This window comes from Channa argus, chromosome 1 (assembly GCF_033026475.1).
Source record: "Channa argus isolate prfri chromosome 1, Channa argus male v1.0, whole genome shotgun sequence".
NCBI lineage: Eukaryota > Metazoa > Chordata > Actinopteri > Anabantiformes > Channidae > Channa > Channa argus.
The window spans coordinates 1,638,168-1,710,256 of record NC_090197.1 but is presented as its reverse complement, the minus strand read 5'-3'; the positions used below and the strand labels follow the sequence as shown (position 1 = coordinate 1,710,256).

The 72,089-nt window shown below is 40.3% G+C and overlaps 1 long non-coding RNA gene and 2 pseudogenes across 1 annotated transcript; all 3 read right to left on the bottom strand.

Annotated features, from left to right (window-relative positions):
- Positions 1-3,377: 3,377 nt before the first annotated feature.
- LOC137099647 (NLR family CARD domain-containing protein 3-like) lies at positions 3,378-13,646 on the bottom strand (annotated as a pseudogene).
- Positions 13,647-41,424: 27,778 nt separating this feature from the next.
- On the bottom strand, positions 41,425-49,683 carry LOC137099671 (NLR family CARD domain-containing protein 3-like; annotated as a pseudogene).
- A 10,176-nt stretch (positions 49,684-59,859) lies between these two features.
- On the bottom strand, positions 59,860-64,018 carry LOC137099692 (uncharacterized). The gene is made up of 3 exons (XR_010910791.1): positions 61,350-64,018; positions 60,845-60,951; positions 59,860-60,112 (listed from the first exon to the last, which is right to left on the bottom strand). It is a non-coding gene; the product is annotated as an uncharacterized lncRNA (long non-coding RNA).
- Positions 64,019-72,089: the final 8,071 nt, after the last annotated feature.

Here is a 72,089-nt window from a genome sequence, read left to right as displayed (position 1 = left end):
TTTCATTTGACTGTTGGATAAAAATAACTTGTTCTGCAACTGCAGTTTGTCATTTTACTTCTATCACACTGTTGTTCAGTGTTTGGCTTTATGAGACCATCTAAAACTAGAAACACCTGGCTGAGAAACTGAAACCAGTTGTTCTTTAATTTTTATTTCCAATGTATCACTGTCACATTTTAAAGGTTTTCTGTTGGGCACCTTTGCCTCACAGCGAGAAGATTGTGGCCTTGACCTTTTGTTGTTGTCATGGTTACAACAAAAAACAGACCTACAACCATCTTAGCTTCTGTACAAAGTCTATGTGGTTACATGTTGGCACAAAGCACCAAAAACATCAGTGCTGGGCTTTAGGGAAAGATCCTGATGTGGGTTAAAATACCAAAGTAAAAACATTTTCTGTTCCAACGTATTTCGATGTTTCCTTTTATCAGATGACTGGAAGGTAGATCGTCACCTAAAAAACCACAGTGATGAGCCCACAAAAACTGATAAGGCCCAATTGAACAATGTGAGAACAGTCTGATCAGCTGCTGTAGAGGTGGCAAACATGCACAAACTTAATAATTAAGGAAAACTGCAAGTGCTTCCATCCATCTGTTATCTAAACTAAAGGTTGCTGAGTAAAAGTATGACGTCCAATTCTTTTATAGAAATTACAAGTATATTCTAATAACTTGCAAGGATGTAAATTTAACCTTAACCCAACATGATCATAATTTCACCTGTTACACAAGTGTATTTAGAAAGTTGTATTAAAATGAAAATGAAAACATTCTCTCAGCTCTGTTTATTTTGTCTTTCTCCTGCCATTGTCCATCTGTCCACCAGATGTCCTCAGACCTCCCTGCAGTCACTTGACGCCCCTCTCAGATCCACCTGTTTCCCATTCACCACTGACTCCACCCACTTACACACCTGTTCCCACTTCCCTCATCAGCCCCTTCATATATACATCACATGTCACTGTGGTTCAGTTTGTCCTTGTGCTGTGGACTCTTCTTCTTACAACCTGCTTCTTGTTTCTTTTAGGAAATTCTGAACCTGCTGTTTTAATTTTTACCTTCCTGCAAGATGAAAACATTTAGCTAAATATATATAATCTTAAAGCGTACATTTATTTTTTCATTCCATCCAACTGTGCTCTAAAGAATAACTAATATATCATAATCTTAATAAAAATGTGACACATTACACATTTTAATAAATCACTTTCTGAAAAAGGTGTTGTTTCCATGGACGGGCAATTTATCGCAGGTGGTAAATTTTTCATCTTGCTTCCTTATTGTTCATCAACTGACAGAATATTATTATATATGGCATCAAATGTCAGTTTAAATCTGTGATGCAATGATCTCTGCAATCCTAGTTGAGCCAGTTACCAGTTCAGATTCAGGAAGCAGACACTACTTTTAATTTGTGTGTGTGTGTGTGTGTGTGTGTGTGTGTGTGTGTGTGTGTACATATGTATTGAGATTGAGGCCTTCAGTTTGTTCACATCATCTAACAAGTAATTTAAAACCAACGTACAGCTTTTTGTGATCCACCAGTAATAAACAGTTGATTATTCATCACTGTATGATCTACTTGTTACAGTAAGTCAGACCTTGACCCAAAAGCAGAATCAGCAGACACACACAATTGGATGACTGGGAGACAGGCCAGTACAAGGAGAAAACAAAGTAAAACCCTTGGAGAGGGGTAGAAAGTACAACAAAACACTCCTCAGAGTACGAGGGGTAAAGTTAAACACAGGGTACTATATGAAAAGTAAAATAAACAGACAGAGCTTAAACAGTTCAGGTCTGAGTACTTGCAGAGGAAAGAGGATAAACTAGACCCTGCACAGAGGGAGGAAGGGTTAGAACAATCGGCAAAGCACAAAACACACAGGCCTTGACTTTATATCAAAGGCTTTAGAATAAGTAATAAGTACAGCAACAGAATATAGTCCATCATCTTTACAGTGAACAATATCATTAAAAATTTAAAGCTGTAGTTGTAGGAATATGTCTTTAGCTAGAATTAGAAAAGACTTAATTATCATTTATAAAACATTTTCCTTTTTTATTCTGCTAAGGCTGAGATTTGATAAAAAGGTCTATAATTGCTTAGCTAAGATTGATCACCTGATTATAATCAATTCAAACAAAAACAGTCCTCAAAGTAAGAATTTAATTTTGTAGTATAGAAAAAACAGTAAATAATGATCAATAAATAAAAATTTACTGTTTTCAAAACCAAAAAGTCCAGTTCTTTCAAATTGAATTAAAAACATTCTTAAATTTTTCAATTTAGTTAAACTTACAGCTGCATTGTTTCTTAGTGTAATTTAGTGTAGTCAGAACCAGATCTACTGCGACTGAAAAGATCACAGACTCCAGACTAACAGTTTGTAGGTGTATAAATCAGGAGTTTAAGAGCTTCACCAGGTTTCTGAAGGTACCAGTGGAGGTAACTAGTATTAACACTGGATTTATATCTGATAGAGACAGACTGTCCTGGAACAACAGACTGAGATCCATGAGACTGAGTTACTGTGATTTGAAAGATAGCATTCAATTACAAAAAGAGGGGGCAGCATAGCGGTGGAGTGATTAGCACAACCACAACACAGGTACAAAGGTCCCTGGTTCAAATCGATCTGCCAGTTGTAGCTATTCCGTCCATGTTCTTCCAGGTCTTCTGCTTTCCTCCCACAGTCCAAAGACATGTCTGTTAGGTTAATTGGTGACTCTAAATTGCTTGCAGTTGTGAATGTGAGGGTGAATGGTTGTCTATGTAGGTCTCTCCATGTTAACCCTGGGATTGACTGGAGACCTGTACAGGGTGGAACCTGCCTCTCACCCAATGACAGCTGGGATAGACTCCAGTGCTCCGCGACCATGAACAGCATAAGTAGTTAAAGATAAGAAGTGAATGGATAAGAAATATAGGAAAATTTTAATATATAGTACGATGTCATTGACATACGTTCTGATATTTTAGAAAGTTGTGGATTGACATGTAGAACAGATTGTCCGCTCCCCCGATTTTACTTCATAATGGCCTTTGATGCAGAGCCCAAGTTACTCTGAAGCCTCGTATTAAAAATGTACATAGTGGAGAAACATGTTACATTTTTTACCAATTGCTTACATACGTTTTCAAAACTAAGGGTCCATTTTTTGTATGCAATTGAAAACTGAGTCAAAGGCTGAGAAATAGCTTATGGTTTTGGAGATTTGCCATGTAGTTTTGCACTTTGAGTGAGAGGTTTCAAAAATCGTGTGACATGAAAACATTTTGTCTGTAAGCAGTTGGTAAAAACTGTAAGAGACACAGTGACTGATGTGTAGAGACTTGAACCATCAACTGGTGTTTGTGTACATTCAGTGAACTGTATCAGTCTCTGCAGTAGCTTCCAGCTGCAGCATCAGTTCAATTTCTGTTCAGTCTGACTGAGGGAGGTTTTTGTACGATGCTTTTTCACTGTCTGAACAGATACTGACTGTTGAACCAGTGAAGACTCTGACAGTAATAAACTGCTGCATCTTCAGTCTGGACTCCACTGATGCTCAGACTGAAGTCAGAGTTTGATCCACCATCTGTAAAACAATTTGGAGTCTCTGGCACTCGGCTGTTAACATAATAAAAGAGCAGTTTTGGATGTTCTCCATCTTTCTGTTGGTACAAGGCTCCAGGCTGAGTCACTGTGACCTGACTGTGATCGCAGGAAGGTAGAGCGGTTGTCCACCAATCTCGCAGTTGATGGTTCAATCCCCAGCTCCTCCGGTCACATGTCGAAGTGTCCTTGAGCAAGACACTGAACCCCAACTTAGTTGCTCCCGCTGAGTGTTGGCCAGCTGCATAGCAGCTCCTCCATCGGTGTATGAGTGTGTGTGTGTGATTGTGAGTGTGAATGGGTGAATAAGAAGCAGTGTAAAGCGCTTTGAGTGCCAATAGGTAGAAAAGTGCTTTATAAGTGCAGAACATTTACCATTTACCTCTGGACTCTGAGGACACAGAGACAAAAACAGAAAGCAGCATCATGGTTTTGTGGGCTTCATTTCAGAGGGACGGATGTTGATAGAGGAGAAGAGTTGCATTCTCTGGACTTTACCTGTGAAGCAGAAGCAGAGGAGAGTCCAGATGAGGACGGAGATCAGAGTCATGTTTTTGATGAGGAGGATTTCTGTGTCTTCTGTTGTCATGAAGGACAGCTGTCAATCATCCAGTGTTCAACTCTCAGGACTATAAACTCTCCCAGAGCACTGGAGCATGGTGCTGCTGATGCAAAGTGGCTCTATGGAAATGATGGGACTGACTCCAACAGGGACTTGGATCAATCTGATCAGGCTGATCATCAATGGATCAATTACTTGATTATTAATATTATTTACATCTATTTTAAAATAATATATGTGTTGTCAAAAAATGTCCCTTTTGCCCTTGTACCATTGTGGTGGCATTTCGGTGGAGGATGTTTAGTTTGAAATTGCTGAGATTCAGACTCCAAAAAAGTAATTAAAAGCATTTTTTACATTTGAATAGAAAGTTGTCAGTTCCTTGTCCATATAGTTTATTTCAACAATACCTTCCTATCTTAGTTTTATGTTACATCGTATTTAGTCACCAAACTAAAATGCAGGAGACAGAAGAGATGATTCACATCCAGACAGAAGAGGATAATTTCTTTAACATAGAGAAAAGATAAAAGAAAGCAGTCAGCTTGTAACAGCTGGGAGCAGAGATGCAGGACACACATGCAAACACACAGTTACTGTGGAGGCCACTTTCACACTATAATTATGAGGACAAGGCTGTGCATCCTGCCCATTCTTTTTCTCTTTCTTTGCTGTTAGTGCTGAAGTTCTGTGGAAATGTGATAGATCCAAATATTCTAAGGCCTTAAAACAATGACATTTGTCATGTTCTAATTAGGAAAATACAAACACTCAGGGTGGACAGTATGGATGACTTGGTGCAAGAGTGAACACATTTTCTTCATCATCAACACAAACCTGACACCAACCTAAATGATTGGCAGTAATGAAAGAACCATCCAAATGTTTCTCTTAAGTCCAAGTATCAATGGTGCAGAGTGTGTGTGATGGTGAACAGAGGGAACTTTGATTTCAGCAGCTGATCTTCAGTCAGCAGAGTTTCTGTCCACAGGAGACACTCTCACACCTAAACGCTGCACAGAGACAATGAGGAACCAGGACAGATCCTGAACCCAGGATACAGAGGTTCAGTGAATGTGGTGTTGAAGGTGTGGAGGTGGATCAGTTTGTCAGAGGAGACACTGTAGAAAGACAGAGAGCCAGCAGGACAGTCCACATACACTGCTACTCTGTGAGAGACAGAGGACGAGGAGATGGATGTTTGTTTGTTATTGTGGCTGACAAAAAAACCATGATCAAAGCAGATCAGACTCCAGGACTGATTGTTCCATCCAAACAAACAGTCATAACTGTTTCCTTTCCTTCTGATTCCTCTGTAACTCACTGATATATAAACTCTTTCTCTCCACTCGACCTCCCAGTAACAGCGACCAGTCAGAACATTTCTACACAGCAGCTGAGACCAGTTCTCAAATCTGTCTGGATGATCAGTATATGACTGATCCTCCCACACATATGTCACTTTCCTGTTGTTGTCAGACAGTTGTAGGTTTCTGTTTACTGTGTTTGGGTCCAGTTCCAGTTCACAGGCATCTGATGGAGAGAACAAGACACAAACAGCTGCAGTTTATCATCTGTTGATTTATCAGCAACTTTACTGACAATGACTGAAAGTAAATCATTCCAACTTCCATTTCATCTTCAACTGTGAAGAATGTTTGACTCCATTTCAAGTGAAATTCAACAATTCAGTTAGAACAACAATCCACTTGAGCATTTTATGAAATGGATCAATGAAATCCACATCATACACACATTAGACACAAGTCAACTCTGGAACACCTGTGTTTTTTTCCACTTGAAGTCTATTTTTCTCCTCCTGGTGTTTAGTGAAGCTTCATCTTTAAACACAGGTGTTTCAATGTGTTTTAAAGCTGTTGCAAACTTTTTCCTGGTGTCTGTATTAGTGTTGTCAATACTATTGATTTATCAATACATGTCTATACTGAATATTTGAAAATGTTTCAATATCCACACACTGATGTATGTTGTATATATGTTTTGACCACCCTATATAAAATGAATGAGGGGGACAAAACATTAGAACCACCTCTTCTTATAATATACTGCAGTACGACTCCACCACCCAGTTTGACCTCAATAAGAAACACAGAGTAGAATTATCACCTTTCTGACAGTTTCCACTTAAAAACGGAAAAAATTCTAACATTGTCAAAGTCGAATTTGTGTCCGAGCTGCCGTGTTGGATTGTACAGTTGTACCTCATAAAGTGACATCACACCTATGTGACTAAATGTAAATGTCCCAGAAATGAATGTGTCCTAAGCAGTAAAGCTGTATTTCCAACTTCAATCATTTCCAGCAACCACAACAACTGTTACTATAAGGAGGAAGCTCCCGTTAACCACTGGCTCCATTACTATCTGTAGCTTCAGGCCTATGCAGGTGCTGGTGAAGAGGCAGCAGGGGAAACATTGGGATGAAGGTAGTGAATAGCTGGATGAATTCCTTCACCTCAGCCTAAACACAAACCTGTTCTGATGAACTTTAGGCACTTTTGAATAGACCACTTTCATTTGAGGGCTCACCTGTATTCTTGTACTGTTCCAGGGCAACAATAAGCACTGAGTCACAGACACTTACTGCTCAAAAGTCATATTACACGTTAGTTCCAACTGTTCATTAACTTACAATATTACCTCCTAAGACAATATCATTACTTTGAAGTTACTTTTGTGTTACTTTCACAAAACATCGGCTCTAAGATTCAGTCAAAGTACAAAACCTCATTTAGTAAAACACTGATATATCACCTACAAATCACATATTTCTAATGCTCTTCATGACAGGTCAGCGCCAGTGCTCTCACACAGACGACCCAAACATTCATGTGTCCTCCTCACAGAGCCTGAAGTTAAACCTCCTTCCTTTATAGACCAAATGAACTGCAGCTAAAAACTCACCTCTTCAGTCTTTGACTGAATCAACTTGGTCTGAATGTGGCTAATGAGGATTCTGTCCGCATGCTCTCCACCACATACTCTGCTACAAGCCACCTTAGCTCTGATTTATTAAAAACTCTGAGAAGAAAGTGAGGGGTCCTTGAACACAACTTCTATTGGTCAAACCTGTGAAGTACTAGTTACCGAGCAGCACCTGAAGGTAACAAAACTCTTGTATAAAGACACAGTGACAGTCAAAAGACCCAGAAGAAACAAAGTTCACTTTCTGTTGGCTCCACTGTTAATAAAATGTATTTCTTAGTTTTGTTGGATCACTGTGTTCACTTTGTTGTGTTTGTGGATTTGAAATTGATTGATTGAATTCTAACATCTTTCCAGCCACACTGACAAAAAACAGAAGCTAAATCCTGAATGAAACTCTGGAGAAATTCATCTTTGTTCTTCATTCAAGAAAAGCTTCAAATCTAGTGGAACATGTGCAGCTGTGTTCTCAGGAATCAAACTTAAAACACACTCACACTTCCTCAGACCAGGTTTCAGTCTCTGTGGTCCACCATGGTCCAACCTGGAGGAAGAGACAAAGTCAGAATCAGCTTCATCCACCTTCACTCATCTTCACCATTAAACATGAACCAGAGTTCCTCAGTTAGTCAGGGACACAGAGAAACAGTGTGAGAGCTGCTGTTGTCTGTCCATCTGTCCATACCTGTGAGTGTCCAGTCTCCAGTGTGGATCCTCCAGTCCAGCAGACAGCAGCTTCACTCCTGAGTCTCCTGGATGGTTGTAGCTCAGGTCCAGCTCTCTCAGATGGGAGGGGTTGGAGCTCAGAGCTGAGGCCAGAGAAGCACAGCCTTCCTCTGTGATCAGACAACCTGACAGACTAAACACACACACACACACACACACACACACACACACATTGACTTTATTCATTTGCTGGAGACATAACCATAAACTAAATCTAGGCTATAAAATGTCATCATTCAAATTCATGCTCCACCTTTTTTACCAACTAAACAGCCAACTGTAGAAACTAGAATTAAGGTGGGTCATGGAACCAAGTCAGGTTGTGGACCTGCTCTTTGCCTTTGCAAGGATACTGGAGAGGTCAGAGGAGTTTGCTACACAAGTGAAAACATATTTTCCTGCTTATGATCCGCAGAATCTCATGTGTGTTATAGTAACTAATGTCCATCATTTGTTCCTTTCATTTCTGGGAATAATACAATGACATTGGAGCCTTGTAGTTAGTCTGAAGTAAACGCTCTCCATTAGTTCATCTGTGTCCACTTCAATTATTGACATTTTATTGGTTGTGTGGATTATTCTCTTCAGACCAAACATGTTGGAGTCCAACTGAATATAGTTGAGCAACTTTATTCAATCAGTTTTTTAGAAGTTTCTGTGGTTAGAACAAAAACATTACCCAGCTGACAATCTGCTGAGCCAGCAAACCTCTTCATCACGATAGCTTGTCAAATGACTGTTTACAAAAATCTGAATCCTGACCTGAGAGTTTCCAGTCTGCAGTGATGTTGCTTCAGTCCAGCAGACAACAGCTTCACTCCTGAATCCTGCAGGTCATTGTTACTCAGGTCCAGTTCTCTCAGACTAGAGGACTGGGAGCTGAGAACTGAGGAAAGAGCTTCACAGCTTCTCTCTGAGAGTTTACAGCCACTCAGTCTAAAATTAATCCAGTAAAACCAAAGAAACCAGTTACAAACATTAGTTTTCTGTCATGCCAACAACAATCCACTTAATCTGAAATAGTCTATGTGCACATACAGAGCTTTGTTGGAGGCTTTGACCACTGGCAGCAGCCTCAGAAGAGCCTCCTCTGAAGCAGAGTATTTCTTCAGGTCAAACACGTCCAGATCTTTTTCTGATGACAGTAAGATGAAGACCAGAGCTGACCACTGAGCAGGAGACAGTTTATCTGTGGAGAGACGTCCTAATCTCAGGGACTGTTGGATCTCCGCCACTAGAGAACCATCATTCAGTTCATTCAGACAGTGGAAAAGGTTGATGCTTTTCTCTGCAGACAGATTCTCACTGATCTTCTTCTTGATGTACTGGACTGTTTCCTGATTGGTCTTTGATCCACTTCCTGTCTGGGTCAACAGGCCTCCTAGGAGATTCTTATTGGTCTTCAGTGAAAGACCAAGGAGGAAGCGGAGGAACAAGTCCAGGTGTCCATTTGGACTCCGTAAGGCCTCGTCCACAGCACTCTGATACAGAAGTTTTAGATCAGGTCTAAACAGTTTAGATAAAAGAGATGTTGATTGTTGTTCTGACAGCAGATTGACTCCAGAGTTGATGAATGTCAGATGGACATGAAGAGCAGCCAGAAACTCCTGAACACTCAGATGGACAAAGCAGAACACCTTGTCCTGGTACAGTCCTCTCTCCTCTTTAAAGATCTGTGTGAACACTCCTGAGTACACTGAGGCTGCTCTGATATCGATGCCACACTCTGTCAGGTATGATTCATAGAAGATCAGGTTTCCTTTCTGCAACTGCTCAAAAGCCAGTTTTCCCAGAGACTCAATCATCTTCCTGCTCTCTGGACTCCAGTGTGGATCTGTCTCAGCTCCTCCATCGTACTTGATGTTCTTCAGTTTGGACTGAACCACCAGGAAGTGGATGTACATCTCAGTCAGGGTCTTGGGCAGCTCTCCTCCCTCTGTGGTTTCCAACACATCCTCCAGAACTGTAGCAGTGATCCAGCAGAAGACTGGGATGTGGCACATGATGTGGAGGCTTCGTGATGTCTTGATGTGGGAGATGATTCTGCTGGCCTGCTCCTCATCTCTGAATCTCTTCCTGAAGTACTCCTCCTTCTGTGGGTCAGTGAACCCTCTGACCTCTGTCACCATGTCAACACACTCAGGAGGGATCTGATTGGCTGCTGCAGGTCGTGTGGTTATCCAGAGGCGAGCAGAGGGAAGCAGGTTCCCCCTGATGAGGTTTGTCATCAGCACATCCACTGAGGTGGACTCTGTAACATCAGTCAGGATCTCATTGTTGTGGAAGTCCAGAGGAAGTCGACACTCATCCAGACCGTCAAAGATGAACACAACCTGGAACTCTTCAAACCTGCTGATTCCTGCTTCTTTGGTTTCAGGAAAGAAGTGATGAACAAGTTCCACCAAGCTGAACTTTTTCTCTTTCAGCACATTCAGCTCTCTGAAAGTCAATGGAAATGTGAACTGTATGTCCTGGTTGGCTTTGTCTTCAGCCCAGTCCAGAGTGAACTTCTGTGTTAAGACTGTTTTCCCAATGCCAGCCACTCCCTTTGTCATCACTCTTCTGATTGGTTCATCTCTTCCAGGTGAGGCTTTAAAGATGTCTTCTTGTCTGATGGTTGTTTCTGGTCTGTCTGGTTTCCTGGATGCTGTTTCAATCTGTCTGACCTCATGTTCATCATTGACCTCTCCAGTCCCTCCCTCTGTGATGTAGAGCTCTGTGTAGATCTGATTCAGAAGGGTTGGGTTTCCTGCTTTAGCGATCCCCTCAAACACACACTGGAACTTCTTCTTCAGGTTAGACTTGAGTTTATGTCGACACACTGCAGCATGAAATCCTGAATGAACAAAGAAGAAATGAAATCAGTGAGTGGATCCTTCAGAAAATCAGAGAATCTAAACATTTAAGTGTCTGTAGAGTTTTTCTTCCTCCATCAGTTTTATCATCAGTGGAGGACAAACAGCCTCTGATCTGATACAGATGTGTGCAGCATATTTACAGCAGAGTTTGGAAATGGAAACCTCTCTCCTGCTGTTTCCATTTCCTCTTTCCATCATGTTAAATCTGTTCAAATCCTCTTACTGCTCTGCAGACAGTCAGCCAGCTCCTCCTGCTTCATTCTCCTCAGGAAGTTCACTGTGATCTTCACAAATGACTCTCTGCTGCTCCTCCTCTGCTCTTCATCCTCCCCCTCCTCCCTCTGACTCTCTGAACATTCTGGGTAATCTGGTCTCAGGACCCTCTGGAGGTCCTTCAGCTGGTTCTTCACAAAAGTGACAATGTTGTCCTCCAGCAGCTGGAACAGAATGAGAAGTGAACATTTCATTGAAACTGGTAGAAGACAACATGTGATTCATCTGTCAGTCTGAAGACCTGCTGGTCTGAACACAGCAGCATGGACTCTGTTAGGACCTGAATGGTTGTTGAACATTCAGTCTGGGTTTTATGTAGTTCATAGTCAAAGTGTGATTGGACATGTACAGACCATAAATATGGAGTCCAGGTCTGGTTGATGCTGCTGGGCAAACTGATCACTGTGAACCTCTGAGCTCTGCTGCTCAACTCTGGGGAGAAAATAGAAACTTTAAGGAAATGTAATGACTCATAAACAAAGTGAGTAAAAAGTAAGTGTTCATGTGGACACCTGGTGGACACCTTCACTTTAGGACAAATGGGAAACACTGAGTAAAAGTTGCAGTACAGTGGCTGAATGTGGACAGGGTGTATACCTGTATATCCTGCACATATTAAAAGATGTCTCTTGTCTTTTAAGCCTGAAGGTGGTAGTTGAAGGACAAAAAGGTCTTGTTTGCTTTACAGGTCAGTTGCATGGACTTCTGAATGTCAGGATTCAGTTTGAAATTCTTACCTTCCATCAGCAGGTTGTTCAACTTTAAAGTTAACAGGTACAATCATAGACCAGGTAACAGGAAGACAAAATGTCCAGGAGCATGAGGAGCATAAAAAGACCAACTGGCAGGGAACTGTGGGGAAAGTCGGGTTTAAATAGACGGAAAAGAAGTTAAAATCATAGAGCTGATGATGAACGGTGTCGTGACCGAAAAGGGTAAAGACAGGAAGCATTGCTGATGGGCTACAAAATAAAAGCTAGAAACAGGAAGTGAAGCTGGGGAAACAGGGACAAATGAAGACAGGGAGCATGATCTTTTCCATTTTACGTTTTACATTTTCACTTCATTATACTGACATAATTATATTAATTGTGTCAAAAATAGCATTATTATCTATATCTATGACTGTTGGCCTGTATATGTTTGTGCTCTATAAAACTCTTTTTTCAGCTGGACACATTCTTGCATTCCTGCAAAAATCACGAGGCCTGTAGAGCAGAGAAACAAGAGGTGCAAAGCAGCGATTCACTCATTGAAAAGAAACACAACTGCTAAAACCCGTTGTGTCTGATTAGGGTCTTAGACAAACCACTGACATGGACACTGCTGCTCAGTCAGTTATTCAGCAACTCATTACCAGCTCAGTGGTGTAGCTTTACTTGGTGCTCTCCATTTGGCTGTGCCAGTACGCTGGTTATGCAGTAGTGAGGAAAGGTCTTTGAAACGAGTGCAGGTGGCAGGTGACCACTGATGAGAACTTAGAAAAAGTGATGGAAGCTTCCTTGTTGAACATATCTTTCCTTTTGAGTTACATTAATATTATTTGTAGGAAATAGTCCCAAAGATCACAAAGATGTGATTCTATTGGCAATTGATTCCATCCTGATTTTAGTTAATGAAAGTGAATTAGATGCTCTGCACTTATATAGAGCTTCTCTATCTACTGGGACCCAAAGCACTTTACACTGCTGCTTATTCACCCATTCACACTCATAATCACACACACTGATGGGGGAGCTGCTATGCAGCTGACCTGAACTCACCAGGAGCAACTAAGTGTCAAGGACACTTCAACATGTGACAGGAGGAGCTGGGAATCAAACCAACAACCCAGGGATTGTTGGACAACTGCTCTACCTCCTGTGCCACAGTCGCCCTTAGCTCAGCAGAAGATTTCTATTTCATTATCTTATATGTCACAGGTTATGTTTATGATATTTTGCTTGCATGTCTCTCAGATTTCCTGTGTTCTTGTATTGACTTTGACTTGGACTCAGGTTGGCAAAAGCAGCATGTGCTGTTTCATGTGCTGCTTTATTTAACAAAATGTAACAAAAACTATGAAGCTCGGGACCAAGAGAAGTCTTCTAATCTTAGAGTCTTTAGTCTGACAATAACTAAAACATTTCTTACCTTCCATCAGCAGGTTGTTCAACTTTAAAGTCAATAATTTGACCTTTAGACCAGTCACTCTTCACAGAGACCCAGCTTGGTTCAGCAGAGTCTGGTCTCTGCTTCTTCATTCTGATCCAAACAAACAAGAGACAAATGAAAAGTCGTTTGAAGCTGAAAGCAGATGAATTCTTTGTAGTTTTTTGTAGTTTTCCTGTTTTTGGTATGTTGCTGACTCTTCACTTAATTAAATGGGAGCCTGATGGATCAGTGGTAGAGCATTGGGTTGGGATGCAAAAGGCCGTGGGTTTGAATCCCACCCCACTAGGTGTGGATCCGCTCACCCACCTCGGGCCACCTTGGTGCCGATCCCAAGTTCTGGACCAATTAAATATTATTTTTCTCTAGAGTAAAAAAATTACAAATTTTTATAAACTATAAAAATAACGTTTGAGATTCTTACCTTTCATCAGGAGCTTGTTCATCTTTAAAATCAATAATTTGACTCATAGACCAGTCACTCTTCATAGAGATACAGCTGGGTTCAGCAGAGTCTGGTCTCTGCTTCTTCATCCTGATCCAAACAAACACAAGACAAATGAAAAGTAGTTTGAAGCTGAAAGCAGATGAATTGTGAGCAGACTGTCAGCAGCTGAAATGTTAGAAGCAGATAGAAAGTCAGTAAGAAGACAGTGGATGAGGAACGTTCTCCTGTTCATCAACATGGAATCTGATGAAAGATGCTGTCTCATCTTAGTTGCTTAGTTGACTAATCAGTGGTTGGCTCTTTGTTAACTAAGACAGTTAGTAGTTGATGATTAGTTCTTCTAAGCTGTTATTGAGGAGCTGAGTGGCAGATGTGACAGTGAGTGGGAATAATGATGGTGGACTGATTTGACATGGACAAGAGTCATGGACAGTTAGAGATCCTCATCTCACCTCTGGTCTTTGGTCTGGCTCTCATGTCCCCCACACAGAGTGGTTTTAGAGGGAGGGACTCCCTCCTCTCTGTCCTCACACTGATTCATAGCAGAGTCCACACCTGCTGGGAGCTGAGCTCAGTCTTTACAGCAACAACACTGACAATGTTCCCTTGAAGCTGCTCAGCTGCTGAATTCACATCCAGTCACAGAGACTTTGGAGCTTCAGCTGGAAACACAGAGAAGATCAGAGAGAACTGAAACATGTAAACTTTTATTGAACATCCTTCACTGCAAATTAGACCTTGTTATTATTCATCAAGGCATGTGGACTATTTTCCTGTTATTTGTGCTAATTATTGTGCTCAGGTTAGATGAGTCAGAGAGACTGGTGGAGGGGAAAGAGAGGAGGAATCAGACATCATCTCAGAAGAGGAAATAAACCACTGATGCCTTCTACTTTGCTTAGACACATACACAGGAAAGTGGATGAACTCTGAACCCTGGCCAGGTTCTGCTATGAATACTGTGATTCTTGATCCATGTTTTTCATGGAAATGTGGCTTAATCAATCTTTTCCAGATCTGTGAGGTAGAAGGCTTCTTCCTAATTCGTTTGGACCGGACAGATGACTCAGGCAAAGTTAGAGGAGGTGGAGTGGGGATCTATCTGAATGACAGGTGGTGCTGACAACATACGGTAAGAGAGACACTGTGCAGCCCGGACACTGAATTGCTGAGCCTGAGTTTAAGACCATGTTACCTACAGAGAGAATGTGGATGCATTATTTTATGTGCTGTTAATGTTCCACCCAGTGACTTGGCTAAAGTCATTGAGCTGAATGACGCCTTGAATTTCCAGCTTCAGCCTCATCAACCTGTCTGATGCTCTTTTCACCTCTAGAACATTCCTCACAAACTCCTCTTTCAGTATAACTCCTACTCCATTTCTCCTCCTATCTGACCCATGGTAGAACAACTTGAACCCTGCTCCTAAGCTTCTAGCCTTGCTACCTTTCCACCTGGTCTCCTGGACACACAGTATGTCCACCTTCCTTCTATGCATCATGTCAACAAACTCTCAATGCTTCCCTGTCATAGTCCCAACATTCAAAGTCCCTATTGTCAGTCCTACATTCTTGGCTTTCCTCTTCTCTCTCTGCCTACAAACATTCCTTCATCCTCTTCTTATTTATTCAGAGTAACAGGCCTAAACATTCTATTAGTAGTAAATAGTAAATAGTTGCTTATATAGCACTTTTATCCTACTAATTGACTAGTAGCTGTTTTTTCATTTGCCTATTTTAGCTTTAATACTGGAGGCAGTGATACATTAATATCTCTTTATTTTCCTTCCTGGATTAAATATTTAATTAGATGCTTTTGATAATATAAATGTACAAATCTAGCAATGAATGAAAAAAGGACAAAGATCTGTATTACATGTAGTTTAAGTATGTCGAGTTTAGGAACCTTAACAGGTTTTATTCATGGTTAAAAGAAACCAATGATGACAGTTGGAGATGGGATGTAACAGTTTTTACTGTGGGCAGTGTTTTTACAAACAGGATGTTAGAGACATAAATCTGTTCACAGATAGTGAACATAAAGACTGTTTTCAGATAAATGTACAAGTTTAGTCCAGATATGTTCAACAAACTATGACAAATGAGGTGCAAACATTTAGTTTCTAAAACTAATTTCAAACTAAGAAGGAAGATCAGTGTTACTATAGAGACTTGGTGTGGAACAAGAACAGGAACAGCTATAAGTGGAGCCACTTTTAATGACTTTGAAATACTTTCTGCAGCTACATGTGTAATAATACATCAGCATTAGTGGAACTAAAGTAACTCAAATACAAAAATCTATTGTATTCCAACCATCAAACGTGCACACACACCAATAATTAGCAGCAATAACACATGGGAAATATGAAGAATCATATTAACAGCGAGCTAAACAACCCTCACATAGCTAAGCAGCTAATGTCGACCTTCGTTCACACTAGACTCTAGTGCTAAATATAGAAGAGTAGTGGAACATGTGGCTTCGTTCTTCCCTTTGCTGCACGGCCACTTCAATCAAATCTGGGGGACAAATGTACAGTTTACCTGCTTCTGCAGACACCAATACGCCGCTGGTTCGAGTCCGCAGACTTCCTGACAACTTTCTGCTACTGGCTCCTCACCTGAAACTGCGGTAAAGTCGCGGTTGTTTGTTGGAACAGTTTGTTGCGCCTTTTCCCCTGCACTTACGGTACGAGTACTAGGATTTCTCTTCATAGTTTACCTGAAACCTTCAATGTCGACTATAACCACACTCATTTTAGACTCATTTTACTGGACAGTTTTGGAATAAAATAACAACACCATTTTAATAAATTGGCATTATCAGAATATACATCACTCTAAAAGAGAACGCATTGAAAGTGTTTGGTAACAGCTTTTTCTGAAAGTTCAAAGGTAAAGAGTGTGAGTTACAGGAGAATTTCGCTTTAATGGCTTCAAAACCCGCACAGTACAATTGGTTCAAATTATTATGGTTATAATAGACTCTTAACGAGAATGCATTGAAATATTGTTGTAACCTCTGAAGAAAAACGTTTTATAAGAATCCAAACGTGACAACACTGTTAGTTACAATACTGATTCATGGGGATTTTCCCTTTACTTTATTTAAACAACTGTTAACAGTTTTTGTTACATTTCAAGTTTAAGACACGTTTTTCACGTTATATTGGAAAATACACTTTCACATTTCACATATCACAATTTTTATTGGTTCTGTTATGATTTATATTTGTCATATTCCAAAGTGTTAATTTATTCTTGCAACACTCCCGGAGCTTCTACGCTCTTTTTTTAGCTTTCCTGGTACCCATACCGTAAGTACGGGAAGAAAGGGGCAACTAAACTTTAGCGGCTGGTTCCAAAAAATGACGACTGTGTCTGAGCTTTTCCTTCTCCTGCTCTATCAGTCAGTTTCTCTGTTAAACACAACGGAGGTTTATCTACAAATAAATAAAACTAATGTGAAAGCAGATAAACTAAAGTCAAACCAACATGTTCCTGTGCTTCACTCCCGGAGCGGTGGAGGGTTTCGGCGGTGTGGACCCTCGGAGCAGCCCGCTGTCAGAGATGGAGACACTGCGGGTGTAAATTAACGAGCGACTGATGGCGGCGGTGGAGGACATCCTGGGTGTGTTCGGGAAAACTGTGGCCCGGTACCGGAAGCAGCGACAGCTGGACAGCCTGAGGTCCATGGAGGACAAGTGGAACCGGGCAGCAGGTCGCTTTGTGTCCTATAGCATCATATGTGAGGATTTGCTGCTTTTCTTTGTCATTTGTTAAAGTAAATGAAATATCTTTACATTGTTGATGGTTTATACACAGGCACATTGTGAGGGACATTTTCACTCTTAACTTTCAGTTTGCTTTTTGTCCTCTGTCTGCCTTCAGGACGTCTGCAGTCTTCTTCATGGATAAAGAACTGCCATGAAGACCCGATCCAGGGGGTCCAGCTGGACCAGACTGATCCAGAATCTGGTGTGTCGGCTGCTCAGATTAAAACAGAAGCTGAGGGTGAGGACTGTGGAGGATCAGAACCAGAGTTTGATCCAGCTGAAGTGGTCAACTCCTCGCTGATCGTTCTTACACTGAGGACAGTGGAGACTACTGGCCAGAGGCCGTACTGGTGCTTCACCTGTGACCGGGTCTTCAGCCAGCTGTCCTGCTTCTACAAACACCCCTGTCAGAGGATACACCTCATCTCCACTCTCGTCAATCCCACCTGACCACCTAAAAACACGACGGGGATTCTGTAGCTTTGCAAATGAAACAGTCAACATGTGGTGGAAGTTTTCACAGGTCCACTCTTGAGGACAGAGGCTGAGTCTAATTTTACTGCTGCAGGTGTCTGGTCTGTGTGTCAGCATGTTTAACACCTGAGTGGATGTGATTGGACCTCGGTGTGTGAGGTGTCAGGTGGGTTTAAGGTGAGAGGAGCATGAAGAAGTTCACAGCTCAGCTTTGTTCTGACAGAAGAAGAAAGATTAGTTCACGTGATTTTTCTGCTGTTGATATGAAACAGATCAGAATATTGATCTTTGTCTTTTTATTCTCGGTGGAACAGATGGAAACAGGACTTTAAATTATTTTTACAATAACTTTGAAGCATAAACCAGTTATTTTAATTACTATGACTTTACATAAATTTTCAGGACATATTTTATATTTTTTATCCACTGGACTGTTTGTTACTTTATTTAAATGATTGATGATTGTTTTAATCTTTGTGTTTTCTCCCTCTTCTGTTGGGGGTTGGAAGGTGGGAGATAGAAACAGATTACTGGGCTTAGTGTTTCTGAAACATGGATGATCTACACTCTGTTCTGGACTGGAGCAGTTGGGATTAAGGGTCTTGCTCGAGGACACCACAGTGTTGCTGATGGGGGAGGATGAGGGGTCTTTTTCACTTACCCACCCATCCTGCTGGGGCTGGTGACTGAAGCAGGGACCTTCCAATCACCAGCTCACTTCTCTCACTGAAATAAGAAGATTTCAGACACAGATTCATGAAGCAGTCTCTTGGTTTGGACTCCGTCTAGTGGCTGAATCGTGATGGTAACTCTGATATCTGGGCAGTTTTTGGGCTCAGTGTTGATGAAACTCACTATTAACAGGCTGAATGACAGAGGTCACATACAGTTGTTGTACTGGCTGAGGCCTAATGTTTAGATTGTTACTGTTCACACTAACTAATGAAACAGACCCTGGGACTAAATGAAAATGTAACAATTGTTAAAAGCAAAAACTTCAAGTCTTAAAATCAACTTGTCATATTTGGCTTTTCTAAATTTCTGTTGGTCAGAATTTTCTGCAGCGTTGCTGTTTTTTCTTTCTTTTCTCTATGTTCAAAACTAGTCAGACTGCAGCCATGGAGCTGTATTTTCTGCTGTTGACACTTCATCTTGCATCTCCAGGTGAGATCACATTCCAGGTGTTATGTTTTAAAGACGTTTCTTGGACTTTGAGTGTTGCTTCATGGAAAAGCATTACAGTGCATGGAGTCACAAGCTGTCAGTGCCTGTAAGAAAACTTACAGTCAAACTTACAGGGGGGAACTGAAGCTTTTGAAGCACTGAACCAAGTGTGTTAAAAATGGTTCAGCATTTGAAAATGTTTGACACAAGTAAAATGACAAAGGGTTTATGGCTGTAGGCAGCATTATCGGGATCGATGCCTGAGTGGGCTGAAAAGACACTTTCCATAAGGGTACGATAGTCAGTAGCTGACTCATCCTCCTTCAAGAAGGTGCAATAAAAGGGTTTTATTTACTTCACAACTGACATCTTCAGATAAGCTAGAAAGGAACAAGAGTGATGACTGCACCTGGTTTCTTCATTCATGTTTTGTGAGGGTGGTTCCTTTCTTGGGTTTAAGTATAAATTGAAGGGGTTTGAGAGACACAAGTCAGAAACAACACTCAACATCCATGTGTTCTTCTCCATGCTGACATGTATTAAACTGAGATGATTCATCATAACAGATCAGACCAATAAAAAAACACTGCAGTCAATTTGTCAGACTTCACTGACTCCCAGACAGACAGACAGCAGCTTCCATTCATACACATGTAACAAAGAATCAGGACTGTACTTCACCATGGTGTGTGTCTGCAAATCCAAATTACTACACACTTGTTTTCCTTCTGATGTCGACATCAAACAAATCCCAAGTTTCATCCTTAATCACGTCCTAATAAATTGACGGGGCACAATTTTGAAAGATTGATCTTGAGAATCAGCACAAGACACAGAGTCAAATGCTGTTTTTGTGGTTTTCCACAAACACCTACACTATACACATAGTTACCACTCGTCTTTGGAGGTGTTTGAAGTTCAGGTGCTTTTATTACTGACCTAGTTGTTCCACTGTCCACCACAAATGTCACCTCTTGACAATTTAAATGGTAAATGTTCTGCACTTATATAGCGCTTTTCTACCTATTGGCACTCAAAGCGCTTTACACTGCTTCTTATTCACCCATTCACACTCACAATCACACACACTGATGGAGGAGCTGCTATGCTGCTGGCCAACACTCACCGGGAGCAACTAAGTTGGGTTTCAGTGTCTTGCTCAAGGACACTTCGACATGTGACTGGAGGAGCCGGGGATTGAACCAACAACTGTGAGATTGGTGGACAACCGCTCTACCTTCCTGCCCCAATTTACTTATAACTTAATTTACACTTTCCCTCAGCAAACTGAAAAAAGTTTTTCACGTGATTTAAATTTAGCTTCCAGAAGTTGGACACATTGCTCAATCAATTCTATATCTACTTCAGCATGTGTGAGCTTTATGTCTGCACAAGCATTTCTTCATTGCAGTTAGCGACAAATCAGTGTGTGTGTGTGTGTGTGCTTCCCCTCCCTCCTTTTGACTGAACCCTGCAACTGTCCCTGGAAAACCAGCTTTTCCTCCTCCTGTCAGTTTGCTGCTTGCGTTGGCTTCACAGGACAATCTCTGGAAACTGTGTCCTCTTTGATGGCAATAAGGACACTCCACATTCCCAAATGGACACTGTCTGGCCCAATGTCCTCTCTGTCCACAATTATGTCACTCATCCTTAGCTGCCTCTCCAGCTCCCATGATGTTTCACCATAGTCTTTGCTCACTAACACTAGCGGCTGCCAGGTTGAGTTCTGTTTGACTCTTCTCCCTCTGCATTTCTTCTTTTTGTGAGACTCAGTCTGAGCATGTGTGACACGTCTTCTAATGTCTTCCAATCTGACTGCTTCATATCAGGTGAAAGTCCTCTAACAAAGTGATTTATGAAGTGAGTTTCTCATGACCCAGGAGAATCACAATTTGCACCAATTCAAAGTCTTGATCAGTTAACGCATTCTTTTACATTTTGAATACAAATCTATTCAATATTGATTCAAACTGAATCTCAGCTCAATTCTTCAATTAAATTATTATGACTTTATAGTAAAATTAATGAACAATTCTGCCTCCTTTGTGTATTAACTATAAACCATTTACAGATTTTACTGCGCTACTACTTCGGGTCTTTTCCTTTGAAAAGGCTGTTCTTCCTGGATGTGCAGTGGATGTATTGTAGCCCTCTGAACACACGTTTAGTACAATCAGAGACGTGTTTTTACATGCGCCGTCTCTATTCCCGTTTTCTCTTTACATGAGCAGACTGGGTTTGTATTTAAAAGAGGAACTGAGCAATTCTGTTGTGATTAAAATATGTGTCCTCTTCTGAAGTTCAAAGTTAATACCAAGACTAATACAACTACTACAGTAATACTACTACTACTAGAAATGTTAAACTAGCAGCCATGAGATGAATTTAGTAATCTGTTCAGGAAACCAGGAAAGGTGTATTCAACTTATAGAGGGAAACCTCAGTATTACGACGGTTTATTCATTCATCTGTATATTTTTAATGATGTAGCACTGATGCTTTCTGTAGTGCTGAAAGGGAATAACAGTGGCAGTTTCAGCCATCATGGGGCCCTGCAAGCCGCCCAAACTAATTTTAGCCCAAACTCTTTTTCTCAGTCCACATCCTTCTCATTTTTGTTTCTAACCATAAGCGTGTAGTTTTTGTAGCTAAAGTGAAGGACACAGTGACATCTAATATCTCCTGACAGTGACCTACTGTCCTGCTGCCATGTGTGAACGTGAACAAATTGGCCGTCGAACGGCACGATAACATCTGAAGCTGTTTCCCTTTAATTAAGGTCAGCTTCTTGTGGAAAACAAAGAGATTTAAACTCCAGTGGAACCAAATGACACCAAGTGACCTAATAATCTACTTTACTACACTAATCACCATCTTTGTTTTTAACAGCAGGAAAAGTGAAGAGGTTGTTTGAACCTAAAACTTCCTCACACTCTTTTCTAATATTCATCATTTTTACACTTACCAACATCATCATGCTGATCTCCATCATCTCCACCTCCATGTTCTCTCTCTCTCCTCTGATATATTTCACCATCAGATCAGACTCAGTTTGAATTTCTGTCGACATGCTGATGAACTAAAGAGCTAAAAACTAAGTGAACTTCTTTGTGACCAGTCTTCACTGTGTGTTTCTGTCTGAGTCAGGCAGCTTTGAACAGAGAGCCTCAAGGAAGTAGCAGCAGGACAAACCACAACCACAGATACTTTAAATACATTTGTGTTTGTCTGAAAAATATTTTTATGTTTGTGTAGTGAATGTAATGGAATGACTATTTCTGCATTATATCTGGAAAACTTGTAATAATATTGAGAAACACAGCTCATGCTTACATATCATTAGCATATAATTATATGTGTAAAAAGCTGACTTCCTGTCTCTGATCAAACTAAATAAAAAAGGAAGTGTTTCTGACAGGAAATTTGATGAATGAGCTGCTGTCACTGTTTGACCTTTAGGTTTGTGGACTTTGAACAGAATTATATTTTAAATAAATGTAAAAATTACAGCTTAAAACATGGACAGAGCAAGTGGTGCAACGACTCACAACGGTCATGAATCTGAGAAATGTACTTACTCTCTAACAAACACAATAAAACACAGCTTTATTTATCCCGAATGCAACCGCAAAGGGGACACAAGCCAGTGTCTTCTTGTGTCAGTCCCAAGTCTGGTTACATGCAGAGGGTTATGTCAGGTGTAAGAGAAATTTCAAAGTCTCTGTAACACTGTTTCACTGTTTTCACACTTCTCACAGACCCAGTATCAAACCTGGTTACACCAGTGCTTCCTCACCTTTTGCTCCCCAGCAAGACATCATGTCTCTGGCCACACGAAGAAGTGTGTTAGGTAGATATCAACTATAAAACTACCTATATCTGAACATTTCATTCCTAGAAGGAAACCAGTACAGATGATCAGTCTCAAGGACTTAAAAGACATGGAAGACAAAAGGACAAAGTGACATGAACTTCCTAATTAGACTCCTGACCACAGTGTATGAAGGTTGATTTGCATTGACTCATCCCTTTGTTTTTTGTGTGAACCCAGCTGTTGAGTTAAATGTTTAAAAGGCTGAACAACCTACACATCTTGGTCAAATCTGATTTGACTCACTCTAGAGTCTAGTTCTGTTCTCTGCATGTTTCTCTGTTTTGCTGATTAAACTCACCATTATCATTCACTTGTTGCCTTTTGCCTCCTAACTTGCCTTACAGTTTTTGCCACGACATCAGGAAGGGCACCCGACGTGAAACACATGCCAAATTAAAAATGTGAATCATGACTTTCACGGTGAAAATGAAAACACCGGATCGGTCGGGACCCGGGTTATTAACGACCACCATTGGTGCTGTTGACCTACAGGGTGCCGGTGGAAACTGGACTACTGTTGGTCGAAGAAGAAGAGGAGGAAGGTGTGTTCACAGGTAGAGAGAGAAGAGGGAAGCTAAGAATGTAGGACTGACAGTAGGGACTTTGAATGTTGGGACTATGACAGGGAAGGCTAGAGAGTTGTTTGACATGATGCAGAGAAGGAAGGTGGACATATCGTGTGTCCAGGAGACCAGGTGGAAAGGTAGCAAGGCTAGAAGCTTAGGAGCAGGGTTCAAGTTGTTCTACCATGGGTGAGATAGGAGGAGAAATGGAGTAGGAGTTATCCTGAAAGAGGAGTTTGTGAAGAATGTTCTAGAGGTGAAAAGAGCATCAGACAGGTTGATGAGTCTGAAGCTGGAAATTGAAGGTGTGATGTTCAATGTTGTTAGTGGTTATGAACCACAGGTAGGATGTGAGTTAGAAGAGAAGAAGAAATTCTGGAGTGAGTTAGATGATGATGGTGCAGATTTCAATGGACATGTAGATGAAGGGAACAGAGGTGATGAGACTGTGATGGGCAGGTTTGGTCTTCAGGACAGGAACACAGAAGGACAGATGGTGGTAGACTTTGCAAAGAGGATGGAAATGGCTGTAGTGAACACTTTCTTCCAGAAGAGGCAGGAACATAGGGTGACGTATGTAAGTGTCAAGGAGAGGTGGCAGTAGAGTTTCTGACAGAGGTGAAGAAGGTGCAGGACTTTAAGTACTTAGGGTCAACGGTTCAGAGCAACGGAGAGTGTGGAAAAGAGGTGAAGAGGCGAGTTCAGGCAGGTTGGAACGGGTGGAGAAAAGTGTCAGGCGTGTTGTGTGATAAAAGAGTATCGGCAAGAATGAAAGGAAAGATGTTCAAGACGGTGGTGACACCAGAGATGTTGTTCGTCTTAGAAACTGTGAATATATCAGTAGAAGGATGCTGAGGTTGGAGCTGCCAGGCAGGAGGTCTAGAGGAAGACCAAAGAGGAGATTTATGGATGTAGTGAGAGAGGACATGAAGTAAGTTGGTGTGAGAGAAGAGGATGCAGAGGACAGAGTTAGATGGAGGCACATGATTCACTGTGGAGACTCCTGAAAGGAAACAGTCCAAAGGAAAAGAAGAAAGATCTGTTGATGAACCACAGATCATAGACTCAGCTTGTCTGTGATGAACTAGTCCCTGCTGTCTGAGACTTTTGGTGAGTTTCACTGCTGCAGTTCAGTTGATCATCTACTCCTGTGCTTGTTGGTATAAGAACAGTTCTGACATTTGTACATCCTGTTAGTCACATGTTGGTTTGCTGCTGCATCACAGCACAAGAAATGAACCAACGTTCATGTGTCTCTCAGTCTGCTGAAGTTTCACACTGACCTTAGTTGTGGTTTCTAATGCATGAGAACTATTCTGTTCTCTGACACACGTTCCTTAGTGCACGTCTCAACAGATAGCTAAACACCCAGTACTAGAATAACGAAACTCAATCGGTCTCAGATAAAGACACTCTGCTTTACTGTGGTTTTGAGTTGTCACCATCCAGTACTGTTTATCGTGTGAAACTGAAACAAGAATAAAAGGAAAACATGACATACATAATGCATAACCTTCTGAACATAGTTATGCTATATATGAGCATTAAGTACAACATAGACTTAAGTACAACAAAAGTAAGGTTAGCTTATCGGCTAAGTAGCACTTGTCGGCTGCCTACATTGAAACATAACAAACAAAGGTTACTTAATACAACCAACAAGATTACTTACAAGCATAACCTCTCCAAGGCACCACACAGGTAGGAAGAATGAGAGAGCTACACCCGAATACACTTCACACAGGTTAAATGGCTGAACGTAACGTGTTCTTCGACATCATGCTTGCAAGCTTCTGCCCTCAGTGTCTCACTACATAATCAGCATGAAGTAACAAAATGTGGCCACAGGGTGTCACTAAAGTCTCCACTACAAAAACATAACATGACACTCCCCGTCTGATATGCAGTGCAATATCACCAAGATTACTTATAATGCTTGTAACAAGAATAAACAATCCTAAACGTTACAATAACTAAGATGACATGAGAAATATCACTTCTGTGAAAGGTCTGAGAAAAGTCTTTGCAACTCCTCCTTTGGCTGTCCTCAGTTCTATCTTCCTGACCTTTCCATCAGAGTCAGGAATGGCTTTGCTGATGAGAACCATAGGCCACTCATTCCTTTGCACTTGATCATCTTTTAGCAAAACCAAATCACCTTCTTTAATGTTAGGTCTATTTTGCTGCCATTTGCTACGGGTTTGAAGGGTGAAGAGATATTCACGTCTCCATCTGTCCCAAAACATGTTGGCAAGATGCTGTAGTCTTTTCCACTGTTTGTGGTAGAGGTCCGAAGTCCCAAAGGTTCCAGGTGGAGGGTAAGAAGAAGATGTCTTTTGTGTGAGGATCATCGCCGGTGTAAGAAGGAAAGGGGACTCAGGGTCTGAAGAGATGGGTGCTATAGGTCTTACATTAATGATGGCACACACTTCGGCCATGAGGGTAGATAGCACCTCATGAGTGAGACATGAAGAACTGGTCTGAGAGAGCATAGAATCTAAGATTCTTCTTGAGATCCCAATCATCCTTTCCCACGCTCCTCCCATATGAGAAGAGTGGGGTGGGTTGAAAATGACACGTCTTCACTTTTACTTCCTGTCTGTCTCCTGCTGTTCTCCATCTGTCCACCAGATGTCCTCAGACTTCCATCCCTTCAGTCACCTGACTCTCCTCCAGCTCCACCTGTGTCCCCTCCTTCCTACACACCTGTTCCCACTTCCCTCATCAGCTCCTCTGCATAGAAACCAGCCTGGTTTCCACAATCATTTGGTTGAACACATCTCATTGTGTTTCTGTTTGTGCTGTGGATTCATGTTCTTACATCTTGACTCATATTTATATCTATATATGGATGTGATCTTTAAAAACATCTTAAATTCCTCATGTTGATGTATTTTCATTTTTTTATTCCTGTGGCCAATGTTTGTTTTTACTGACTGCAGATTGAAATCAAGAGGGACTAATTATTAGACTGTATTTGGTCGTAAATATCAGTTTGATTCTGTGGAAACTAATTCACATCAAAGTCTACAACATTTCTTTGTGGAATATTTCTCGGGTTGATTATTTTTCTCCTCCATACATGGTAAAAATTAACAATAGAAACGTGGATTAAACATATTTATTTGTCAGAACAATTAAAAAAAAATTGTATTTTCCAAACTAAAGCTCTCAGTCTCCTGATGAATGTTTTCACTGGAAGATGATCATGAAGAGTTTCCTGTGACTGCAGCAGTTTAGTGGGACTACAGAGTTAGTAAGTCCACATGTAGTTGTTGTGTGGACGACTTCCAACCCCACTACTCTGTCTGCACCATAGAGCACAGAGGGACAATATCTATGCAATAAAGAGGATTGAACATGTGACACAGAATGAACAAGGCAACAAATATGAGATGACTCTGAGGATCAGGAAGAACATTTCAGAGTTTGACAAACAGCTTCATCCCAACACTACACACGTCTCTGTCATCAGAGGAAGCAGCATCTACTTCTCACAGATCCAGTTTTTTGTACCATGATTATATTCATGTATTGTCCATTTTCCTTGTTGATCACAACACGCTGCTACAAACCAGCCTGTTAGAGTTTGTTGTTGCCTTGTTGCCCAGAACCTTTGGGATGAATAAAAAATTATTTTCATCATAAATTCCAGATTATTTTTGTATTTAAACAAACTTAATTCTCAATTTGAATATGTCAAAAGTTTTCAGTATTTCTCTCTATGGAAATTTTTAGACAGCTGAGACACAAAGGGTCATGGGGATAAGTCTGATCCCAGATGTGAACTGAAACCTGGATCCAGGACTCTGAGATCTCCTCCATTCATTCCAATCAAAGTTAGTGACTCTGCTCAGACTCCAGTCACTGTCACTGTCCTACATTTTAACACATGATCCTATTAGCTCCTAAAAATGACTCTGATGTCACTGTATTAGAAAGAAAATCTGTCTCACATTACTGTCAGTTGTGATCCATCCAACCATTCCCAATGATATTCATCTTCTGTGTCTGACCATTCTGTCCACAGACCAATCCAGGACTCTTCATGCTGATTCAGCTCGGTGACAAAGTCCTAACAGAAAGTCAATAATCAGTTCTTCTTTCATCATTCAGTTTTTCTGTTCTAGTAACATCATCATGTGACTCTGTTTGAAGGAACATTTGAATCTGTTACAGCTTGGAGGAAAAGAAAAGTTATAACAACCATTGTTTGAATGGAACTAAAGTTCATATTTTCTATGAGCAGAATGTATTTGTTGTGTTTTAATAAAATGTAAGTGTTTATTTTACATTTCATTGTTCATGCAGAAGCTTTTTGAATCATTCACATCTTTTTCTTTCGTTCATTTAACTGAGATCAGGGCTCCTGGTTTATAGTTCATCAAAATTCTCCCATATTCATGTGACTTTTCATTGTCTATAAAACCTGACAGCAGGTCAGAAACACAAGGAACAGATTCATCAAAGATCACACACACACACAGAGACACACACACACACACACACACACACACACACACACACATTAACACACACACTCACCTGTTCCTTTTTGCTGTTGATAATCACCAGATCTGATCCTCTGTTCACACAGTCTTTTCTGCTCTCAGTCCAAATGTTCTTCTCAGTGGATTTAAAGTAACAACTGCATCCAAACGTCTTCCATCCTTCAGGACACAACTTCCCTTAATGTCAAAGAAATGTTTAAATTCAGATTTCATGTCATTCAGTATCAGAATGATGATGATCTGTAGTGTCACTGTGTAAAATAAGATCTTAATCTGCTGCTTTTCTCTTTCAGCTTCAGTTTAGAAAGAAGTTAAAACTCAGATTTAAGTCATATCATCAAAGGCACATTTAAGTCATATCATGGAAATTAGTTTAATCTTTGTTTTTGTTTTTCGTTTTTAAACATTTCTCATCTTTAATTTTGTCTTTCAGCTGCTTTATTTCATCCTGTAACTGACTGTTGGTGACTGACGTGTCTTAAAAACAACATTACAACAATATGAATATTCAAAATCTTACATGACATTTTGTCCTGGAGCTCATTGTAGCTTTTGGTCAGGTTGTCAATCCTGGATTGAAGCTCTTTTTCTTTGGTGACTGAATGAACTGATGAGAAACACAAAAGCAAAGAAACAATGAGTCTCTGTAACTGAGTATTGTTGACTGCTGTCTTTGTATTAGAACAGTATTAAAACACTATGAGAACATGGAAAAATTGTGAAGTCGGATCCTGAAGTTTTACCCTGGAGCTGCTTGATGAGATGCTGTGACTGATTGGAACTGTGACTCAGGTTGTTGAGTTTCTTCTCCAGATCATTTTTCTCCAAAGTCACTAAAATATCTGGAGGGAAAAACCAAATCCAAACAGATCAAAACCATGAAATCATTGTGTTTTAAATACAGCATATTGAAGTTTCCTGAGCACGTTAAAGTGTCACTGTCACACTTAATAACACTAGTAACTTGTTGAAGCCACTGTTCTTTAACCTGCTGTGATAAACTCACTAAGGGAGTCGTGACTAGAGCCAACAAAGAACCAACACAAATGTCTGTAACGTTAAATACTTGTTTTTAAAGGATTTCAACTTCACAAAGTGCTGTGACTTTAAACAGAACCAGAAATCACTTTATTTCTGCTGTCGTCACAAAGTAGATGTTGTTCTGTGAACATGTTGAACAACTATCAACATATTTGCAACCTGCCAAATGCACTAATTAACTACATGAGCACATGACATTATTAGAAAACATGTAGCACTTTAATTTATTGGACAAAATGTCAATATTTACTGGTGATTTGACCACGTTCTAGGTGAGAGTCAGAGCTTTAAACCTGATGTGAGCAGCTACAGGAAGCAGGTGCAGAGATCTGAACAGTGGTGTGACATGAGTCCTTTTTGGCTGATTAAAAATGAGATGTACTGCTGCATTTTGGATCTAGAGGGATTTGATTGTGCTGCTTGTAGCTCTGTCAAGAGGACATTGAGGTAGTTGAGACAAGGTGTGACCAGCCTTTGCACAGTGAGTGGGGTTGTATATTCAGAAAGGTAGGGTCTGATCTTTCTGATGTTGTAGAGGACAAATCTGCTGCCCTAGAGACAGAGGACATGTCAGTAAAAGTCAGTCTGTCATTGATGATGACCCCCAGATTTCTGGCAGACTTAGTGGGGACAATCATTGAAGACCCAATGTTGATGCTGATGTTGTTTGAAGGTCTGGCTTGGAAGACTAGAACTTCGGTCTTGGAGAGGTTGAGTTGAAGATGGCAGAATTGTCAGAGAGACAGGCAGAAATGTGATATGAGACAGTGGAGTCCTCAGTGGAAAGGACAGGAAGAGCTGTGTGTCGTCAGCATAGCAATGATAGGAAAAGCCATGTGAGTGGATGATAGAACCCAGGGATGTAGTATAGATGGAAAAAGAAGAGGACCAAGATCTGAGTGTGTGATGAGCCAAGAGCTGATCAGGACTAAATGATTAACAAGTTCAACAACATTCATTTGTAAGAAACATGTTTCTAACATCATTTCTAGGAGAAAATAAAACCTTCAACATTATGGAATAAAAGTCCTCACAGCGTGTGATGATCCCAGCCAGAATCAGAAGATACAGAACTCCCAGAGACACTGTAAAAACTCTGAAACTGCTGTTTCTCCCAGCTGGAAGCTTCTTCTCACTGTGTGGTTCTACAGAGACAAAATCCACAGACACATTTATTTCAGAATTGTTGGCCCTTTCTTGACAGCAGTGTTCCAGTGTTCTCATGCTATTGAATGCATGGTTATCAGTCATTGTCACAGCCACAGTTATGCTTTAGTAGGTCACCTACTACCTAATGGCACAGTTGTCATGATCAAGATGTGAGGGGAAATGCTGACATCTAGTGGCCGTAGTCAGTCTCTGGCAAGACCAGAGGTGGTGGATTGTGCATTTACATTAACAAAGCTTGGTGCACGAACTCTGTTATTGTCATGAGTCATTGTTCAGCCAACCTTCAGTTTCTCATGGTTAAATTCAGACCGTTTTATCTGCTGCGTGAGTTCACTTCGAACATTATAACAGCAGCCTATGTTCCCTCAGATGCTGATGCCAAGCTTGCTATGAAAGAACTTCACACAGCCATCAGTAAACAACAGACCGTTCACCCAGATGCTGCATTTATTGTTGCGGGTGATTTGAATCACTCAAACCTAAAAGCAGTGCTTCCCAAATTTCACCAGCATGTTTCCTGCCACACCAGAGGAAACAAAACCCTAGATGTGTGGCCTGCGGGGGTAGATTTCACGCTCCAGGAAAGGTTTCTACACACAGACTGGAGTACATTTGCTTCTCAGGCCACCAGTGGCTCTCACATCAACATCGACCGCTACACCTCCTCTGTATTGGATTACATCCACTCCACCATAGACAATGTCACAACTCAGAAGCAGATCACCACATACCCAAATCAGAAGCCATGGATGAACAAGGAGGTGTGCCGCAACACTGCCTTCAGATCAGGGAATGCACAGGCCTACAGCACATCCGAGCTAACCTGAAGAGGGGCATCAAAAAGGCCAAGCACTGCTACAAGCTAAAGATAGAGGAGCACTTTTCCAACTCAGACCCTCGACGCTTGAGGCAGGGTCACAGGCCATCAGTGACTACAAAACCACCCACTTAACCCCCGCAGCCATTGATGTCCTCTTCTTAAAAAAGCTTAATGACTTTTAGGTGCGCTTTGAGAGAGACAACACAGTAACTGCTATCAAGCTCAAACCCTCATCTGACCACCCTCCAATCACACTCTCCACCACAGACGTCTGCAGAACAATCAGCCTTATCAGTGTGCACAAACCTGCTGGACCAGACAATATCCCAGGTTGCGTACTCAAGGCATGTGCTGAGCAGCTCGCTGGGGTTTTTACAGACACTTTCAAACTGTCTCTTGCTCAAGCAGCTGTGTCGACATGCTTCAAAAGAACCTCCATTGTGCCTGTGCCAAAACACTCCACCTCATTAATGGAACGACTACCGCCCTGTAGCTCTGACACCTATTGTCATGAAGTTCTTTGAGCGGCTGGTCCTGGCACACCTGAAGGACTCTCTGCCATCCACACTGGACTCTCACCAGTTTGTCTACTGCAGCAATAGCAGCACAGAGGATGCTGTTTCCATAGCACTGCACTCTGTGCTAACACATCTGGACAATAAGAACACTCACGCACGTATGCTGTTTGTTGACTTCAGCTCAGCTTTCAACACGGTCATCCCATCCAAGCTAATAGCTAAACTTGTTAACCTGGGCATCAACACCTCCCTCTGCAATTGGATTATGGACTTGCTGGGGTCTGACCAACAGACCCCAGAAAAGAGTCAAGAAATACACATGACACCATCCTCATTAATGGAACGTCTGTTGAGCGTGTCTCCAGTTACAAGTTCCTAGGAATCCACATATCTGAGGACCTGACCTGGACTATAAACACCTCCAGTCTAGTTAAGAAGGCCCACCAGCGCCTATTCTTCATGAGGACACTAAAGAAGAATCGTCTGTCCTCAGATATTCTGGTGAACTTCTATCGCTGTGCAATAGAAAGCATCCTGACCAACTGTGTCACAGTCTGGTATGGGAGCTGCACTGTTGAGGGGTGGTGAAAAAGGGTAGTGAGGGTGGTGAAAAAGGGTAGTCCCTGCGCATCGCAGGGACCACTCTTCCAGCCATGGAGGACGTCCAGAGGAAACGCTGCCTGCGTCGAGCTCGCAGCATCAATAAGGACTCCTCTCATCCCGCCCATAGACTGTTCTCTCTCTTGCCCTCTGGCAGGTGCTTCAAAATAAGGACTAGCAGACTGAAGAACAGTTTTTTCCCCAGAGCTGTCTCTTTACTGAACTCTGCACCCCGCTGATCCCTGCCCCCCCATTGCACACACTCCTTCCCGATGTCATTTGCACTATTGGACTGGTTACACATAACTTTTATGTTACTGAACCACAAAACTGTTCATTTGCACTGCCAACTGTTCACTTACAGTCACTACTGCTCCTTACAAAACATGCAATAACTTACACTGCACTACTATCACTTTAAAGCCTCTGTTCATAATTTATTTGCACTATATCAATTGCACTACTGCCCACAAATAGCCTTATTTATCATTATATATTATCTATTTCTTACTTCTGTTTATAGCTCACCACAGCCTTGTATATCATTGTATATGTACATTTTCTTTACATTTCTGTTTATGTACATATCCATATGCAAAATACTCTACAATACTAACTTATTTATTTATTCAAAAACTGGATATCCTGCTTTTGCTGCTATTGCACTTCTGGTTAGACCTAAACTGCATTTTGTTGCATTGTACTTGTACATGTGTAATGACAATAAAGTTGAATCTAATCTAATCTAATCACCATCTTTGTTTTTAACAGCAGGAAAAGTGAAGAGGTTGTTTGAACCTAAAACTTCCTCACACTCTTTTCTAATATTCATCATATTTATACTTACCAACATCATCACACTGATCTCCATCCTCCATCATCTCCACCTCCATGTTCTCTCTCTCTCCTCTGATATATTTCACCCTCAGATCAGACTCAGTTTGAATTTCTGTCGACATGTTGATGAACTAAAGAGCTAAAAACTAAGTGAACTTCTTTGTGACCAGTCTTCACTGTCTGTTTCTGTCTGAGTCAGGAAGCTTTGAACAGAGAGCATCAAGGAAGTAGCAGCAGGAAAAACCACAACCGCAGACACTTTAAAAACTTTTAACTTTTGTTTATTAGGTTTTGTAGTTCTAATGCATTGATCAGACAGAAAATAAAGTTTTGAAATGTTTTCTTGTCCTTATGTTAAGATATAAGGTTTTCACTCACTTGCAGCTCTTTATGTATTAATATCATTCTACTGGTCCAAAACTGCTTCCTGTCTCATCACAAAGTGCAAATAACCACAGAGCAAAACCACACAGAAGACGTGTCTCTGACACAGGAAATGTGATGTGTGACCTGTGTAGTTATATTTTCTCTGATAGAGGAACTTTGAACAACTTGATCAACTTGTGATGTTCAGAGACACATTAATGAGCTTGAACCACTTCAACAGTTCATTGTGAAACTTTGAGGATGAGGAAAGAGAGAAAACATGGAGGTGGAGATGTTAGAGGATGTGGAGCAGCACACTGATGTTCAGAACACACTGGTGAGTGTGAAATAATGAATATTCTCACAGAAATACTCAGTTTCACTGTCAAAGAACAAATTCCAGTTCCTGTAACTGTAGAACAAACATGATGAACTTGTCTGAGTCATTATCAGGTCACTTTGTGTCGTCTGGTTCCAATGGAGTTTAAATGTCTCTTTTTTTTAAATCCATGAAGTCACTTGTATACTTGTCTACTTTACTTGTCTCTTCTTTTTCTCCTGTCTCTTTCCTGAACTGACTTATTCCACCACAAAGTCTCTTTGTCTCCCTTTCTCTGTTTGGATGTTACACCAAGTACCTCCCTAGCTGTCTCCCTCAGCACTTCCTCAGTAGTTGCCCAGTGATCCAGAACATCTTCAGCCACACAGAGTCTGATTCACCTTCTCTGAATTTCACACAAACATTTTGACTTTTAGTTTCCACCATCTGATGTTTGGTTGGATCCTCACTCTCCTCCATCTTCCTCCACTTTTCTGTTGTATCTCACCTTCTTGGTGTAAATATCTGAAGACAGCTTGAGACGACTGAGACAGACGGACAGTAGCTGAACTTCACTAACTGTATTCTACTGTAGTATAAACTACTACCTGTGGCAGAGAGAAATGCAGTAACATGATCTACTTTACTGATGCTGCTGTCAGGGTTCAACCTCTGCTTCAGGATGTAACAAGAAAACAAATGTGTTCACAGCTTTTTTTTTCATTTGACTGGTGGATAAAAATAACTTATAGCTGCAGTTTGCTGTTTCATTTACTCCAATCAGGAAACTGTGTTGTTCACTTTTTGGATTTATGAAACCATGATGAAGGAAACATTAAAAACAATAAATGATAAACCGTTGTCTTTGCTCTGGAACAAAGTATCAGACCATCAGTCTGTCAATGACTTAACAACATCATACTTTCACTAATGCAGAGCAGGTTGCAATGAAAATGGTTGTGGGCAGACTCTGTTTCAATTAGTGCAACAATTAGTAAAAGCAGCGATTGATATATCACAGCAGCTTCATGCTCCACAGTAGATGAACTCATCTGAATCACCAAATGAGCCTATAATGGAATTTAGTAGAATAGTACAATAGTAGAATTTCAAAGAGTAGTGCCCTCAGCTGGTAAAGCAGTAAACTGCAAGTTCATCATCCTGAGCTGCTCGATCCTCATTGATGCTCATTGATGTTTGAACTCTTGAATATGAGCCAGAATCCAGTTTAACTTAGTTTATTATTGTAGTAAAGAGAAACGGTAACAAATGATGAATGTGCTCATACAAAGAAAACACATTTAGTAAACCACCATTTTTTATTTGGCATTTCATAACAAACATTAAGATTATGATGGTGAAATGGTGATGCTCAGCTTATTTGAAGCCGATCTTCATCAGCTGATTCATTGTTTTATTATACAGTACTGAAGAGGAGAGACCAGGCCACATCATGGAAACATTGATTTCATTGGCCTATTTAACAATTGGTGGCTTTAAATTGTATCAATTCAATTCAATTCAACTTTATTTATATAGCGCCAATTTACAATAAAGTCATCTCAAGGCACTTTACAGAATAAAGTCCAGACTACACAAGTATGTAGAAGCAACCCAACAAATCCCCCTTGAGCAAGCCACAGGCAACAGTGGAGAGGAAAAACTCCCTTTAATGGGAGAAACCTCCAGAAGAACCAGGCTCAGGGTGGGCGGCCATCTGCCTTGACCGGTTGGGGTGAGTGGAAAGTGGAGAAAGAAAAAAGAGCAACGAAAAGCAACAACAAAAAGCAACAACAAAACAACAAAAAAGCAACAACAAAGCATCGTACAGGTTGTAGGACATAGAATTAATGGCATACAGTGGTGACAAGTAAATGTATAGAGAAAAGCTAGTTCAGGTTGAGTGAGCAGTTTTAACTATAAGCTTTATCAAAAAGGAAGGTTTTAAGCCTAGTCTTAAAAGTAGAGAAGGTGTCTGCTCCCCGAATTTGGATTGGAAGCTGGTTCCACAGGAGAGGAGCTTGAAAGCTAAAGGCTCTGCCTCCCATTCTACTTTTGCAAACTCTGGGAACCACAAGCAGGCCTGTATTTTGGGATCGAAGTGGTCTAATCGGTCGATACAGAACTATGAGATCTTTTAAATATGAGCTTGACCATTAAGAGCTTTGTATGTAAGGAGGAGGGTTTTGAACTCTATTCTAGATTTTATGGGAAGCCAATGAAGAGAAGCTAGTGAAGGTGAAATATGATCTCTCTTTCCTAATCCAGTCAGCACTCTTGCTGCAGCATTTTGGATTAATTGAAGGCTTTTTAGGGAGTTATTAGGACACCCCAGAAGTAGGGAATTACAGTAGTCCAACCTAGAAGTAACAAATGCATGGACCAGTTTTTCAGCATCACTTTGAGACAGGATGGTTCTAATTTTAGCAATGTTCCGTAGGTGGAAGAAGGCTGTTCTAGAGCTGGGTATCCTCTGCATAGCAGTGGAAGTTTATAGAATGTTTCCTAATAATTTTGCCTAAAGGTGACATGTACAGATTAAAAAGTATTGGTCCTAACACAGAGCCCTGTGGAACTCCATAGCTAACTTTGGTGCATAAAGAAGAGTCATCATTAACATGAACAAGTTGGAATCTGTCTGACAGATAAGATTTAAACCAATGTAATGTGGTTCCTTTAATCCCAAATCCATGTTCTAGTCTCTGTAATAAAATGTTGTGGTCAATGGTGTCAAATGCGGCACTAAGGTCTAGTAAGACGAGTACGGACACAAGTCTATTTTCCTGAGGCCATGAGAAGATCATTGGAGACTTTTACCAGTGCTGTTTCTGTACTGTGATGAGCTCTAAATCCTGACTGAAAGTCTTCATACAAATTATTCCTGTAAAGGTGATCACATAATTGTTTTGCAACTACTTTTTCAAGGATTTTAGAAATAAACGGGAGATTTGATATTGGTCTATAGTTGGCTAAATCACCTGGATCAAGACAAGTTTTTTTAAGTAATGGTTTGATTACAGCAACTTTATTACCTTTGGTACATAGCCAGTTTCTAAAGATAGATTAATCAAATCTAATATGAATGTGTCTATTAAAGGTAGAACATCTTTAAGCAATTTGGTTGGAACAGGGTCTAAAAGACATGTTGTTAGTTTTGAGGAGGCGATAGTGAGATCTATGGGTGAAAAGCAGGCTAAGATGGATTGGGGCCTTATTGAGGATTCTAGAGCTGTTGTACATGAAGATCTATCTGTAATATTTGTAGGGAGGATCTGGTGAATCTTTTCCCTAATGGCTACAATTTTATCAGTAAAGAAAGTCATGAAGTCATTGCTGCTAAAAGTTAAGGGAAAACTAGGCTCAACAGAACTATGGCTCTTAGTCAGCCTGGCTACAGTGCTGAACAGAAAACGGGGGTTGTTCTTGTTTTCCTCTATTAGTGCGAAATAATATGCTGTTCTGGCATCATGGATCTTTTTTGTACATTTTTAAACTGTTTTTCCAGGCTAAACGGGATTCTTCTAAATTAGTGGAACGCCACTTCCTCTCTAACTTTCGTGACGCCTGCTTTAAGCTGTGCATTTGTGAATTGAACCATGGAGGTCGGCTCCTCTGATTCACTGCCTTCTTTTTCACTGCGTAGTATCATACGCAGTGAGGCTGCAGGCTGCTCAACTAAATAATCAATTTGTACAGGAGTAAGATGGCTACTCACCATAGTATTGACACATGGTGGTGAAAAAGATGAAGAAATAATTTCTTTAAATGTATTCACAGTTTTCAGATAAACATCTGCTGTAGTGAAATTTTTTCCTAACTGCTGTATAGTCCGTTATTGTAAATTCAAATGTTATTATAAAATGGTCACCTACAAATATTTAGGTTTTCATGTTAATATGAAATTAAATTAGCAGAAAATATTCATATTGTTTATGTTGTATATGTACAAGTTAAAACAAAGTAATCTGACATCTGTCCACCAGATGTCCTCAGACTTCCATCCCTTCAGTCACCTGACTCTCCTCCCAGCTCCACCTGTGTCCCCTCCTTCCTACACACATGTTCCCACTTCCCTCATCAGCTCCTCTGCATAGAAACCAGCCTGGTTTCCACAATCATTTGGTTGAATACATCTCATTGTGTTTCTGTTTGTGCTGTGGATTCATGTTCTTTAACCTGTTCTGGTTTTTGATCCTGATAAAGAAGAACAATCTATTAATATAAACAGATTGTAATCATAAAACATCCTCATTTAAATCTGTAAAAACAACAGTTTATTCAGGTGAAAGCATTTTGTAACATTGCTTTGTGTAATGTTTTTAAGCTTATTTTTGTCTGTACATGGTACAAATTAACAACAGAAAGTTTGATTAAAATGTATTTATGTCTCACAAAAAAGTATTTTTTCCAAACTAAAACTCTCTAAAGGTTTTCAGTGGAAGACAGAGTTTCCTGTGACTGCAGCAGTTTATTAGGACTTCAGGTTCATCATCCTGAGCTGCAGAGTCTTGATCAGTGGTTTGACCCTTTTTGAATGTTGACCTCTTCACTAGGAGACAGAATTCACCTTCAGAATGTGGAGACACTCAGCATTTTGAATTTCTTTCTTCAGATGTAGACGACACACAACTGTTTATTTTGTCTTTCTCCTGCCATTCTCCATCTGTCCACCAGATGTCCTCAGACCTCGCTGCAATCACTTGACTCCCCTCTCAGATCCACCTGTACCAATTTCCTTCTTCAGATGTAGAATAAGTTGCTGCACAAACTGTAAGACAAGTTAATAGGCAAAAGTCAACAAGTGAATGAAAATGATGAGTTTAATCAGCAAAACAGAGAAACATGCTGAGAACAGAACTACACTCTAGAGTTAATGAGAAACAAGAAGCTAAAGAAACTAACTGGTAAGTTTTCTCTTTTCCTGGTACGGTAAGCGTATTGCGTCACTTCCTGTTTCTGCACACTCTTGGATTTCTACCGAAGGACTGTTCACTGATTAATTGTAGCTGTTATTTTTACTTAAATAAGTGATTTCTTCACACAAGAATTAATACTTGAGACGTAACATACGCTTTTATTACACAAGCACCTGCTCTTGTAAAACATAACCAGCTAACATGAACTAATTCCACATTTGACCTATTTTAGCTTCGTTAGCTTAGCAGTTATCCGTTAGCAATGGCTTCTCTGTCTCCCTCTGTTTCTCCTTCTCTCACTTGCTCATGTTCAGTTTTTCCTCTGCCTCCTTTAGTGATAATGGTTTATGTAATAAGTGTAAGGTTTTTGCAGCTTTGGAGGAGAAGCTCACGGAATTGGAAGCGCGGCTCCGCACCATGGAAAACAACTCAGTTACTAAGGCCCCGGTAGCTGGTGCGGGCCGACCTAGCGTAGCCCCCCGTAAGCTGTCCCCCAGCAGTTCCCAGAGTTGAGCCTAGGATGCAGAGATCCAGTCCTACACGCCTCTCTGCAGTGTCCTTACAACCGTCACCCCCCCACAACTCCCACATACCTATAGAGACTGTGTCTGTTCCCCGACCTAAATTACATAAAGTAAATATGACAACAAGAGGAGTTAATCATAATAACCTAATAAAAGTTAAGACTACTCCTCTTACAGAACAAAACCCCAAAACTATTAAATGTGGATTATTAAATATCAGATCTCTCTCTTCTAAATCTCTGTTAGTAAATGACTTAATAAACGATCATCAATTTGATTTATTTTGTCTCACTGAAACTTGGTTGCAGCAGGAAGAATATGTCAGTTTAAATGAGTCATATTAATTATCATGTTCCTAGAAGCACAGGCTGAGGTGGAGGAGTTGCAGCAATCTTCCATTCTAGCTTATCAATAATTCCTAGACCTAAACATAGCTATAACTCATTTGAAAGCCTTACTCTTAGCCTTTCACACCCAAACTGGAAAACTCAAAAACCACTATTATTTGTTATCGTGTACCGTCCTCCAGTCCCTTATTCAGAGTTTTTGATTGAATTTTCTGATTTTCTATCTGATTTAGTGCTTAGTACAGATAAAGTCATTATAGTGGGTGACTTTAACATTCATGTAGATGCTGACAGTAACTGTCTGAGCACTGCGTTTAATTCATTATTAGATTCAATTGGTTTTTCCCAAAATGTAAATAAACCCACTCACTGTTTCAGTCACACGTTAGACCTTGTCCTTACGTATGGAATTGAAGCGGATAATTTAACCATATTTCCTCACAACTCTCTTCTGTCTGACCATTTTTTAATAACATTTGAATTTACAATAACAGACTATATAGCAGTTAGGGAAAAATTCCACTATAGCAGATGCTTAAGTGAAAAAGCTGTCAACAAATTTAAAGAAATTATTTCTTCATCATTTGCTTCACCATATGTTAATACAATGGAAAGATCTTCATGTACAGCAGTGCTAGAGTCATTGATAAGGCCCCAATCCCTGTTAGACTGCTTTTTACCCATGGATCTCTCTGAGCTAACTTCAATTATTACCTCATCTAAACCAACAACCTGTCTGCTAGACCCTATTCCAACTAAGCTGCTCAAGGAAGCTTTACCCTTAATAGATACGTTCATATTAGATATCATCAATCTATCTTTAGAAACAGGCTATGTACCACAGGCCTATAAGGTAGCTGTAATTAAACCATTACTTAAAAAACCCTGTCTTGACCCAGGTGTTTTAGCCAATTACAGACCAATATCTAATTTCCCCTTTATTTGTAAAATAATTGAAAAAGTAGTTGCAAAACAATTATGTGATCACCTTCATAGGAATAATTTATATGAAGACTTTCAGTCAGGATTTATAGTTCATCATAGTCCAGAAACAGCACTGGTAAAAGTCACCAACGATCTTCTCATGGCCTCAGATAATGGACTCATCTCTATACTTGTTCTGTTAGATCTTAGTGCTGCATTTGATACCATTGATCATAACATTTTATTACAGAGACTGGAACATGAAATTGGAATTACAGGAACTGCACTAGGTTGGTTTAAATCTTATCTGTCTGATAGATTTCAATTTGTTCATGTTAATGATGAATCCTCCATGCACACAAAGGTTAGCTATGGAGTTCCACAAGGCTCTGTGTTAGGACCAATACTTTTTACTTTATATATGTCTCCTTTAGGCAACATTATTAGAAAACACTCCATAAATTTCCACTGCTATGCTGATGATACCCAGCTATATTTATCTATGGAACCAGATGAAAATAATCAGTCAAAAAAGCTACAAGCCTACAAGACATAAAGGCCTGGATGTCCAACAATGTTTTGCTTCTAAACTCAGACAAAACTGAAGTCATAGTATTTGGGCCCAAAAATCTCAGAGACATGAGGTCCAACTATATTGTTACTCTAGATGGCATAAGTCTGGCCTCCAGTACTACTGCAAGGAACCTTGGAGTTATTTTTGCCTCATAGTATGGGAATAAAAAGGTAATGCTGCCATCTAAAGGCTGAAATGTGTAACAGCTTTCACACTAAACATTTGGGGAAAATATTGGTTCTACTGCAGTTTAATGTTTTTCATTGGGATGTCATAGGATGAGCCCCCCCCCCCAAAAAAAAAGTCAGATTGGAAGCACTGGTGTAAGCAGGTTTGATACTGGGTCTGCCAGAAAAGTGTAAAAGGTGAAACAGTGTTACAGAGATTTTGAAATTTCCCCCCCCCCCTTTTATTTTTTTTATGATAATTACATGATCAGGATTCATTAAGGCTGAGCAACAGTAGGGACAGTTCATCAGAAATGTTAATTCACAAAGATTTTCAAAACATTTCATCATTATGTTTCCAAATTATACCCAAATCAATTTAATTCAATACTCAATACTATTTCAGTTTCATGATATGAAGGTACCAGTTGGAGATGTGAAAGGATTCAGGTGAAGAACTGTCTAACATTTTCATTGTACAATCTGGATCCTCAGGAAGTCCTACCACTGATAATTTGGTTTTGTATTCCTGGTAGACAAGACATGAGTACGTGAATGTGGTCCTCAGTGTAGTTGATGTACTGCATCCACAGGTTGTCCATCATCCATGACGGAGACAGTGTCGAAGAATATGGATCAAGTAAACGTGCTGTTGCAGCCACACTTTCTTGTCAGCCTGGATTTGTTAGGGAGCTGCTGGGTGATTTGTGCATTGTGCCAAGATTCATGAATCATCCATGGGATTGCAACAGCTCTCAGACCTGCTGCTACTGGATCCAGCTTTGATGAGAAATAAGCAACAGGCCGCAGTTTATACCCGTAAGATTGGCTTAACACAGAGGTCATGTAACTGTCTTTTTGATCAACAAACTGAGTAAAAGGCATGTGAGGATTAGGCAGAGCCAGAGTGGGAGCTACAGTAAGTGCTGCCTTAAGAAAGTAGTTTACCATGCACCATAGCAGACAGGGAAGATTTGTGCAGAGAGTAATTTGGGATCCACTGTCTGCAGAATGATGTCATGCCAAGGAAACTCATCATCTGTTTTTTTTGAATTGCAAGAATTTGTTTTGGTGACAGTGTTTTGCCCTCTGGGGTGATCACATGGCCCAGATATGTCACTTTTTGCTGCACAAATTGCATTTTTGTAAAACTTTTTCATGGCGATTATCTGCAAGATGTTTTAAAAGGTGCACTGAATTTTGCATGCGTCTTCAGTTGGACTACAAATCAGCAGATCATCTACGTACTGTAAGATCGCTGAGCCGGCCGGCAAATGAAGATCTTGGAGGTTTTGTTGAGAGCTTGAAGAAAGTGACCTGGACTCTCAGAATAGCCCTGAGGACAACGGGTCCAAGTATAAACCTTCCCTTCAAATGAAAAAGCAAACCAGTACTGGCTGTCCTTGTGTACAGGGACAGAGAAGAAGGCATTGGCCAGATCTATTACTGAAAAGTAAGTTGAATTTGGTGGTACCAGAGACAAAATGGTTTGGGGATTACTTACTTCTGGTGCCCGGAGGTGAACGGCTGCGTTCACCGCCTGCAAATTTTGCACAAAGCATCACTCAGTTGTTTGACCTTGGTCTCTTATTTGTTTAACAGGGAATATGGGAGTGTGCACTGGGGAATTGCTACATGGAATTATTACACCTGCTTTTAGCAGAGAATTGAACACAGGCCTTATGCCATCGATGGCTTCCTGCTTTAAAGGATATTGCTTCTGATATGGCCTGTACTCTGATTTTGGATGTACTGTCAGAGGTTCTAAGGTCCTAAACCTCAAACCAAACATGGTCTGAATGAAGAGAGGAAATTAAAACATTACGTTTAAATTGTGCCAACTGTGTAAATTTTGTGTGTTAAATGTCCAGTTGGTGGTGTGGTGGCTACCATGTTGTCTGTGAAGCAGTACATCATGATGTAGGTGAATCAAGTGTCTCTGACATTTACAGTTTTTGAGATGCTTCAGCCTGCAGCGCCCCCTGGTGGAACAACTGCATGACATTGTACATGCGGAGTCAGAATATTGTCCTGTTTCTCTCAAGTCAACTCATCTCCATGTTTCATCTTTGAACCCTTGGCAGCTGCTTTCTGACAAAATGCATCCAGGCCTCCGTTTGTCGGAGCAGAACTTTTCCTGGGTCGGCAGTACCCTTCAGTTTGGACTCAGGTAATGATCAGCAGAATGTCCATCCCATCCTCGTCACCAAAATGTAATAGACGTTTTCCCACTTCTTTAGATAAGTGTTACTAGATCTTGGAAGAATTGTAGACAGAACTTAACATGACAAAATATACCACATGTCCTAAATATGTACAATCTTTCTGACCAAATGCTTCTTTCCTGTTTGAAGCAGGTCAAAGGCTGTGATGTCCCACATCATATATTCATGGAGTTAGGAGCAACAACACAACTCTGCTCCACACTAACCACACAAGTCGAGCGTCCACATCAGAGTGGTCATTATTCACCTACTTCTACCGGAGGCAGGATCACAGTCTGTGCATCCTGCCCATTCATTTTCTCTTTCTTTGCTGTTAGTGCTGAAGTAATTAGGAAAACACAAACACTCAGGGTGGACAGTATGGATGACTTGGTGCAAGAGTGAACACATTTTCTTCATCATCAACACAAACCTGACACCAACCTAAATGATTGGCAGTAATGAAAGAACCATCCAAATGTTTCTCTTAAGTCCAAGTATCAATGGTGCAGAGTGTGTGTGATGGTGAACAGAGGGAACTTTGATTTCAGCAGCTGATCTTCAGTCAGCAGAGTTTCTGTCCACAGGAGACACTCTCACATCTACACAATGCACAGAGACAATGAGGAACCAGGACTGATCCTGAACCCAGGATACAGAGGTTCAGTGAATGTGGTGTTGAAGGTGTGGAGGTGGATCAGTTTGTCAGAGGAGACACTGTAGAAGGACAGAGAGCCAGCAGGACAGTCCACATACACTGCTACTCTGTGAGAGACAGAGGACGAGGAGATGGGTGTTTTTATCTTATTGTTCCAGACATAGTAGCCAACAATATCAGAGCAGCTCAGACTCCAGGACTGATCGTTCCATCCAAACAAACAGTCATTACTGTCTCCTTTCCTATTGATTCCTCTGTAACTCACTGATATATAAACTCTTCCTCTCCACTCGACCTCCCAGTAACAGCGACCAGTCAGAACATTTCTACACAGCAGCTGAGGCCAGAAGTCAAATCTGTCTGGATGATCAGGATATGACTGACCCTCCTCCACATATGTCACCTTCCTGTTGTTGTCAGACAGTTGTAGGTTTCTGTTTACTGTGTTTGGGTCCAGTTCCAGTTCACAGGCATCTGATGGAGAGAACAAGACACAAACAGCTGCAGTTTATCATCTGTTGATTTATCAGCAACTTTACTGACAATGACTGAAAGTAAATCATTCCAACTTCCATTTCATCTTCAACTGTGAAGAATGTTTGACTCCATTTCAAGTGAAATTCAACAATCCAGTTAGAACAACAATCCACTTGAGCATTTTATGAAATGGATCAATGAAATCCACATCATACACACATAAGACACAAGTCAACTGTGGAACACCTGTGTTTTTTTCCACTTGAAGTCTATTTTTCTCCTCCTGGTGTTTAGTGAAGCTTCATCTTTAAACACAGGTGTTTCAATGTGTTTTAAAGCTGTTGCCAACTTTTTCCTGGTGTCTGTATTAGTGTTGTCAATAGTATTGATTTATCAACTGACAATTTCAACAATTGTTGAGGTTTTATTTTTCTTTTTTGTGAAAGAGGCCAAATTCCTGTATATTTACTATGGTTTAAGTACCAAGGTACTACATTGTACTTGTCAAATTACGCCACTAAGTGGACTATTAGGCCTGAAACCAACTTTCCCATTTCCATGACAGCTGTAAGATTCTATATTCTTTGGAACAGTCTTTTTTGCATCTCATGAAACATAAACACTTTTCTGACAGAACTTTGCTTTAATGTTTTCTCCTTGACTTTGATTTTTGCATAATTGTACCTCACTTGTAAGTCACTTTGGATAAAAGTGTCTGAATGACTAATTGTAAATGTCCCTGAAATGAATGTGTCCTAAGCAGTAAAGCTGTATTTCCAACTTCAATCATTTCCAGCAACCACAACAACTGTTACTATAAGGAGGAAGCTCCCATTAACCACTGGCTCCATTACTATCTGTAGCTTCAGGCCTATGCAGGTGCTGGTGAAGAGGCAGCAGGGGAAACATTGGGATGAAGGTAGTGAATAGCTGGATGAATTCCTTCACCTCAGCCTAAACACAAACCTGTTCTGATGAACTTTAGGCACTTTTGAATAGACCACTTTCATTTGAGGGCTCACCTGTATTCTTGTACTGTTCCAGGGCAACAATAAGTCCTCTGTCACAGACACTTACTGCTCAAAAGTCATATTACACGTTAGTTCCAACTGTTCATTAACTTACAATATTACCTCCTAAGACAATATTATTACTTTGAAGTTACTTTTCTGTTACTTTCACAAAACATCGGCCCTAAGATTCAGTCAAAGTACAAAACCTCATTTAGTAAAACATTGATATATCACCTACAAATCACATATTTCTAATGCTCTTCATGACAGGTCAGCGCCAGTGCTCTCACACAGACGACCCAAACATTCATGTGTCTGAAGTTAAACCTCCTTCCCTAATAGACCAAATGAACTGCAGCTAAAAACTCACCTCTTCAGTCTTTGACTGAATCAACTTGGTCTGAATGTGGCTAATGAGGATTCTGTCCGCATGCTCTCCACCACATACTCTGCTACAAGCCACCTTAGCTCTGATTTATTAAACACACTGAGAAGAAAGTGAGGGGTCCTTGAACACCACCTCCATTGGTCAAACCTGTGAAGTACTAGTTACCGAGCAGCACCTGAAGGTAACAAAACTATTGTATAAAGACACAGTGACAGTCAAAACACCCAGAAGAAACAAAGTTCACTTTCTGTTGGCTCCACTGTTAATAAAATGTATTTCTTAGTTTTGTTGGATCACTGTGTTCACTTTGTTGTGTTTGTGGATTAAATTGATTGATTGAATTCTAACATCTTTCCAGCCACACTGACAAAAAACAGAAGCTAAATCCTGAATGAAACTCTGGAGAAATTCATCTTTGTTCTTCAGTCAAGAAAAGCTTCAAATCTAGTGGAACATGTGCAGCTGTGTTTTCAGGAATCAAACTTAAAACACACTCACATCTCCTCACACCAGGTTTTAGTCTCTGTGGTCCACCATGATCGACCCTGGAGGAAGAGACAAAGTCAGAATCAGCTTCATCCACCTTCACTCATCTCCACCATTAAACATGAACCAGAGTTCCTCAGTTAGTCAGAGACACAGAGAAACAGTGTGAGAGCTGCTGTTGTCTGTCTATCTGTCCATACCTGAGAGTGTCCAGTCTCCAGTGTGGATCCTCCAGTCCAGCAGACAGCAGCTTCACTCCTGAGTCTCCTGGATGATTGTAGCTCAGGTCCAGCTCTCTCAGATGGGAGGGGTTGGAGCTCAGAGCTGAGGCCAGAGAAGCACAGCCTTCCTCTGTGATCAGACAGCCTGACAGACTAAACAGACACACACACACACACACACACACACACATTGACTTTATTCATTTGCTGGAGACATAACCATAAACTAAATCTAGGCTATAAAATGTCATCATTCAAATTCATGCTCCACCTTTTTTACCAACTAAACAGCCAACTGTAGAAACTAGAATTAAGGTGGGTCATGGAACCAAGTCAGGTTGTGGACCTGCTCTTTGCCTTTGCAAGGATACTGGAGAGGTCAGAGGAGTTTGCTACACAAGTGAAAACATATTTTCCTGCTTATGATCCGCAGAATCTCATGTGTGTTATAGTAACTAATGTCCATCATTTGTTCCTTTCATTTCTAGCAATAATACAATGACATTGGAGCCTTGTAGTTAGTCCGAAGTAAACGCTCTCCATTAGTTCATCTGTGTCCACTTCAATTATTGATATTTTATTGGTTGTGGGGATTTTTCTCTTCAGACCAAACATGTTGGAGTCCAACTATTATAGTTGAGCAACTTTTCTGTGGTTAGAACAAAAACATTACCCAGCTGACAATCTGCTGAGTCAGCAAACCTCTTCATCATGATAGCTTGTCAAATGATTGTTTACAGAATGTTTACAAAAATCTGAATCCTGACCTGAGAGTTTCCAGTCTGCAGTGATGTTGCTTCAGTCCAGCAGACAACATTTCACTCCTGAATCCTGCAGGTCATTGTTACTCAGGTCCAGTTCTCTCAGACTAGAGGACTGGGAGCTGAGAACTGAGGAAAGAGCTTCACAGCTTCTCTCTGAGAGGTTACAGCCACTCAGTCTAAAAATAATCCAGTAAAACCAAAGAAACCAGTTACAAACATTAGTTTCCGTCATGCCAACAACAATCCACTTCATCTGAAATAGTCTATGTGCACATACAGAGCTTTGTTGGAGGCTTTGATCACTGGCAGCAGCCTCAGAAGAGCCTCCTCTGAAGCAGAGTATTTCTTCAGGTCAAACACGTCCAGATCTTTTTCTGATGACAGTAAGATGAAGACCAGAGCTGACCACTGAGCAGGAGACAATTCATCTGTGGAGAGACTTCCTGATCTCAGGGACTGTTGGATCTCCTCCACTAGAGAACCATCATTCAGTTCATTCAGACAGTGGAACAGGTTGATGCTTTTCTCTGCAGACAGATTCTCACTGATCTTCTCCTTGATGTACTGGACTGTTTCCTGATTGGTCTGTGGTCCACTTCCTGTCTGGGTCAGCAGGCCTCGTAGGAGATTCTGATTGGTCTGCAGAGAAAGTCCAAGGAAGAAGCGGAGGAACAAGTCCAGGTGTCCATTTGGACTCTGTAAGGCCTTGTCCACAGCACTCTGATACAGAAGTTTTAGATCAGGACTAAACAGTTTAGACAAAAGAGATGTTGATTGATGTTCTGACAACAGATTGACTCCAGACTTGATGAATGTCAGATGGACATGAAGAGCAGCCAGAAACTCCTGAACACTCAGATGGACGAAGCAGAACACCTTGTCCTGGTACAGTCCTCTCTCCTCTTTAAAGATCTGTGTGAACACTCCTGAGTACACTGAGGCTGCTCTGATATCGATGCCACACTCTGTCAGGTCTGATTCATAGAAGATCAGGTTTCCTTTCTGCAGCTGCTCAAAAGCCAGTTTTCCCAGAGACTCAATCATCTTCCTGCTCTTTTTATTCCAGTGTTGATCTGTCCCAGCTCCTCCATCATACTTGATGTTCTTCAGTTTGGACTGAACCACCAGGAAGTGGATGTACATCTCAGTCAGGGTCTTGGGCAGCTCTCCTCCCTCTCTGGTTTTCAACACATCCTCCAGAACTGTAGCAGTGATCCAGCAGAAGACTGGGATGTGGCACATGATGTGGAGGCTTCGTGATGTCTTGATGTGGGAGATGATTCTGGTGGCCTGCTCCTCATCTCTGAATCTCTTCCTGAAGTACTCCTCCTTCTGTGGGTCAGTGAACCCTCTGACCTCTGTCACCATGTCAACACACTCAGGAGGGATCTGATTGGCTGCTGCAGGTCGTGTGGTTATCCAGAGGCGAGCAGAGGGAAGCAGGTTCCCCCTGATGAGGTTTGTCAGCAGCACATCCACTGAGGTGGACTCTGTAACATCAGTCAGGATCTCATTGTTGTGGAAGTCCAGAGGAAGTCGACACTCATCCAGACCGTCAAAGATGAACACAACCTGGAACTCTTCAAACCTGCTGATTCCTGCTTCTTTGGTTTCAGGAAAGAAGTGATGAACAAGTTCCACCAAGCTGAACTTTTTCTCTTTCAGCACATTCAGCTCTCTAAGAGTCAATGGAAATGTGAACTGTATGTCCTGGTTGGCTTTGTCTTCAGCCCAGTCCAGAGTGAACTTCTGTGTTAAGACTGTTTTCCCAATGCCAGCCACTCCCTTTGTCATCACTCTTCTGATTGGTTCATCTCTTCCAGGTGAGGCTTTAAAGATGTCTTCTTGTCTGATGGTTGTTTCTGGTCTGTCTGGTTTCCTGGATGCTGTTTCAATCTGTCTGACCTCATGTTCATCATTGACCTCTCCAGTCCCTCCCTCTGTGATGTAGAGCTCTGTGTAGATCTGATTCAGAAGGGTTGGGTTTCCTGCTTTAGCGATCCCCTCAAACACACACTGGAACTTCTTCTTCAGGTCAGACTTGAGTTTACGTCCACACACTGCAGCAGGAAATCCTGAATCAACAAAGAAGGAATGAAATCAGTGAGTGGATCCTTCAGAAAATCAGAGAATCTAAACTTTTAAGTGTCTGTAGAGTTTTTCTTCCTCCATCAGTTTTATCATCAGTGGAGGACAAACAGCCTCTGATCTGATACAGATGTGTGCAGCATATTTACAGCAGAGTTTGGAAATGGAAACCTCTCTCCTGCTGTTTCCATTTCCTCTTTCCATCATGTTAAATCTGTTCAAATCCTCTTACTGCTCTGCAGACAGTCAGCCAGCTCCTCCTGCTTCATTCTCCTCAGGAAGTTCACTGTGATCTTCACAAATGACTCTCTGAGCATTCTGGGTAATCTGGTCTCAGGACCCTCTGGATCTCCTTCAGCTGGTTCTTCACAAAAGTGACAATGTTGTCCTCCAGCAGCTGGAACAGAATGAGAAGTGAACATTTCATTTAAACTGGTAGAAGACAACATGTGATACATCTGTGAGTCTGAAGACCTGCTGGTCTGAACACAGCAGCATGGACTCTGTTAGGACCTGAATGGTTGTTGAACATTCAGTCTGGGTTTTATGTAGTTCATAGTCAAAGTGTGATTGGACATGTACAGACCATAAATATGGAGTCCAGGTCTGGTTGATGCTGCTGGGCAAACTGATCACTGTGAACCTCTGAGCTCTGCTTCTGAACTCTGGGGAGAAAAGAGAAACTTTAAAGGACGACTTCACTGATTTTGAACTGGCTTCTTTTGCTTCTAGTTAGTACAAAGGAAAATATTTTAACATAAGGAGTCAGATAGGAGTTTAAAATCAGTAATGCATATTTACACCCTAAACCAGGGATATTCAACTAAACTTTAAAGAGGTCCAGTTAGAGAAAATGTCTTGAAGCAAAGGTCCAGAAGGTCATAATGTCTTTGACTATGTCTATTTAGTGTGATATACATTTCCCTTTCTCTCCCTTTGTTTTCTACGTATATCGCTGTCTTTTTCTTTCTACCGTCTTTTCATGTGTAACCTGCCTCTAACTCTTATCTGTCTGCACTGTAGAGTCGCAATGTTTACCGCCTGGAATGCACGTACTTGGAGATATACTCAACAAGTACTGTTTGAAATTTGTTTGTTGGTTTCAGAGGTAGCTGAGTTTCTGTCATTTTTCTTGAGTTTGGTGATTGAGTCTGTTTGTTTTTAATGTTTTTAAAGTTTTGCTCTTCTGGTGAAGTGGATATTTGCTCTACTATTGGTGGTAGTTTCAGTTTAGTAATCACAGAGAAACTTTTTTAGTTTAAACTTCTTACCTTTGACCAGGAGCATCTTTAAAGTTAATTCGGCCACCACAGCTGGGTTCAGCAGAGTCTTGTCTCTGCTTCTTCATCCTGTTCCAAACAAACAAGAGAAAATTGAAGTCGTCATTTAAGGGAAACTACAATTAGTGTAATTAGGCGACTTCACTGATTTTGAACTGGATTCTTTTGGTTCTAGTTTGGTTAGTACATGCACATAAATGCCATTAAGCTTCCATTGACTTCACTATATCACAGTATCTCTGTACTTGGAGCTGAAAAATGTCTCCAGATGACATCACTTGGAGGAGCAGATTATGTTACCTTGTAGCTCAAGCTATGGGATTTGTAATCATGGTCGAACTGCTTCTCCAGAGCTTCTCGAGATAACATCATCTGAATATCTAATAATGAAGAATTTCTCCAGGTGATGTCATCTGGAGGAGTTCTTCAGCTAGAAGCAGAGAAATACTTTAATCCCCCTATTACCTTTGGGGTCAATTTGTTTTATGTGTCTAAATATAAGATTGACATCGCTTTTTTTGCTTCATATTTAATGAAGGGGGTCATTGGGGTCAATTTGACCCCAGGCTGTTTCAGCTGTTTAAACTATAAGACATATCAACATTTTACACACATTGGTTTTGGTTGTTTTGGATGATATTGAGGTCACTAGAACATGCAATTTTATGATCTTCATAAAGATTTAGGGCCCTAAAGGAACATTACAGCAACTGTAGCAGTGTAAGAACCACTGATAGTTTGCACAACATGGGGGAGGGGGAAACTCTGCACGCCCTGAGTGAAGAACTGCTGTTAGGGACAGTGAGAAAAAGTTGGAGCTTCCCTTATGGGAAAATACAATTAGTCATTTGTTAGATGCTTTTATCCAAAGCGACTGCTTGGGATCTTTTGTGCAGTGATGGGACCAGCAGACGCTGTTCATTGGCAGAGCACAGTAGACCCCAATAAAAATAAGTAAGGAGCACACATCAAGGACAACTTGGGGATTCAGTGTCTTGTCCAAAGACACTTTGACATGTAACCAGAAGGAACCTGGGATTGAAATACTCAATTAATATATAACATAACAATTAATTAACTAAAAATAAAAATTTTAATTGATCAATCATTTATATGTCAATAGAATAATTCAAAGTATGCACTGCAGGACATTATTCCCCAAAAACAGGCCAAGAGTTGGACGTAAAGCAGGAGTTTGTTCCATTCAAGTTAAAGGAATGTGGTGCATCTCCATTTCCTCAGTAAACAGTTCAGTTACTGTAACAGAATAGAAGAATGAACATGAAATCAGTCCCTATCACTGATCCCTGTCCTCCTCTGTCTGCTGCTGACAGCTACAGGGTCCTGTCTGCTTTGGGACTGTGACTGTCTCAGTGTCCACCAGAACCTGTGGCACATTAGGTTGAACAGTTAGTGCATGAAGTGCAGCACATCCAGCTTTTGATGACTTCCAGCTTTAAGTTATAGATTGTTAATTTACGGAGCGTTTTTACGCTGAGATTTAAACGAGCACTGATATTGTCCAGTCGAGTTAAGGAGTAATTTTGACTTTACCTGAGCTGTGTCCCTCTCTGCTGCAGACAGGGACACTTGGCTGAGCTTCGTCCTCACTCAGACTCAGAGAGAAGAAACTGCTTAGTTTATTTTCTTATTCACTAATCTCAGTGGTGTCTTGAAGAATTCATACCCGGTGATTTCAGAACACAGTTCACCTTTAACAACTAAATCTGTGAGGTCATTTCTTTATTGTCCCAGGAACAGAATCTGTGTGTAGCCCAACATGTGACGTGTCGAAGCACGTTTCATAAAATGCATGTATCCCGTCACTCCACCTCTAAACATAAAGAAGGTACTGCATAATGTATAAGCCTTTAGTTCACTGACAAACACACGTGCACATTGTCCTGTCAGGGTTATGTGTAAACTACCACCAACAGCTGGGGAGTTGATAGTGACAGTGATCAGCAGTTATCAAAGCAGGAAGTTCAGTAAAGTTCTGGAGTAAAGTAATTATTATTATTCTCTCCAGAGTCAAATAAATACAAATTTCAGTTTATATTTCTTACCTTTGATCAGCAGTGTATCCATCTTTAAAGTTAATTAGGCCACGCATAGACCCATCACTCTTCATAGAGACCCAGCTGGGTTCAGCAGAGTCTGGTCTCTGCCTCTTCATCCTGATCTAAACCAACAAGAGACAAATGAAAAGTAGTTTGAAGCTGAAAGCAGATGAATTGTGAGCAGACTGTCAGCAGCTGAAATGTTAGAAGCAGATAGAAAGTCAGTAAGAAGACAGTGGATGAGGAACGTTCTCCTGTTCATCAACATGGAATCTGATGAAAGACGCTGTCTCATATTAGTTGCTTAAATGACTTTTGTCCATGTCAAATCAGTCCACCATCATTATTCCCACTCACTGTCATATCTCAGCTCCTCAATAACAGCTTAGAAGAACTAATCATGAACTACTAACCGTCTTGTTTAACAAAGAGCCAACCACTGATTAGTCATGGACAGTTAGAGATCCTCATCTCACTTCTGGTCTTTGGTCTGGCTCTCATGTCCCCCACACAGAGTGGTTTTAGAGGGAGGGACTCCGTCCCCTCTGTCCTCACACTGAAGCTGGAACCTGCTCATTTCCTCAGCTGTCACCTGATGAGGACTAAAGGCTAATAAACAGATAAAACAGTGTTTTCTATTTCTGACTTCTGGAACCTCACAGTCTGTTATCAGTGGTCAAGGTTTAAATATTTGAATGTGTCTATTTAATGAAAAAATATTCAGTTGAGACCACATGCAGCCACTGACACAGATCCAAATAAAACCTGGTCTTTAATCTTAAAGATCTTCTTGTTAAAACAGACACATCTGCCTCTAATCCATCCTCTGATCCCCTCAGGAAAACGTAGATCTAACTGAGCTCTGTGTGCTTTTCCTCACAAGGACAAAACCTTCAACCCCCATCAGCACGTCCTCTTGTAAATGTCTCCCTCTAGTGCTGAAACTTAGAACCTAGTAGTTAACAGACTGATTATTGTCACTGATTTCATCTGTGCTGTTCTCCTGATCCATGTAGACCTACAGCCAATAACACACTCAGCACTGTTTTCACATTAAAAGCCTGATTATAACAGAAGGCTGAAGGACTTTTATTGTCACAATATTGTCTCATTGATGAAATATTAATGTGATTCCTAGAAAAAAAGTTAGTCTGGTGACACATGATTTGATGATACTGACCAGGAATCAGCTCCATGAATGAAAAACCCTCAGTAATGTTGGATGTGGACAGTCTTTTCCCCTCCTCCCCATAACATTTCAGCCTCTGGGACAGTCCACACATGGACTGTGCTAAAGAGCTTTCAGTCAAACCAAGTATGTCTCAGTGTTGGAAGATGGTTGTGTTTTGTATAAAATGCAGCTCAGCCAGTTTGATCCAAGCTGTCCGACCAGTTCTGACACTCAGATTACAATCAAACTGCTGTTGGTTCTAGCTGAGAACCACTGACAGTAAAACCTGTAAATCCTTCTCAATCCACTCTCCTTTAACTCAGAGAGAAACTCTGAAGAATCAAAATGTTCAACAGATCTTAGGAAACAGAGCATCATCATCCAGAAACATTTCTACTGTCCAGTCAAACAGTGATACAACACAATGTGATCCCAGTGATCCTGTTCATCACACATTTACACATTTCTCTGGTAGGATTCTCACCTGCTGAACTCACTTCAGGTCCACTTCCAGACACTTTCCACCTTCATGTGTAGAGAAGAAGCTGCTCATTGTCCCTCCTCAGTCCTGGTGTCTGTGAGCATTTGATCTGAGGACGCTGTCACATCCTCATAACTTCGAGTCCAAGTCTAAAAAAAACATTGTCAAACCAGTGGAACCTGTTACAGAAGCCCAGTGTCAGAGGTTGGAGTTCTCCTACCTGTCCACTAGATGGTGCTGACTGACCAGAGAAACTCAAGGACATTTATTAGGGGAAATTAATTCTTTGTCTCTCTTTTTTTTCTTCTTTGTCATTCTCAAGACATTCTCAGGTTATTACAGGGCAGAGCAGTTCACAGAGAAGAGTCACTGTTCGTGTGAACAGGACAGGTCCAAAAGTAGAATTGAGAGTTTTGGCATTGGTTTAATGGAAGTGTGGCAAGAAGTGTCCACATTAGGACTAAGCCCTAAGAACTGAGGGATATTGTGGATGATGTAGAGGCAGAGGACGAGGAGGTGGAGGTGGCTGACATCCAATATCTGCAGATAATTGCCACACATGTGGACAAAAGGGGGATACTGGGCAAAGGACTGTCCCTCTGGGTAAGAGCTGTGTCCTTATAGCCATTGAGGAGGACAGAGACCCAGAGACTTTCCCAAGAAGTCATCACCAGTGGCAAACTGAGTAGGAAGTTTGTGTCCCAAGGACAGTTGCTGTTGTTCAGTATAAAGGAGAAGGAGGTAACACACACTGACACACACTGATTTGTCTCTAACTGCTCAGACAAACACTGATAATGAAAACTGCTTGACAAAGCTCACACATGCTGAAATAGATACAGAATTAATTGAGCAAAGTGTCCAATATGTGGAAGCTAAATTTAAACCATCTGAGGTTTAGATGCTGAGGGAAATTTCCTGAATACACATTGAAAGTGATCAAGAGGTGACATTTGTGGTCGACAGTGGAACAACTAGGTCGAGTGGTAACTATGTGTATAGTGTAGGTGTTTCTGGAAAACCACAAAAACAGCATTTGACTCAGTCAGTGTCTTTCAAACATTAATTCATGTTGTCAGAATTGTGCCCTGTTAAATTATTAGGAGGTGATTTAATGATTAAACTTGGGAATTGTTGTGTTACTTCTGATGTAGAATATATATATATATATATATATTTCATTAGCTAAATCAGAATAAGATAAGTGGGAAAAGTTAAGCTCTTTTATCAAAGTGTTCTTCTGTGTGTGATTGGAAGCATCTTGTGGTTGGATCAGCTGTGGTATTTTCAGTGTTTGCCTGTGCTGTCACAGCACCTGCTCCTCCATCTTCCTCTCCCCTCCTTTCCCCCCTCCTCATCTGTGTGTGTGTGTGTGTGTGTGTGTGTGTGTGTCTTTATCTTTTTAGTGCACTTGGAACTGCAGCAGCACCTACACCTGCACTCAGTCACTCACTTTGATGACAGCAGTTCATATAGTCACCAGATCGTGTCAGTGACCTCTGGTCTTTTTCCTGAACTCACAGAACTGTCCTTGTCTTGCTCACTGTTCCTCCCCCTCTATAGAACCTCCGGCCGCCCTGCTTCATCCAGTACCTCTGTTGCTCGGTTCCGTCTCTCTCTGGGTTCACTTAAATAGTATAAACTCAGTCAGTGTGACATGTGCTTACAGTCTTTCATTTCTGTCCTGCATGCTGGACGCACAGTGTCTCTTGCATTGTTTGCCTGAATCATTGTGAGGCACAACACATAGTGATAGAGGTGCGAGCAGAAAGAAGAGGTTTAAACATTTGGTTCCTGTTTGTTTTCATATAGTGTATGATCAATAGTTAACTGACTTCATGTTAACTAACTTAATGTTGCATTTTTAATATGTTGAAGCAAAAGGATTCAGATGCTGTAAAATATCCTGAAATATTGTTGCTAAGTGCAAATTATAACAGCCATTCAACAGCTGACTTAAGAGTCACAGTGACTCACAACAGCTTTGCATTTATGACAATATAATGGGCCTAAATCTGCACAGATGTTAATGTGAAACAAAGTCTTTGAATGTCAACCATGTTATATCATGTAAAGTTTATTTTAATTAAGATTTACAAAATGAAGTGATGGAATTACACCAGTTCTTGTTGAACATTTAAGTGATAATTACCAACCCACACAAGGGAGATTTGTACAGGATTGTAAGCAGTAAACACACAAATCCACCTGAGAGCTCTGGAAGTGTCACATATACCATCACATTCCACTAATTTCTTGGTTGCTGATCTGGAAAATGCATTTCTCTCATTCTTATGCACAAACATTACTTGTTTGATGATTATAATAAAATAATGATGAGTATCTGGATGACAATTGGCTTTTTAGTTGACTCTTTGGGAAGTCTAGATGTTTCCATCAGCTGAAATTTGAGACATTGTATTAAGCAGCAGGATCAGCTCTGCTGCAGAACATTGATGATTTTATGATGTGCAGCCTGTCTGAGAAAGCCTCCATGTTAGATAAGGTGGAACCTACTCAAACATTTAGCAGAAAACAGACATAAAATCAGTCTGTTTACATTATAATTTACTTAAAGTAACTTATTTAGGTCATGTGATCACAGCTGATAACCAAACAATCCATTCTCACCTCTAACCAAGAAACAAATGATGAGTTTCTTCAGTCTGACTTCAAACTGAAAACAATGGATTCAAAATTATCAGGACAGAAAAGCTTCAAATTTAAACATTTGTCTTTATTATTCCATAGAAAATAAGTCTCAGCTTATGATAAAATAATTTGAGCACCATCAGCAGACTCCACATTGGTGTTACCCAGTCCCCATGTTAAGTTTGTTAAACAGGGACTTGGCTGTATGACATGTGTTTTGTTACAGGACCATGTTGGCAGATAACAACCTATTGCTTACTTTTCAGCTGGACCCTGTAGATGCTGCATTACCCTGATACCTGCAAGCTGTGACAGTGCAGAGAAAGCTGTCATGACATCCAGACAAAGTGCTGGTTAGGCTGATCTAACTCTTTTGGTTCCTTACGCAGTCTCTCATCTTCTAGGAGCAGAGATTCATCACCTTTCTACAGTGAGATGGCTGAGATACGATACACACTCTGGACAAACAAAGAGTTCAAGGAAACTGATAACAATCATATTCTTTAACATAATAATGTTGCTGCATAGCTTGATATGAAGTTTGGATCCCAGTCTTCTTAAACACTTATGAAGGTGACACACAGGCTAAACCATTTAACACAGCAACAATGGTTTATCAGAGAGGGTTTGATATATGCACAGAAATATTCTCAATCCTGAGACATTGTCTTCTGTTATGACTGACATGTGCTCATGTACAAACTAAACTGGTACCTTGAAGAAACAGGTTTCCTGTTTCACACTTTTCTAAGTGTAAATTTAATTTTAATAGGACCCAAAAATAGCAGACGCCAAAGGGAGGTTTGAAATGTGAAAAGGGGTTTTATTAACAAAGGGTAAACAACTGAAAATCCCTCCATGAGGAGGACAGGAACACTTTGCATCCAGACAAAGTGCTGGTTCGGCTCTGAATATTAGGTTAAGGACACTGTCAGTTTTCTATTTTTTCATTACTTGTATTATGTAACGTTCAAAAGCAAATATTCTTTCTTCATCTCTTTATTCTCTTACTACTTTTGTCAGTTTCAAGTGGTTCCAGAGGAAATTCTTTCTAATAAAAGTGATTTTTTTCTTCCTTTCAGCTGTTCCCTTTGTTCCGTCCTCTTTCAGGAGTCGCCACAGTGAATCATGTGCCTCCATCTAACTCTGTCCTCTGCATCCTCTTCTCTCACACCAACTAACTTCATGTCCTCTCTCTCTACATCCAGAAATCTCCTCTTTGATCTTTGCTTCTAAAAGATTAAAGGCAGTCAGGTTCTATCCCAGCTCACATTGGATCAGAGACCATGTACAACCTTTAGAGGTAAAATGGCAGCAGGCGATGGGAAACAGACCACACTGACCACAAGATGGCGCTGTGTTCCCAACAGTTAACATGGTGTGATGTCATTTCACATTCACTGTATTCAGGTAGGAAATGAGGTGACAGAGAGGTGTGATCTAAAACAAAGGTCACCAGGTGGAGTCAGCACAGAAACACTGCAGCTCAGCTCTTCAGTCTCTAAATGTTTTGTTAGATTAACAGTTTACCTGTTAGAACAACTGTAACTGACAAATGACAGAATAAAGAAAACTCTGACTTGAGTGTTGTGATGTTCCTGTGGTTACAGCTGCAAATATTATTGAGACGTTTAAGGTCCATAGGATTGGAGCAAATCTCCCCTTCAAACCTGAGACAGTCGGAGCATTTTGCTCAACAAAATGGCATCAAACTCCCTGTTAGCGTCTCTTGAACAGGTAGAAGAGCCAAATTAGACAGAACAAACTGTTGGTCACGAGTAGACGTCTGGCACTTATTTAGGGATAAGTTTCATTTTTTCCACCAAAGCATTTCTTAATTTGTTCCAGCAATATTCCATATATCTGCATCACTGTATAATAATGCAGTTGAGTGCATCAAATAAAATTGTATTTTTCTGTAGAAAAATGACTCACTGTAAACTGTGATAAGAACGTTTTCAGAAAACACAAAGCCTTTGTTTGTCCACTGGTGAAGGACAGAATGTTTATTTCACAATAAATATTTCTTGTTGAAAGTCCCAGATGTTCTGTACCATCACATTTTATATAATAGTTATAGAAAGAAGTTTACACATGTTACGCTGTTTATTTCTGCTTAACAAATACATGTAAATGAACAAACTGTAAATTTGAATGATTTGAATGACTAACAAAATTTGGGCCCTAAAAGAGGTAAAAACTGAAACAACAACACAAGTTCAAACCACAAACAGAGACAAAACTGACCTAACCTGAGTGACACAAGGGGAAACATATATACTGGATGGTCAAACCAATATGACACACAAGGGACATTACTGTAACTAAGCAGATTATATCCACACACTAGACAAACAGTTAGTAACATGATTCATTTTTTTATAAATACAAAGGTACTAATAACCTGTAATAATTAATAACCTATAAAGAAACATTTTCCCATTATTTCCCCTCCCTGCATCAAATGGGGAACTTGGCACAGTCCAGGACCAGTAGACAGTATTTAAAGATGATAACGGCCTCAATCCAATTTTTTTATTTGGAGGCCAACAGTCCGATCAGCAGGCCAGTTACTCAAAAGTGCAGGTTAAAACCAAAGCAATCCAACACTTTTCTAACTAGTTACTTTACTTTTTGATCAGTGGCTTCAGCCTGAGTTTTGAGCCCAGACTATTACAGATAAGAGAAGAGTTAAATGTGCACAGATTAAAAACAAAGTCATCTGACACAAAATGTCTCTCAAGTCCTGTTCGTGTTTTTCTTACTTCCTGCCTGTCTCCTGCTGTTCTCCATCTGTCCACCAGATGTCCTCAGACTTCCATAGAGCACAGAGGGACAATATCTATGGAATAAAGAGGATTGAACATGTGACACAGAATGAACAAGTCAACAAATGTGAGATGACTCTGAAGATCAGGAAGAACATTTCAGAGTTTGACAAACAGCTTCATCCCAACACTACACACCTCTCTGTCATCAGAGGAAGCAGCAAATCTACTTCTCACAGATCCAGTTTTTATTATGATTATAATGTTCACTTCTCCATCTTCCTTGTTGATCACAGTATGCTGCATATGAATATCTGGAGGAATGTGGTTCTCCTGTTGCCCAGAACCTGTAGAAAAAAATCCAACATTGTTTTTGATTTTGATAAATTCATGATTATTTTCACTTTCAAATAAAGTTAAATCTCATTTTAATGATTTGAAATAGTGTCATTTTAGTAACTATGTAGGGGATTTGCTGACACCACAAGGATCATGGGGATAAGTCTGATCCCAGATGTGAACTGAAACCTGGATCCAGGACTCTGAGATCTCCTCCATTCATTCCAATCAAAGTTAGTGACTCTGCTCAGACTCCAGCAGCATTTAGTGTCTTCCTGCTCTGATTCCTGCTTTTTAAAGCCACCGCACATGTTCAGTAGTGTTTCTCTCTCTGAGCCCAGTCACTGTCTGTTAGACTTTTCACTTTGTCAACAGGTTTCCTCACATCACTTTCAGCTTTGTCTCTGAGGAAAAGACAGCAGCAGGAAAAAGTGGTTGGAAAGCTGCTCTCTGAATCCATCCCTGGGACTAATGATCATATTCAGCTTTTTCCTTCATCTGTTCTTCACTTTCTAAAGAGCAGAGAAGAGTTTTAACTATTTCTGAATCTTGGCTCCTAAAACTGATCCATTTATACTGAACCTAATCACAGACTGTGGAGGAAGAGAGTTTAAATACAGATGTTTGTTCATTCATTCAACATTGACAAAATTATTTTAACATGTTTCTGTTCTACATTTTCACGTATGGTTCTGTTTTCTCAACAACAACTGAACTGTAATAGAAATAAATTGTCTCACTTTTTTGTCGGAGTTGATCCATCCACCCATATCCCCTCTGCATATAGGTGTATTGTCGTTAGACCAATCCAGAACTCCACATCCATTTTGAGCTGAGTAAGAAATTCCTGACAAGACACAATAATCAGTTTTTGATTCACAATTCACTTTCTCTGTTTCAGTAAGTTTGTCTTGTGATTCTTAAGGAAAAACAAATTGGAAAACTTTTTTCCTTCATGATGCTAAAAACACTCAGCTCCTCTTTTTGACCAACTATACGTATAAAATAACTAAATATGTCAACTCATCAGAACTTATTTTAAAAAGAAAACAAACTTTAAACATATAGTAAATTCAGTATATAGTAAATATTTATGGTTTTCATATACTGATCCATACAGACTGAATTACAGCAGGTCACAAACACAAGGAACAGATCCACAGACAGACACACACAGACACACACACACACACACACATTAACACACACAGACACACACAGACACACACACACATACACACTCACCTGTTCCTCTTTGCTTTTGATAATCACCAGATCTGATTCTCTGTTCTTACAGTCTTTTTTGCTCTCAGACCAACTTTTCTTCTCAGTGGATTTAAAGTAAAAACTGGATCCAAATCTCTTCCATCCTTCAGGACACAACTTCCCTTAATGTCCAACAAATCTTTAAAGTCAGATTTCATGTCATTCAGTATCAGAATGATGATGATCTGTAGTGTCACTGTGTAAAATAAGATCTTAATCTGCTGTTTTTCTCTTTCAGCTTCAGTTTAGAAAGAAGTTAAAACTCAGATTTTTAAGTGATGACCTGCAACAGAAATATCCACATAGAAAAATGTTCAACAAAATGAAAAAACTGAACATAAAGGCACATTTAAGTCATATCATGGAAATTACTTTAATCCTGTAACTGACTGTTGGTGATTGACGTGTCTTAAAAACAACATTACAACAATATGAATCCTGTCATGTCTCAATGTAACTTGAAGGTGAATCTCGTGTATAATGATATTTGGTAATAATTTCAAAATCTTACATGACATTTTGTCCTGGAGCTCATTGTAGCTTTTGTTCAGGTTGTCAATCCTGGATTAAAGCTCTTTTTCTTTGGTGACTGAATGAAATGATGAGAAACACAAAAGCAAAGAAACAATGAGTCTCTGTAACTGAGTATTGTTGACTGCTGTCTTGTATTAGAACAGTAGAAAAACACTATGAGAACATGGAAACATTGTGAAGTTGGATCCTGAAGTTTTACCCTGGAGCTGCTTGATGAGATGCTGTGACTGATTGTATCTGTGACTCAGGTTGTTTAGTTTCTTCTCCAGATCATTTTTCTCCAAACTCCCCACGACTCTGTTCCACCTCTATCTGCCTCTGACCTCTCCTGGTTTTCTGTTCCTCAGCTGGCACAGGTCATCACACCTCATTTGAGTGCCAACACTTTATAAGTGCAGAGCATTTATCATTTATTGTTCCCTGACCACCAGCCTTGTTGCCTTGTTCACCACGTAGTGCGTTTAGTCATGGATTTTAAGTTTAGTTTGTAGTAACGTGTCTGTTTGTTCTAACATGGTCCAGTGTATTTATCTACCTCCTACCTTTTGCAACGAGCGCTTTTGTTTTTAAAATTTGTAGTTAAATCATTTACTTCCTGGGGAGAATTTTCTGTTTGCTTTCCTTTATCCACATGCTGTGATTCTGTTTTCAACTAATTGTATTTAGTAAACAGTTTACTGCACTTCCTGTTGCTGATTCCTGCTTTTGGATCCCTGTGTGTGTCAGATTTTCACAGCACACACCAGCCAAACGATGAATTCAGCAGAGTCACGACTGGTGCAGGGAGTGTGGCAGTTCCAGGAGGCTCAAGTGGGTCAAACACAGCAGAGTGTGGAGGAAATACTTGTAGATTAGATTTGTTGTTTGGACCTTGTTTAGAGTGAATTTTCCTTAGTATCTCTCCTATTTGTGTAAAGATCTGTTTGTTCCATATTGTCCACTGTATTTATCTACCTCCTACCAATTGTAACAAGCGTTTTGGTTTGAATGATTTACCTCCTAACTAATAAACCAGTCTACTGCACTTCCTGTCCTGTTGCTGACTTATGCTTTTGGATCCCTGTGTGTGTGTTGGATTCTCACAAGAAGTGTTTGTTTCATGTGTCACAAGGACAGATTGGAGTGTTTTATTTCCTTTTTTAAAGGGGAAATGTTTATTGGCAGAGCGTAGTAGGTGGGAGGGATTGAAAACCTGGATGAAGGTGGTACAAAAGTCCTTTTTGGCTGATTAAAAATGAGACATACTGATACGTTTTGGATCTGGAGGGGTTTGATTGTGCTGCTGGTAGCTCTGTCAAGAGGACATTTCAGTAGCTGAGACGCGATCTGACCAGCCTCTGCACAGTGAGCGGGGTTGTATATTCAGAGAGGTAGGGTCTGATCTTTCTGATGTTGTAGAGGACAAATCTGCTGCCCTAGAGACAGAGGACATGTCAGTAAAAGTCAGTCTGTCATTGATGATGACCCCCAGATTTCTGGCAGACTTAGTGGGGACAATTAAATTCAATTCAACTTTATTTATATAGCGCTAATTCACAACAAAGTCATCTCAGGGCACTTTACAGAATAAAGTCAAGATTATAAAGATGTATAAAGAGAACCCAACAATTCCCCCTGGAGCAAGCCATAGGCAACAGTGGAGAGGAAAAACTCCCTTTAACGGAAGAAACCTCCAGCAGAACCAGGCTCAGGGTGGACGGCCATCTGCCTCGACTGGTTGGGGTGAGTGGAAAGGGGAGAGAGAAAAGAACAGAGCAACAAAAAGCAACAACAAAACATCGGGCAGATTGGTAGGACCAGTAGCTGCACGCTGGAAGACACACAGCTTCAAAGCCGGGGGACATCTGCAGAAAGGGACAGAGAGAGGGGGACAGAGGAGGACAAAGACAACTACGGGAGAGAACACACAGAGTTAATGACATACAGTGGTGACAATTGCGGGGTGAGAGGAGAGGAGAGATGGTCAAGAGGAGGAAAGGAGCTCAGTGCATTGGGGGGTGGGTCCCCCAGCAGTCTAAGCCTATGGCAGCATAACTATAACTAACTATATGCTTTATTAAAGAGGAAGGTTTTAAGCCTAGACTTAAAAGTAGAGAGGATGTCTGCTTCCTGAATCTGAACTGGGAGCTGGTTCCACAGAAGAGGAGCTTGATAGCTAAAGGCTCTACCTCCCATTCTACTTTTGGAAATTCTGGGAACCACAAGTAGGCCTGCATTCTGAGAGCGAAGTGGTCTACTGGGATGATATGGTGCTATGAGATCTTCTATATGTGATGGAGCCTGACCATTCAGAGCTTTATATGTAAGAAGCAGGGTTTTAAATTCTATTCTAAATTTAATGGGAAGCCAATGGAGAGAAGCTAGTGAAGGTGAAACATGATCTCTCTTGCTAGTTCCAGTCAGCACTCTTGCTGCAGCATTTTGGATTAATTGCAGGCTCTTTAGTTACTGGGGCATCCTGAAAGTAGGGAATTACAGTAGTCCAACCTAGAAGTAACAAATGCATGGACCAGTTTTTCGGCATCACTTAAATTGTGGGACATCCAGGCCTTTATGTCTTGTAGGCATGAAGCTTTATTAACTGATTATTTTCATCTGGTTCCATAGATAAATATATCTGGGTATCATCAGCATAGCAGTGGAAATTTATGGAGTGTTTTCTAATAATGTTGCCTAAAGGAGACATATATAAAGTAAAAAGTATTGGTCCTAACACAGAGCCTTGTGGAACTCCATAGCTAACCTTTGTGTGCATGGAGGATTCATCATTAACATGAACAAATTGAAATCTATCAGACAGATAAGATTTAAACCAACTTAGTGCAGTTCCTGTAATTCCAATTTCATGTTCCAGTCTCTGTAATAAAATGTTATGATCAATGGTATCAAATGCAGCACTAAGATCTAACAGAACAAGTATAGAGATGAGTCCATTATCTGAGGCCATGAGAAGATCGTTGGTGACTTTTACCAGTGCTGTTTCGGTACTATGATGAACTCTAAATCCTGACAATCATTGAAGACCCAATGTTGATGCTGATGTTGTTTGAAGGTCTGGCTGTGAAGACTAGAACTTTGGTCTTGGAAAGGTTGAGTTGAAGATGTCTTTCTCTTATTCAAGCAGAGATGTCAGAGAAACAGGCAGAAATGCTAGTGAGTCGGGTTAAATATTCAGAAAGGTAGGGTCTGATCTTTCTGATGTTGTAGAGGACAAATCTGCTGCCCTAGAGACAGAGGACATGTCAGTGAAAGGTCATTGATGACATCAGTGGAAAGGACAGGAAGAGCTATGTGTCGTCAGCATAGCAATGATGGGAAAAGCCATGTGAGTGGATGATAGAACCCAGGGATGTAGTATAGATGGATAACGAAGAGAACCAAGATCTGAGTGTGTGATGAGCCCAGAGCTGATCAGGACTAAATGATTAACAAGTTCAACAACATTCATTTGTAAGAAACATGTTTCTAACTTCATTTCAAGGAGATGGCAATGATTTATAAGTGATTCTCAACAAGAAAAAAGCAAAACAATGCATCATAAAATAATTATAACTCAATCTAAAGACTAACTTTTCTTCATTTTTTTCCTGTCAGCTGTTTATCCTGTAACTGGCTGTGATTATAAATAAAAACTAAAAGTTATAGAGGCAGCAAGGATTATTATAGAAAGTTCCAGTGTATTTAGAAATATTTTTACCTTCAATTTGGTTTTGGAGCTTGTCTCTTTCAAATTTCAGCAGAATATCTGGTAAGAAATAACAAAACAAAAACAGACCAAAAACATCAAATGAATTCTGCTTTTGAAAAGACAAAATTAATGTACTTCCTGTGCATTAATGTCACTGTCACTATTACTCTGATTGGACTAAAAGGGGCGGAGTCTCTGTGTGGTGTTGTACTGTTGTTATTGCAGCTAAACCTGACTGAACTGCTACTCATACAGGATCTTTGTTGTCCTGGGAGATTTTAAGCCACTGAGCAGCAGGTGGAGTAGAGACAAACTTCCTAGACCCCAGATGACAGCAGCTCCCTGTCTCCACCTCAGCCACTACAACCCAGTATTCTGTTTCAGACTCTGTAAGATTTAGGACTTGTGTGTAAATAAGTTTGGATATAATTCACTGTAAATACTGAGCTCCAGGCAGCACAGTAAGAGTGAGAAGCCCTTTGATTTTACTCATTGTTCTCCTGGTTTGTGTTAGGAGTTTATTTGTCTTTTATTTGTTACTGGTTTGGTTTGGTAACGTAGGGTTTTTGTTAGTTTGTGTTGTTTTGTTGTCCGCACAAGAATCCGCTCATGCGAGTCGTGCCTCACCAAAAAGAGCTTTCAGATGATCTACGATCAAGAATTGTTGACTTACATAAAGCTGCAAAGGTTTACAAAGTGATATTAAAGACTTTAGAAATGTATCATCATCTACAGTGAACAATTTACAAATGGAGACACTTTGGGACTGAGGCTGCTCTACCAAGAAGTGGACCCCAGTCAAAATGACCCCAAGACCACAACGAAGACTTATCACTGACTGCGTTTACATGCACTTAAGTAACCGGGTTACTGGAAAACCACATATACATTTAGCACCAGAGTAACCTGATTTCTCTTCCACCTCTGACTTATTTTAGAAGCCTGACGCTCAGTTTTTAACTATATAGTGACAGAAAAACGCTGTTCTCCAACAGAAACCTTCCTGTGGAAACCAGGTTTCCCTAATCCACTACCCCGATTTCAGAAACCAGCCCATGTAAACTCACTCAATGAGGAAAAGAACCAACCCAGAGTGACAGCTAAAGATCTGAAGCTATCGTTGGAACTGGCCAACAACTGTGTTCATGAGTCTACAGAATGTAAACCAGTGAACAAGCAGGGTGTCTACGGCAGGACACCATGAAGGAAGCCGCTTTCTACTAAAAAGAACACTGCTGCAGGACTGAAGTTTGACAAAGAGCACATTGACAGTCCACAGCAGTAATGGCTAAATGTTCTGTGTTTTGTAGCAAATTGTTTTCTCAAAACTCTTCAGGATAATGTGAGAATGTCTTTCCATCAGCTCAAACTCTGCAGAAGTTGGCTGATGCAACAAAGACAATGATGGGGGTGTCAACCACTTATGAATTCCAAGGGTTCACTTACTTTTTCCACTACCATTTTGAATGTTGAATGAAAAAAAATATATATTTTAGGCACATTACATTTGTCAATACTGTTGACTTAGATGAAGATCAGATGACATTTTATGACCAAGTAATGTAGAAAACCTGTATAATAAATGTATAATATTTGATTCTTGTGTGATTTTTCCAAGTGGACTTTAATTACTGTCCTTTAACCTGCTGTGTGCTTGGCTCCCTCACTGTGTCATAACTGCAGGGAAACTAACAGCAGCTGAATGATCAAGTACAAACAGGGTTTAAGGAGGAAAATAAGATCCTCACAGTGTCCGAGGAGCCAGAATCAGAAGATACAGAACTCCCAGAGACACTTTAAACACTCTGAAACAGCTTCTTTTCACAGATGGAAGTTTCTGCTCACTGTGTGTTTCTACAGAGACAAAATACACAGACACATCTGACATGTTCATTATGTTTCATTATGTTCCACAGTTACAGGAACTGGAATGAAGGATGATGTCAATTGTTCTTTGACACCAGTTAAAGTGAAGAGATAACAGTTGTAATGTCATGTGACCTTTATTAATAGTGAGTCTTAAGCTGTGGAACTCTTTGCCTCCTGATATTGTGTTTTATCTGAGCTTCTTACTTTTAAATACAAACTTAAGGGCAATAACAGCAAAGGCCCCGTCACCCCAACACTTAGACCTAGATCTGGGCTCAGCTAGACAGTAGTGTTGAGTTGATCACATGAATAGTAACCAAATAAGAAGGAGCCAGAGCATTAAGGGCTTTAAACGTGAGTAATAAGATCTTAAAATGGATCCTGAAGTGAATAGGAAGCCAATGAAGAGGACGCAACACGCAGCATTCTGCACCAACTGTGGCTGCTGAAGAATCCACTGGTTAACACCTAAATACAGCGAGTTACAGCAGTCGAGCCTCAAGGAAATAAGTTGTTTCTGAACATCATGACATAAATCTAAAAGAAACACACAAATACTCAACATGAACTTTTCTGTTGTAGGATTCATTATTTCATATTTACCAGCTTTTTGTGAAGGAATATTGTACTTTCCATCCTCCATCATCTCCACCTCCATGTTCTCTCTCTCTACTCTGATATATTTCACCCTCAGATCAGACTCAGTTTGAATTTCTGTCGACATGTTGATGAACTAAAGAGCTAAAAACTAAGTGAACTTCTTTGTGACCAGTCTTCACTGTGTGTTTCTGTCTGAGTCAGGCATCAAGGAAGTAGCAGCAAGACAAACCACAACCACAGACACTTTAAATACATTTGTCTCTTTCTGTTTTGTAAATTAAATTAACTTTGACTGAATTTATTTCTCTCTGCATTTGAGTTGGAAAAGCTGATAAATATGATGCAAAATTAAAATCATAGTGAAAATTTTCAAATGTGTTTCCTGCTCATGATGCTAAGATACAAAGTGTTCACTCAGCAGTAGCTCTGTGTACACATGCATATAATTCTACCATCAAAAGCCTCCTTCCTGTATCATCTTTTACTTTAAATAAACTGGTGTTTCTGACACAGGAAATGTGACGTGTGAACTGTGTAGTTATTTATGATTTCTCTCATTGAGCAACTATCAACTTCTTCAACATGTCATGATGTTCAGAGTGTGAAAAAATAACCTAACAAACAGAAATAAAAGAAATCAAAAAGATCCAGATGTAAAAGGAAGTAAAGTGACGGAGAGCAGCAGATGTTGGGTCACAACAAGCTGATAAATATGAACAGATGTAATTTTTTTTGCCTTTGTTTGTGTGTGTTTTATTTATTAATGTGTTCCGGTTTCTTTTGCATGAATTTGGAAATTAATTTTAGTATAATTGATGTTGGATGTGCTTTTATTTTGTCTTCAACTGACTTCACTTCCTGTGACTGTGCCTCAGCCAAACATATGACTACAGAACCAGGCCTACAGGAATAGGAACTCCATGACAGGAGGAGAGACTTGTGGCACACACACAAATGTCTGCAATAGAAGGAAATGAATGCAATGGAAAGTTCAAAGCAAAGAGAGACCAGCTGAGGGAAACTCTGCAGGACAGTGCAGGACTCTGTCTTCAAATACATCATGGTAACAAGTTCATTTCTGCTGCTAATTAATCTTACACAGTGTGGACAGGATGATGATCACAGCCGTCATCAGAAGACACAGCGCTGCTACATACAGAACAGGTTTTCTGTGGACTGGAGGACGTTTCTGAGTGTTTGGTCCTGCAGGAGAAAAAGGAAGAAACGTGGTTGTTGGTTATTACTCATCACTCTAAGCATCAGTGCTTAAGTCTGTGGTTGTTCCAGCAACTGTAGACAATTTCACAGAAACAACCTTCATCTCAAATGTTCAAGTATAATCCACCACTGAAACAGAGAATAAAATCAGGTAATAACACATCAACCAAACTCTACAGAGAAACTGTTACTGCACATTTAGTTATCAGTTAGTTCACGGAACATCATCCTCACTGTAGCTGAGTGGAACTAAACTGACCAGAGGAAAAACTTAGTGTTCACACATCAGTTTAATCAGTTTATTTGAAGGCTCAATCAACTAACAGATAAGTTCTTGTTTCTAATATGACGTCCTCATACTTCCTCACTTACCTCCTTCCTGTGACTGAATTTCAGTGTGATCATCTCTGATATCTGTGTTCTCATAGATGTCCACTTCTCTTTCCTCCCACTCTCCTCCATCTGTCTCCAATGTTCTGTTGTATCTCACCTTCTTGGAAAAATCTGGTTGGGCGTAAATATCTGAAGACATGTTGAGACGACTGAGACACATGGACAGTAGCTTAACGTCACTGACTGTTACTGATGATCGATTACTGTGCTGTAGTAAAACTTTAAAGTCTTCTGGTGTAACATAAACTACTAACTGCAGTAAATATAAATATAGTAACTGATGCTGCTGTCAGGGTTTCAACCTTCTCTCTGGCTCAGAGAAGACTGAGGAAGTAGCAGCAAGAAAACCAACACATTCACAGCTTTTTTTTCATTTGACTGTTGGATAAAAATAACTTTGTCATTTTACTTCTATCACACTGTTGTTCAGTGTTTGGCTTTATGAGACCATCTAAAACTAAAAACACTTGGCTGAGAAACTGAAAACAGTTCTTTAATTTTATTTCCAATGTATCACTGTCACATTTTAAAGATTTTCTGTTGGGCACCTTTGCCTCACAGCGAGAAGATTGTGGCCTTGACCTGTTGTTGTTGTTGTCATGGTTACAACAAAAAACAGACCTACAACCATCTTAGCTTCTGCACAAAGTCTATGTGGTTACATGTTGGCACAAAGCCACAAAAACATCAGTGCTGGGCTTTAGGGAAAGATCCTGATGTGGGTTAAAATACCAAAGTAAAAACATTTCCTGTCCCAACGTATTTCGATGTTTCCTTTTATCAGATCACTGGAAGGTAGATCGTCACCTACAGAACCACAGTGATGAGCCCACAAAAACTGATAAGGCCCAATTGAACAATGTGAGAACAGTCTGATCAGCTGCTGTAAAGGTGGCAAACATGCACAAACTTAATAATTAAGGAAAACTGCAAGTGCTTCCATCCATCTGTTATCTAAACTAAAGGTTGCTGAGTAAAAGTATGACGTCCAATTCTTTTATATAAATTACAAGTATATTCTAATAACTTGCAAGGATGTAAATTTAACCTTAACCCAACATGATCATAATTTCACCTGTTACACAAGTGTATTTAGAAAGTTGTACTAAAATGAAAATGAAAACATTCTCTCAGCTCTGTTTATTTTGTCTTTCTCCTGCCATTGTCCATCTGTCCACCAGATGTCCTCAGACCTCCCTGCAGTCACTTGACGCCCCTCAGATCCACCTGTTTCCCATTCACCACTGACTCCACCCACTTACACACCTGTTCCCACTTCCCTCATCAGCCCCTTCATATATACATCACATGTCACTGTGGTTCAGTTTGTCCTTGTGCTGTGGACTCTTCTTCTTACAACCTGCTTCTTGTTTCTTTTAGGAAATTCTGAACCTGCTGTTTTAATTTTTACCTTCCTGCAAGATGAAAACATTTAGCTAAATATATATAATCTTAAAGCGTACATTTATTTTTTCATTCCATTCAACTGTGCTCTAAAGAATAACTAATATATCATAATCTTAATAAAAATGTGACACATTACACATTTTAATAAATCACTTTCTGACAAATGTGTTGTTTCCACTGACTGCTGATTGATCACAGGTGGTAAATTTTTCATCTTGTTTCCTTATTGTTCATCAACTGACAAAATAGTTATTAGATATGTTATCAAATGTAAATTTAAATCTGATCTGTTTATTGTATTGAAAATACTCCACATTCCTCTGTATCTGTTGTAGATTTCGTCATCTGTAAAGATGAACTGAAAAGTGGATTCAGTTCTAGTTTTTATATCAGATTGTATTTCAATGCAACGATCTCTGTAATCCTAGTTGAGCCAGCTCCTTGTTCAGATTCAGGAAGCAGAGACCCTCTCTACTTTTAAGTCCTTTGAAGCTATGTGTTTTCCAGTGTGCAGCTACTGGTCCTACCAACCTGCCCGATGTTTTCTTGTTGCTTGTGTTCCTCTTTTCTTTTCTCTCTTCACTTTCCACTCACCTCAACCGGTCGAGGCAGATGGTCGCCCACCCTGAGCCTGTTTCTGCTAGAGGTTTCATCCCTTAAAGGGAGGTTTTCCTCTCCACTGTTGCTCAGGGTTGTCAATCTTTATAATCTGTACTTTATTCTGTAAAGTGCCTTGAGAAGACTTTGTTGTGAATTGGCGCTAGATAAATAAAGTTTAATTGAAAAATTGAATTGAATAATTCACATGTTTTTCTTTTGTTTCTTTAACTGAGATCAGGGCTCCTGGTTATAGTTCATCAAAATTCTCCCATATTCATTTGACTTTTCATTGTCTATAAAAACTGACAGCAGGTCAGAAACACAAGGAACAGATTCATCAAAGATCACACACACACACACACACACACACACACACACACACACACACACACACACACACACACACACAC